At 37.9% G+C, this 64,456-nt stretch overlaps 2 protein-coding genes across 3 annotated transcripts in view; both read right to left on the bottom strand.

The window, feature by feature from the left end:
• Positions 1–5,191: 5,191 nt before the first annotated feature.
• LOC145992674 (uncharacterized) lies at positions 5,192–37,722 on the bottom strand. 2 transcript variants are annotated; one of them, XM_083129050.1, is made up of 4 exons: positions 37,594–37,722; positions 20,938–21,050; positions 12,245–12,391; positions 5,192–5,893 (listed from the first exon to the last, which is right to left on the bottom strand). In XM_083129050.1, exons 2-4 carry the CDS (start codon positions 20,978–20,980, stop codon positions 5,379–5,381), a joined length of 705 nt encoding a protein of 234 aa, XP_082985176.1. In that variant the 5' UTR covers positions 20,981–21,050; positions 37,594–37,722; the 3' UTR covers positions 5,192–5,378. The 2 variants fall into 2 exon arrangements, with proteins under 2 accessions (XP_082985176.1, XP_082985177.1); XM_083129051.1 differs by lacking the exon at positions 37,594–37,722 and adding an exon at positions 37,197–37,217.
• Positions 37,723–53,779: 16,057 nt separating this feature from the next.
• Positions 53,780–64,456, bottom strand: part of LOC145992673 (uncharacterized) — a 38,900-nt gene continuing 28,223 nt past the window's right edge. Inside the window, exons 2-4 of the mRNA XM_083129049.1 lie at positions 58,116–58,285; positions 57,297–57,395; positions 53,780–55,632 (exon numbers count right to left, since the gene is read on the bottom strand). Coding sequence (XP_082985175.1) covers positions 55,259–55,632; positions 57,297–57,395; positions 58,116–58,164 — 522 coding nt within the window. The 5' untranslated portion in view covers positions 58,165–58,285 and the 3' untranslated portion in view covers positions 53,780–55,258. The remainder of the gene's footprint in view (positions 55,633–57,296; positions 57,396–58,115; positions 58,286–64,456) is intronic.

Here is a 64,456-nt window from a genome sequence, read left to right as displayed (position 1 = left end):
GCTTGTAGAATACACTATATTCCCTTTTATTTAATTGTCATTGAGTAAAAAATGACTACAGGTGAGTGATTAACAGTTATTGTCATATTTCATAATTTTCCACATTATTTTTTTTAAAAAAGTTGGGTCACGAAGAGGGGAGAAGCACATTGTAGTGAAATGCCTCTGCAAGTAAAAAAAAATATATATATATAAAAAAATATAGTGTTATCCAGGGGCGCAATGTATAACTTTCATTTTGTAACAAAATATTAAATTTCATAAATTATTTGAGGACTCTGTGGGAAATTACACAGGATTCTGCTCTGAAATAGGCATTTTGCTCTATCCTTATGTTCTGAGAAAGGCCTCACTGATGGTGCAGTAGTAGTGTTGTCACCTTATAATCAAGGGGTTCTGGGTACCGATGCCTGGTTGAGGCACATAGTGGTTCATATCTCACTTAAAACGAAGAACTCATGTTCCAAGAGTGAGTCAGTTCATCAATAAATGGCAAACTTTTTTATTTTCCACACGAACATAAGCTACTTTTAAGTTCCATTTCTGCTGTCTATTGTCGATATATCGGTCTCCTCACCTGACGAACCTCTGAGGTGGCAGCATTTTGATTCTTTTGGCTATCACTTGCATTCAAAAGAGACGAAAGTAAGGAGTACGAAAAAAGTTGATAAACACTCGGATCCAAAAGGAACAAAATGAAGACATACTCAGTGAATGGTTAAATAAAACTTCCTGGACAGGACATGATGTACAGATCGAAATCTTAAAACTTTGTGAAATTTGCAAGGAAGTTGCTGATAGTGGGCAGTTAGCTGTGATGGGACACACAATGTTTCAGGCATGGAACAACAACCTCAGTGCGTCTGCCTTGTAGATATAAACTTGAATCCTCAGAAATACCTTCTTGGACTTTATGTTCCAATCTCTACTACAGGAGAAAGCCTTTCTCCATTAGCCCATCTCCATATTTATCCATAGTCATTTTGAAACTTGTTGTTACTTTCCTTGAGTTTTACATTGTTTACATTACATTTGTCCTTAGGTAAGACTAGCACTTGAAGTGGAAAATGTTAGTTGAGGGATGTTTGGTGGATCCTTGCAGCTAGCTGGGGGATGCTTCTATGCTTTAACATGGTTCAGTGGGACAGCTGGGGGGATGCTTTGCTAAAATTTTGTTAGCTGGGGAGATACCATTCCCCTGCATCCTTCTTCACTTTGAGCACAGGGCAAGAAAATTATTTAAACGTAGAGTGTGCACTTACTTTTGATGCTGCCTGCTTCTTGCAAAACAATGTAATTTCAGTGCTTTGCGTTGCGATACTATTTGCGAAGTACGATGGAACATACTATGGCACTGTGTCAATCACATGAGATAAAACTGTTTAAACTAAAGAGATCATAAAAGATTTCATTGAACATTGTGATATAAGAACCACCACCTTCAGAAAAGTCAAGTAGAAGTTGAAAATATTCTAGATAAGGCATAACTTACACCACATGCCATCATTTCACCAAGTAATAAAGTCCAGTTTATGGCATGCACTTACTTTGCTCTCTAGCTTTCACCACATCATGTGGCTTTCTCAAGTGATGGACAAGAGTAGTCAAGGTTTAAAACATGGGAAAGGTAAGTTAAAAGGTTAAAGATATAAAAAGAGGATAATAAGATAAAAGCAGTTGCCAGCCAGAGATGGAATAGGAAGGAGTGACAGGACACTGCATTGTCTTTATCTTCTTATCCTCTTTGTTTATCTTTTAAACATTTTTTAAATTACCTTTCCCATGTTCACTTTATGCACAGTAAGGCTAATTGGGACTGGACCTACAGTTTAAAGTGGGATCCAAACCACTATGTGCCCCTTCTGGGTATCGAATCTGGGACACCTTGATTACAAGGCAACAATGCCACCACTGCACCAACGGGGAGGCTGTATTGTTTTGTGTGTGCTCTGTTATGTGTAGAGCAGGTAATAAGAATAGCCAAGAAGTGTACATGTAGTTGCAACAAGAATTTAAATACCTCCATCTTGACACAAACTCAAAATACAAATCTCGCGTTGTGTGTGACATAGTGGGGTAAGATTTTCGAGGAGTTTTGTTGGTTAAGAATAAAGCTGTTCTCAAGAAGATTGGTTCTTCTGATAAATACGTCTGGCATTCCTCAACTTCATCATAGGACTAACATCAAATGTTAATCATAAGTAAACAGAAACACCATGCACGTCATACAGAGATTATAATAATTACCTTTTGATAACGTGAGATCATATTTTATTTATTGTGTATGATGTATCACTTATGTGATGAATACTTTAATAAATAATAATAATACGTTAATAATATCAACAATTTTATAATTATGCTTAACCGATTTCTCAGGAAGAGGTAAACTGACCTCCTTGAGATTATAACACCATTAAGCCTTGTTTCCATGATAAGCACAAACTCAATATGCTGACCAAGGCAGAATTTATTTTATTTTAAAAAATATAAACTAAACGTTTGTACTTGGTACAGAGTCTGAAGAAGACCTTGCTAGAAGGTTGAAACGTAACGTTTAGTTTATATTTTTTAAAATAAAATAAATTCTGCCTTGGTCAGTATATTGAGTTTGCACTCCTTGGGATGGCAGGTTTTTGGGTCAGAATATTATGATCACTCTAATTACGGTTATTTCCACAAAAAGTGGAATGGAGTCACTTTGCTCTGAAGCCCTCATTTGATTGATTGATTGATTGATTTACTTTATTTCACTTCACTTTTTGTGCCACTTTTGGCTAATTTGCTAAGATGGGGATGAGTGATGAAATTGATGAATTGACAGTTCCAAACATCCCATGCCCAGGCTGGGATTCGAACCCAGGACCCCTGGCATCATAGCATGATGAACCCCTCATTTGTGCAGAAAAATACCTTCCTCAGATAGATCACCTTCCCTGAGAATATTGTCCATGTGACAGTCAAATGCCCCACTATGGTTACACCACAAATATCCATCGGAATACAAAATTGTTTTTCAATTTTGTTATACACTCTTCATTTTTAATGTACTTTATGCATTCACAGGCTATATTTGAAATTGTGTTGTTTTGAAGATTGTTATTTTGTTTAGTGAAGTTTCCAGGTAAATTATTTTTTCACCTTAGGTATAAAATAAATAAAATCGATACAATTATGGACACATATAACCAGAGCCGGGATTTTGATGACCTAAAAATATCTGAAAAATGATCTATAAAATGACTTTAAAAAATTTGTCTCTTTTCAGGGTATGACAGTATGGCACAGTTCTTACTTCTGTAACATTAGAACTGAAATTACAACCTTAGTGACAATGAAGTTCGACCAGTCACAAATATAGGAGTGCGTTGTGAAAGAAGGAGAACACATGCATATGCTGAACATATTTTATTCAGCAGGCTACATGGAACAAATGAAAACATAAATTTCCGCAGCAACGCAGCAATGTATGGTGTCCACACAAAATAAAACATTTTCGTCCATCTACACGTGACATTGAAGTTCGACCACTGTTAGAGGGGATCCTGTTTACCTTGGTGTGACACCGCCCTGTCGGCGAATAACTGTGGCAATGCGTCGGGGCATTCCTCCTGCAGGCAGGCGATAAGAGCAGCCACTGTCGTGGGTCCCTTCTGTTGCACACGTTGCTTAAGAATACGCCACACATTCTCAATGGGCGAGAGGTCGGGACTCGATGGTGGCCATGGCAGAGTTCGCACGTGATGGCGAGTCAACCATTCTCTTGTCAGCCGCGCTGTATGAGGCCTGGCATTGTAGTGTTGAAAGATGAGACGCCGCCTGTGGAACAGGTGCCTTCGCACTGTGGGAAGATGCCGCTCCAGTATGCGTGTATAGGCGTGTGCATTCACAATGCCCTCACAGACGTGTAGTGGGCCAACCCCAGATGCTGTCATGCATCCCCATACCATCACTGATGCAGGTTTCTGTACCCGACGTGCATAACATTTTGCTTCATTCTGTTCCTCCTTCCGACAAATGACTGTTTTCCATATTTCCCCGTACACAACATTGAAAATGGATTCGTCCGTCCACAAAACACTGTTCCACTGCCAAAATGTCCATCCCCGGTACATTCGTGCCCACCGTAGTCGATTGCCTTTGTTCAATATGGAAAGGAAGGGTTTACGTTTCGCCTTGTACACTCGGTAACCGCATCGCTGTAGGTAACGGTGAATGGTTCTGGTTGACACTTCAATGTGAAAGCGTTCTAGAGTCCACAGTCGTAATTCGGACACAGAAACATGATTGTTGGTCTGGATATAGCACCTAAATATCCGTAGGTCACGCACGATCAGCAGACGTTTTCGACCAGGGGCCTTACCTGGCTCTGTAGTACCCGTATTTTGGTGGTGTTTGATGATGCAGTGGACGGTTGACTTGGGTAAGTTCAGTTGGCGCCTTATTTCCCGTTCACTGAGTCCATCCCGTTGCAACTCCACCACTCTTCTCCTCACGGTGTTGTCAATAGGTTTGCCCCTGGCCATGGTGATGATGCACTGCGGTTCCTCGGTGCACAGCACGCGCTTATATACGGCGGACTCCCTTATCGTGTCCGTGACGTCATGCTTCCGTCGAATGCGCCACTATCTGGAATTTACCGTATGGGTCTGGTGCCTGGTCGAAGTTCAATGTCACGCGTATAGTTCCCCGTTTCCTTGGGTGCAACATGCTGGGATCACGATTATTGCCTGCTCACACGCCTCCTCTTACACACATGCGTCACTTCTGCGGGTCACCCATTCCACCGCCTATGCCTCTGTGCATTTAATCACGTATTCCTTTCTGGTCGAACTTCATTGTCACCAAGGTTGTACAAGGTGTATATGAATTTAAGGTATAAAAATTTATAAAAATCTTATCTTATTCAGAATTATTGCAATAGGTATTGTTGAACGATATGTTGCTTTGTCCATACAATCGCATGGTGATAGAATTTTTTTCGTTTCATTGTTACTAACATCAAGGTCATTAATGTCAGATCCTGGCTAAAAATGAGTGGGTGAAAGGTAATGCAATTACATTACATTTTTTTGCTAACACGCAAGAAAAAAAATATCAGAAAAAGATATAAAATGCGAAAAATTACCAAAAAATGACGTAAAATGTGAAAAAATGACCAAAAACTTTAAAAAAAGAAAATATGATGAAATTCATATTTTTATAACCAGAGGTTCGTATTCAGGATTTTAATACTTAAGAGTATGCATACTACATAAGGAATAAAATATGACGTCATAAAAATCCAGGCCATACATATAACATACCTTTGTGGTTGACTTTACAATTAAATTTCTTACTTCTGTAGAAGAAACTTTTCCCAACTGATATAAACTTGTTCAGAGTTTGCCACCTTGACTAATACTTGGATACCACACTACCCCAGCAGTCTTCAATTGTTCGGATGAACTTATAGGAACTTGAGAAGCAGTATTCCCACCACTGTAAGTGTTAAGTGCCAAAGCTTCCTCAAAACTTGGTGGAGGCGTGATTGGGCAGCTTTGCTTTGAAGCATCTGGCACAACAACAATGTCTTCATATGACTGTAAGGGAGGAAATCTCTCATCTTCTTCAGGAGGCAGAGGGGGTGCACTAGGAGCAGCAGTGTTTCCATCTCTTCCATGCAGAAGGGGGTCATTAACTGTTGCATTTATTAACAGATTTGAAGGTGCACTTGGTGAAACAGATGTTACATGGCTTGCACCTCCATATTGAGTAGGTGATGCAAATTGAGAATCCTTGTTTTCATATGGCACGCCTGGTAGCAAAAATTTACAGTAACAGTACGTCATAAGTATTAATATTATACAAGTCACCACAATACCAATTATCCATTTCCCGGTTGTTCCTATACCTGGAATGGAAAGATGATTGTAAGTATTAAAAACTGCATCACAAACTTGAATGTTAAAATTTGATACATAACTTAAAAATTGCAGTCAGTTTTCAAACAAAGTATGTGAATTAGTTTGAATCAACAAGCAGTGTGGTAATTGGAACATTTCCAGGAGATGGAAGAATTTCAGTTACTTCCCATGTATTGGGATGTTGCACAAGTTTATATACACACATAGACAGACAGAGGGAAAGAGAGAGAGGGGGGGGGGGGAGAGAGGGAGAGACAGAGAGAGAGACAGAGAGAGAGAGAGAGAGAGACAGAGAGAGAGAGAGAGAGACTTTCTCACCCCAAGTGTCAAAAAATAGCAACTGGAAACAGAGGGAGGATGCAGCAACCAGAATGGGGTGGGGGATTCTACCTCATTCACCCTTCAAATGCCTCTCTACAAGTAGGGTACATTTATGCACCCTTAAAATTAGTGAGGAGTGAGAGAGGCATATGCCATCTCCCAATTGACCAGTTTGCCATGGCTGCCCTCCTACAACAAAGAACAAAAACTACTTAAATAAATACTCTTAACTCAAATATACAATTTATTTTGTTATTTGGAGGTACATTAAATGTGACCACCCCCACATTCGCAAAAAATATGCCTTCCCTCAACACTGCCTCCCCACTTATGTTTTCTGGTACCTTCACTGGTTGAAACACATTAAATTTTCTGGACAGAATACTTTTAAAACTTGTTTTGTACATCTAGGAAGGGCACAAAAGATGATATGGAACATGATATAAATATTGTAGATGGTAGGGTGCAAGCGACGCACGAACCTTGCCTAATGCCCACATAAGTTCAACGTCAAACGTCCAGCGCGACAGAGAGGTCATACACCTACCTCCTAATTACGTGGAGCTCTCTTTTGTCTCTGTTGTCATCGAAGTGTAAGCCTAAGCTATTGGGCCGGTAATCTTAGGATACACTGTGTTCAAGGAAGTGTCGCTGGATTAGGCAAAGCGAGTGAGTGTGTGCCTTCTTCCGTTTACAATCCCTACCTCCAATCACATCAATAAACCTAATGTGGAGAGAGTATCGGTCATTGTAATTTCCAGTCTGCCTTATCCCGGTACGATCTCTACTCTCCCGGAGGATACATGGTTAGTAGAGCTACAGGATGTGACAATCCAGTTTCGTCTTGTCCTATAGTTGATGCCATTCCCTCGGAGAGAGCAGAGGCTAAAATATCTAAAAAATGTGAAAAGATGTTGATTTATTTAGATGGCTATATATTTTGATGAATAACCCCAAAGCCTAAGTACACCACACCCAATCCACTTGATCCTACATCAAAGTATATGTGCTTATTACAGATTTGAAGTACAAATTATATCTACAGATTCATCTTCTATGATTTCAGTTATCTATGGTTCTTGTTATTCATGTACATTAACCCACTAAAGCAGGTTTGTGAAATAATGTCAGACATCTTCTGTTTAAAAATGACTCCAATGCCCAGCTTACTATGAAGAGTGTATTGTGTTTATCATCTAAATTACTCCAATTTACATACGGATTAAGATGATGATTATTGTTGCTGTTATTATTTTGAGCAGTAGTAGTCATAGTATATCTTGTTTTGAGAAAGGTACACTTATGCTTAAAATATTTTCTGCATCTTTCAAACCCACATGTAATAGCTTTTTTTTGCCCTGTGTGCATGAAAGCTTTAATATTAATACTTATCCAATACATTATATGCTAATAGTGTACAACAAAACTATAAACAATAAAACTAGGAAGTAACTCAATGAGAAAACATATAAATAAGCTTAAAATAGAAAGAAAAAAAGAAGTTGGTGGTGGCCACTTTGAAAGAAATAATCATTTATATGGTAAGGAATAATAGTTATGTAGTATATGAGGGTAATCGGGGCTGAACTTACACGTTGGGCATGTTTATCACCACCAAAAAGGGAGGAGAAGAGCATTTTCTTTCTTGTAAGCATTGTCCATGCATCATCAGTTATATAAATTTATGCAGTTATAATGCATGTCCTGCACTGTGGCCATACAGTCTAAGCTCAGGCTACGGATGTGCACTGGTTCGAGTCTCCAGAGGGAAGCTTAACAACTTTTTTACCCTGAGATTTCGGCCAGTGTATGGGACCGGTGGCCATTCACCATCATGAGGAAATTGAGGAGGTACGAATTAGTAGCGTAACTCGGCCATGGAAACCTACAACGATGACTAGGGGTTAGCCGTGCTGAGCACACGTCTCCTCATAACTGGTTTGATGATTGCCCATTTCTGGTGGGAGTGAGGTCATCATTTGGTAGGTAGGCTCTGGCCCTCAAGGGCTGTTATGGCATGAGGGCTGTTATACCATGAGATAATTACTATTATTTACAATACATGATTTCCTAATTAAAAAAAAACAACATAATTTTACATATTTATAACATTATTTTTGACTTACTGAAATATTTAGTAAGAATACTGATCACTAGCGAACGGATTTTAAGGTGCAATACCTTTCCAAAAATATAGATCTTTTCATGCCGATCATTTGAGATGTATTCTAGGACATGGAATCAAGCAAAATGAGCACAGTTTGTTGCACGTTTTTGTGAGATTAACACATTAATCCCATTTTTACTCCCTCTTTTATGTGTAAACACCTTTTCCTTTCCTTTTCTTTAGTGTTTTGTTAAAAAATTGGAAAGAAAAATAAATGATTTTCACTCTTCTTGAGCAGTCATATAGAATCCTGTAGTCTCATTTTGTAGAGCAGAACAAGAGCAATAAAATGGTACAATATAATCATTGCAACCCCAATAATTCCCAAGATATTGTAGTTTTTCTTGAGCTCAAAGCGTCAGCGACTTACATTTGAAAACATACAAATGTTGAGCATAGTCCAGAATAACAAGTTGTTTGTACATGTTTGGTAAGCTTCCTGTGTGGCATCTAATAAATAGCGTAAGTACAGGAAGAAGTGTGTTTGTTAATAATAAAAGAATGAAACAGTAGAAAACCAATTAATGCCATTTTTAATTCATAAATACTGGTTACTTTATGTAATTATTATTATGTTATTTGCTACAGTATTGAATAAAGAATGTTAATGCAACTGGTTTAGACCTGAGCAAAGGCATTTTATCTGCACCTTTTTTTTACACCTTTCTGAAAACATTTTCAGAACCTTTTTTTATTCCCTTTCCCGACCATAATTTTGCAACTTAAAATCCCTTGCCTACTGATCACAGAATGAAGTGTTAATGAGCAGACAATGTGTCAGCAGTGTTTGGTATGCAATTTTATATAAGTCCCGTAAAAATTGTTCTCTGTGTTTTGTGAAGTTTGCACTGAAATGTATGGTTTGTGATTGGTGATGCAGTATATTTGACACATGTACAAATTGGCACTAGATTCTTTTTTTAAGGGTGAGCAATTGAGTGGTATAACCTGCAGCAAATGATAGTTGCAAGGGAACTCTGGGAGAGTCAAATATGTTTGAAAAAGTATTCTTTTGGAATTCCTGTATGAAATGGTATGCTTTACCACATTGAAGACCAGTATTCCTTGATAGATTATGTCAGGCACTAAGAAATATTATTTTAATATAGAATTCCAAAGCTACTAACAGATTGGTTGAGTGGCTGCATTTTTGCTGCAGATATCACATGTTCATGCTTTTTCTTTGCCTATGATTATCAACATTAGGTCTTAATTCACATAGTACAATAAGGTTTTGTGATATTATATTGCGTTGATGCATAAGTTCGTAGCGTTTTTGTTTGGTATGGCAACACAGAGTGGTGTTAGGAGTTTGTTTATCGTTTAACATTCATCAATTGGAGAGGCATTGTTATGCTTGTGAATACGCATTGAATTTTGCAGGTTTGAAGGAAGAGAGTGTAATTATTGGGCTAAGAAACAATAAGTGTCAGGTGAAAAAAAAAACAAAAAAAAACATTTCCGATATTCTTCTGTCAGGTTTTAACAGAGGAGCAAAGGCAGCAGAAGTGGCTGTAAACATTTGTGCCATGTACGGGGATAATGCCAACATGTAAAGCTTAGAACAGGGGAAAAAAATGGTTTTGTCATTTCAAAGAGGGGAAGCAATTTTGACTTGAGTGATTCTTCACGTTCAGGATGACCGTCGGGTTTTAATGAAGACTGTTTAAATACTTTAATCCATGAAGATCCATGTCAGTCGACCTGAGAATTAGCAAATGTGACCATTCAACCAATGTAAGATATTTATGGGCCTCCCCAATGGCGCAGGGTAGCATCGTCACCTTCTAATCAAAGGGTCCTGCGTTTGATACCCGGTGGAGACACTTAGTGGTTCGGATCCCACTTTGAACTGTAGGTCCAGTCCCAATTAACCTTACTGTGCATAAAGTGGACTTAAAACACCAACTCAAACTCAAACATCATACGACATTTGCATTATGTGGGTAAGGTTCAGGATACCACATGCTTTAAGTGAAAAAAACACAAATCAGTGAGGAGGCCAGGAAGGCTGCATCGAGTGTTGCTCCAACACAATAATGCACACCCACACTCCACTAACCTGGCAAAAACTGCTGTCCAAGAGCTTGCTTACATCCCTAATCTTGCACCCTCAGATTTTCATATTTTCAGGTCTCAATCCACCAATCTTCAAGGGAACTCCTTTGGTAACGAAAATACTCTTCAAACTTGGCTTGACGATGTCCTTAACCCCAAATCAGTTGATTTCTTCTGGTGTGGAATCGAAAGACTGTCCCAGCATTGGTAGACAGTCATAGACAATTTAGATATTATATTACTGATTAATTTCTGTTTTTTGTTGATCTCAAATGAGTATGACATAAAAGCCTTTGCCAAGGTGAAAAAAAAATGCTATGAACTTATGTATCAACCCAATAAATGCTCCCAATGATAAAGCATGTCAACAAGACATATTCCATTCCTATTGAGACTCACAGGGCCAGGATTAATCATCTACGAGTGTTGAGGGGGTGTAGAATGAAATTTAGAGGGTGTGATGTTGAAAATATAGAAAACATCAAAGATGCATGCAAGGATGCCTGCAGGATTTTTCCCCCAGGAAGGGAGGAGAGTAAGATTTCATATATTTCCAGGAACTTATATTTTACCTGTATTATTGTTGCTGTTGTTATACATATCATAAAATTGAAATTGAATTTAAAATACTTTGGTGTTGGTGCCAGGTTCAGGCTTGAGCCTACTATTTAAATAGAAACATTTTGTTCATATATGGTTATTTGTCTTTTTGTACTTTTCCTTGATGCACAGATATCAGAGATCACTGCTCAGTATTCAATTTGTGTGCATTGGGTAAAAGAAAATCGCTATGGAACCTTAATTAAGTTCTACTATATGCAAATAAAATAACACCTACAAGTAATACAAAACTATGTAGTCAGTTTCAGTTATCAGACTGCTTCCCTAACATAGAAGTGTGCATAAACAACAACAACAATGAAAAGAAAAAAGTCTCGATGTAACTCACATTAAGTAATTTCCTGGGCACAACTCGATGATGTACTGAAAGCAACTAAAATTTTTGTTGCGATGTGATTTTGAGAATAGAGGAATACCAAGTACATAGAAAATAAAACTGTTTTTTTACCAACAATGCTAATAAAAGTAAAAAGATAATCATGAAACAACTCACACTGAGCTGTAGGCAATTATCGAAAATGCCACCGGAATTAACAAAAGTACAAACAATTCTTAACAACAAGGTGATGAATGAAAGACAACAGCTGCTGATATTTGTATAGATCGCTGCCACTATAGGAAAGTAATTTTTGATTTTTCTTTCAGGACCAATGGATTGCCTGTTGAATACCATAATAGCCGTATCACTTCAATACCTAACATTCTATGCTCAAAGTGACGACATTGTTTTCATAGCGTAACATAACATAACATTTTTCATTAGGTTGAAAAAAAATTGAAAAGAGGTGCTGAAGGAGGTGTGAAATAAAATTAATAGGCGTGCAAGCACACCGTTGCATCCCCCTGGTGCCACACCTACCAGTGTACATCCTAGCAATTGTACATTCTACTTTGGAAATTCAAGAACATTTAGTTGGAAGCTACATATTTTCAACAACCTTTTTTCTCTCTTTCCATTTTTGCTATCTGCACTAATAACACCATTGTCCTATGGAGTCGGACCTTTGAATAGAACTCTCCAAATCAGAAACATTCCTGCACAAGTGATAACACAGTAACACATACTGTTCATTGTTTGTTTGAATTTGGTACTTTAAAATTTTGCAACATTTAAGCAGCAAACCAAAGCAATGTTACACATCTGGTTTACCCTGAATAACCATAGACTTACCTCCAGGATGAGAAGCAATTGGAGTGATTCCTCTTCCTACACCGTTGGCAATATTTGATCTCCCAGATACTCTCCCTCCACTACTAGAGCGGCCGCCACCTCTTCCTCCTCTTCCACCTTTGCCTTCCACAAGAATAAGATTCAGTGCTAAAAGTAAATAAAATCTGTTAACACACATCAAAATTACAATGACTTAGCAAGTTTGAAATCTGTCTGCACCATACAGAAATATATTTTAGAAGTGGGAGTTAGAAAGTGATTTTATCATCATCATCACCGTATTCAGTATTTGAAAGTTCTACCAAGGATTATATATAAGAGGATAAAACAGTCCCATAAACCAGGCCAACAGCAGAAATCTCTAGGTGGATACGGAACTTGCTTTTTAACATTTCCGTCAGAAATGGAAGTGGCCAACACCATCAAACTGTTTGGATGAAAACTAACAGCCTCAAAATGATGGACAATTAATAGGATTTGCCTCACAAGGTGTGACATAAGTCCATGACCAGAGACTAATTCATAAAATCAACATGTAAATTCAAGCAATTTACACTATAAAGTATATTTGTATTACATTTTGTGCGGCACTGCATTTCGTCGTGCATATTCAAGCACTTATTTTTTTTATAAAGCTGTTGTAAAAATTTTAGATTTTAGTGGGAGATTATGACGTATTTCTCTACTCTCAAAATTGGTTATTGACCAACCTGTGGAAACACATGGGGAACCAAGCATTCTTGTAAGTGCGTTCGAATTTTGTGTTTCTGTATTTTACTTTCTGAAACAAAATTCTGAGTATTGTAAAACAATTCCGAAATTAGAATTCAAAAATTAAAGTCTATGTTTCCTGAGTGAAAATTATTTGGACATATTTTATTAACGAAGCTATGATTATTGTTATAAAATGTGCAGAATCATAAAAAAAAGTACATACTTTATCAATCAAACAAACATTTGTTCAGAGATAAATTAGGATACAAAGATTTTAGTGCTAATTAAACAACACATCCCATCAAATATGAAACACCAGTGTGCAAATTACACTTTCTGATTTGGGGATGTCACATATTCAGGTGTAGACAAGAAATATATATATTTACAACAAGCACAACCTTGTTTTTGACACAAGATAAATACATATTATTATATTGAAGACTAGTTTTAACTCTAATAGAGCAAAGTATATGGATCAGTCAATAATTATCTGCATTTTTGCTGTAATTTTCTTTAGGTTGGCCATATTGCTTTCTGCACATGCATGTCAATAGTGTGTGGCTCTCATTATTCATTTTCTTTTTCTCTTGTTGCAGCATAAACATTGCTGGGCCACTCTGTTTGCACAAAAGAAGAACAGTGTGCTCTTTTATGTGGTTTGAAGCTTTACCACAGGCCAGAATCCACCAAACGCTTGCATCACAATATGGAGAAAGTGCTATACCACTACTAAGTGTGAACAAATTGTTTGAGAAGTTCAAAAGCAGTTGAAAAAGTGTTAAGCACGAGTGAGGAGTAGGGGGCCCATTCATATGCACTACTCACAATTACATTAAGCAAGATGAAGAATGAAGAAGAGGTTTTCTCCTCGAAGTTGAGAGTAATGTTAGCTTTCGAAAAGCTCGGAAGCCTATCCAGATATCACCCGGTTGATATACCGAGAAAACCTGTTCATCATTCGCTGCCAGGAAAGCTTCAAGGACATGGAACAAGTTTGTGCCATGATTCTGACAAACTAAGGAGTGATGATAAAGTGGCGAAGTCATCTGCATATTAGTCTCCCATATTATGATACAAGTCTTCGATGGATTACAACCCCTGGTATACCTTCGGACTGCAAAAACAGATCAGTCTTCATTGGCAGAGCAGCCCTTGGCTGAACCTCGCCCGCTGAATAAAGAAAATTTATTATTATTATTATTGTTCTTCTTTGGTGCAAATGGAGAGTGGGATGGCCATGTTTGCACTTCAACAACAAGGAAATGAAAATGAGTGATACATTTTCTAAAACAATGACAAATGAACACTCTATTGACAAGTGCATGCAGAAAGCAATATAGGCAGCCTAATGAAAATTAGATCTTAAATCTACTTTAATAATTCATCATTATCTTGTCTTATTTTTGTATCATCCCAAGTAACCAAAAATGGTTGGTCCAACGTTGGGCCAACCGTACTGAAAATGGTCGCCAATGGTTGGCTCAACGCAAAAACATACTATTGGCCAACGGTAATTTTGGCAATGGTTTCTACATTGGGTTAACGTGTGGTTTTTATGTTGGGCCAACATATAGTTTTGCTACGTTGGACCAATTTGGCCCAATATATGGTTTTGCTACGTTGGCCCAACATACTGAAAACTAAAGAATGAATAGGTTTGTTTTCTGATATATACATAATTTATTGTGAGGCCAAATGTAAACAATAGTTCAAGATATTTATGAAAATAAAAAAAAAAATACACATCACTTTCTCAGTCACATGGTATCATTCTTTTCAAGGCACCATACCTTCAAGTGGTAGCACAAAAACCTTATAGAGTTTACTTAGTTTTCCACCTTTCATGGAATTTAGTCTGCATATAACATTGCTTAACCATCTTCACAATAATATCAGTAACAATGTTCTTGTTCTACTGCAGCAAGAAAGACAAACAATAAGCAATTCCCAACACATCTTTCATCCATGGTGGCTGACAAAGGACGGGTGAGTGACTGCAAGTTAAAAATAGCTTCTACTTTCATTAAAAATATATTATATTTCCAGTATGTGCTGTGACTAAAATATTCTAAAGAAACACTGTTACATGTCACTTATTTTACACTCTAGAATTTTCAGCATTCTCCTGAAAGTTATCTTAGCATTAAAAAGTTGTTTATAAAACTGATTTTGACTCACGTTTCCATGGTTTGACAAACGTTGGCAACCACCGTTGGCCCAACGTAAGACCAACGTCAATTTGCCAACCAACGTAAAGCCACCTTGCCCACGTAAAAACTGGCGTTGGCCCAACGGTGGTGGTTACTTGGGATTTCATGCCTTTGAATTGGCAATGGACGTATTTTATTGCACCCCTATCTTTTTATTCTAATGATTTTGTGTAACCAATCAATCTTGCATTGTCCTCTGCATTGTAACAAAACTTAGGAAGCCCTTCATGTAAAAACATGAAATTTGACATCCCACATACAAGGTGGTCTCAATTAAGTTACCCTACTCAGATCTCTCTGGAGCCCTTTTGAAGCAAAAGATCGGGCTGAAACTTCGTACATGGAAAAGTGAATGCTGGTGGAAAAAATTGTTCAAATTTTCACCACCAGGTGCAAAATGTGGCACTTAAATTAAATTTTTTGTACTCAGCAATGGTGTATTCTCGCATGTAATCTGGTTTACCAATGGTAAACCAATGTTTTCCACATACAGTAGAGCATCGATTATCCGAACGTCGGTCAACCGAATGACCGCTTAACCGAACTGTGTACTCGCTCGCACCTGTTACTTTCCCACCCTACCGTCCATCATCCCCCTCACTCCCAAACCAAGTTTCCCACAGTAGTCGCCGCACTGAGCCACCGCTGGCGGAACATTGCTTCTAATGGGGCCTTCATAAGGCGCTGCTGACCGGCCAAGCCGCCAGTAGCTGTGTTTCAACAATCAGCACACTTCTGTCGGTGTATGTATTGTTCATGCAAAATGCGTATGTAATATGTACATATTTTTGTTTAATAAACTGTACCACATACTATATATTCCTACTAAAGTTGCCTTTGTACGTTACTTTGTAATACTTAAAGAGATGCCTGTTTTTATGAATAAATTTACTGTACAGTACTTCTTTTTGGCAAATAAACATGTACAGTTCGATTATCCGAACAAACCAGTTTTCCGAACACCCATGTCCCCCAATTACTTCGGATAATCGACGCTTTACTGTATTTAGAAATTGCCAGAAAATTTAAGTTGTCGGACTTCATTTTTTTTTGTTTCACTTGCAGCCTGCATTTGTGTTTTATTTCTATCTAATTAATATATAATAAATATACACAATAAATAAGAATTGTTGTGGTAAACTAGCTCAAACTTGCAGAATATATCACTGGTACTTAGAGCTTTGTGGAGTCTGCTTGAAGAAACTGATTACGGTGAAACTTGATATACAGGCTATATAGACAGACCATGGAGATGTGAATGCTGATGAAGAGAGAGAAGCAATTCAAATTTTCACCATCAGGTTGAAATATTGCACTGAAGTAACAACAACCAGTAATTTTGAGTATATGTTGATACAGCAGTGTTCAATATGCACCCTGTCAAGGCGAATGACACTTCGGAAATATGACAATGTGATCAATGGGTGTACAAAGTGTTTCCCATGTTGTACATTGTGCACCAGATTTCAGCTACACAATTCAACTTGGTGTTGAAAATTTGAACTTTTTTTTTAACAAGTTTCAGTACTTCAATGCTTCAAAAGGGCTCCAGAGGACTCTGCCCAGGGCAATTTCAGACAGCAGACATGTAGTCAGGGAGAGGGCTGAAGCCCCTCCCTGAAATCCTACAAATATCTAATTTAAGTAGTGTACGGTGGAAATTAATTTTACTTCATTAGCAGGATTAAACATCTTGTATATTAAATTGTAAGTTTGAGAGAAATTCATCTTCAGGCTTCTGGCAACCACTTTTTCGAATTTAAATGGCAGCTGACCTCCGAAATAAAATTCTGGCTATGGGCCTGTCAGATAGAAAAAAGTAAACAACAATGGCAAGTGTCAATCGGTAATGCGTAGCTGCCTGCCATGATTATAATTTCATCAACAAACATGGTGTAATGTATCACTGTTCTCTTTATATTTACATATTCACACAAATTTGAATACTTCTTGTTTAAAATTTAAACTAATGTACTGCAATGATCTATGTTTCAAGGATTATTGCAAATGAGAATTATATATATATATATATATATATATATATATATATATATATATATATATATACGCGTATATACGTGTATTGTGGTTTCTGCAAAACATTTTATCAGCAATTGGCAATGTACAGGTGTTGGATATTGAAACTGAAACACCGGCGTTTATAGAACACACTGCTGGAGGGATCGCCTGCACCAACTGTTTGTCATGCACAGCGTAGAGGGCATTCAAGCGCATAGGTGTGTCCCTGCGAGTCTCATTGGCACAGCAGTAGATGGACTGCACACCAAATATTTGGTTTTGTGCAGTAGAATGGGGGGATATATCAGACTTTCAAAGAGGGCAAATTGTTGGTGCTCATCTCGCCGGTGAATCATTAACAGAGATTGCAAATATTTGCAGGATATCAGAATGAAGGACAAACAACATCCACGAAGAGTAACTGTCGGGGGAAGCAGAAGCTGTCTGACAGGAATGTCAAGAGGATTGTGTACAAATAGTGTAAATCCACCACTGGAAATATCACACTTGACTGAACCTGTTTCTACCAAAACCATATGTCAAAAACTTCATAGGGTCAATATCCATGGCAGGGTTGCTATACCAAAACCCTTGGTCACTAGCACCAATGTCAAAAAGTGGGTTCACTAGTGCCAGCAGCACAATTCGTGCACGTTAGACAACCTGAAACATGTCGTGTTCTTGGATGAGTCCACCTTCACAATTTTTCTGACATCTGTAAGAGTTTATGTGTGGAGAAATCCATCCAAAGCATTCCAACCAAACTGCTTAGTGCCCAGAGTGAAACATTAGGGTGGATCCGTGATGATATGGGGTGCAATATTGTGGCAGTCTTTTGGGACCACTGATCATTCTAGAGGGACATGTCACTGCCAAGGACTAAGGGTCATTTGGAGGACCATCTGCATCTTATGGTGCAAATATTGTTCCCGGATGGTGGTGCCATATTCCAAGATGATAATGCACTGATACACACTGCATACATGAGCATGAACGTGAGGTTCAACATCTGCCATGGTTCGCACAGTTGCTGGACATGCACATTATTTAGCCCTTATGGGGTCTTTTGGAGGTTTGTGTGTGGCTACGTTTACCTCCACCAACAACATGTTGTGAACCCATCGGTGTGCTTCAGGAGGAATGGCTGCAAATCCCTCTCACCACAGTGCAGGACCTCTACCGGTCCTTCCTCAGACGTGTTGCTGCTGTACTGGCCACCAAAGGTGACCCAACACCATGCTAATAAAGGTTAGTGTCTGCATCCCAGTTGTTTCAGTCTCAATGTCCACCACCAGCACGCAGTCAAAATTACTTCTGATTCAGTTCTCAAGCGAAAAAGCTGAAAACATGTAATCAATTATCAAGTTTGAATGATAAAACAAGACAGCAAAATATACTGACAATAAAACTATATTTGATGTGAGTTCCTCAAGGTTCAATTATCTTTATCGAGTACATTTTTTCCTTCTTTAGTAACGATTTTTGGTAAATAATAATAAGAAAACATATTTATATGCCTACCATCCTTCAAAAAGGACAGTTTGCTTGTATGAATTTAATTCCCTCTGGAGGTGCCCTAGATCCTGTGTGAGGCTAATTTTGTAAATTATGCTGCATCACGTGGTTTTCAGAACACAGCATATCACAATTCATCACAGTAGCAGCTATTGTGTTGTTTATCCTCAGTTGTGTTTATGTGTCTAAGAAACTATGTCATTTTCTTCACACTGCAGAATGGAGAGGTAGTAAGTTTTCATACCTTTTACAAGTACTTTAGTTACTTTATGAGGATTATTTGTTTGCTAGGTCTACATGTGTTTGTGTAACAGCAAATAACAAGTAAAATTTTAATACACAGAGGGGCAATAATAACATAAAGTTAGGTGTCCTTTTAGAAGACAGTGGGCACTTGAGTGTTCTTTGTGATTACCTTGATGCATTTCTACACATTGATCTATTTTATGTAAATTATCTAATGCAGAGGTCTTACACTTGATGCTTTGCTTTCCATCCTTGAAGAGGATGACTATGGAAGAAATATTCTGACGAAGCTATGACTTTATGAATTGCTTATAAAACACTGAAACCTGAAGAAGAGAGAAGTTATCTCTCGAAACGTCATAATTGAAGAAAACGTATTATACTCGCAAAAAATGTAAGTAAAATTGTAATTTATATTGAAGAGTGGTTAGCACATCATGCTACGAGGTCAGGGGTACCAGGTTTGAATTCCAGCTTAGACATGGATGTTTGTGAATGTCCATTCATCAATTTCATCATATCATCATTCATTTCCAACTTTGCAATTAGCCAAAAGTGGCACAAAAGCAAAGTAAAATAACGCAAATCAATCAATAAATTGAGGAGGAAGTTTATGATAATGATTAGTTACGGCATGACTTGGATATTGCAATAATGCCTCCAACCAACTCAACAGGTGATGTTACCGATGAAACCAATCAGGCATGGCTACAAGCTCTGGGTTGGTGCTACATCTAATAGATATGTTGTTTGGAATGGAACCACATCAGGGTGAAAAAATGAAACTCCCTGAAGAATACAAAGTAATTGGTCTTGGCCCATGAGTGGAGCTCATGTACACAGATGTTTTGCAACCTATTGGGTCTTGTCCTTATCATATCTTCTTTGATAACTTTATTACGACAATTCCTCTTCTTAGCGAACTGAGCCTAAGTGTATTAGAGATACTGGCACGATTAGAGTAAAGAAGCCAAAGAAGCCATGGCTAAGTATAAAGAAAGAGAAACATATTTTTTCGAAACACTTGTAACAGATAATTACACTATTGTTGTCACAAGATGGAATGATAACAACATTGTCACCATAGCATCTAACGCAGCTGGTACAAAGCCACTGCACAATGTCACGTGCTTCTCTCAGACAGAGAGGAATAAGTTTTCGGTAATTCAATCACATTCGATTCATGTCTATAACCAGAGAATGAGAGGTGTTGATGGCTGTGACAAGAACATTGGTTTGTACTGCATATCAATATGGAGGAAAAGTGGTATTTTCCCCTCTGCACACAATTGATAGATGTTGCTGAAAAAAAAATGCCTGGCAGCTCCAAAAATAGAGGTGAAAATTTAGATCAACTGCCATTTTGTTGACGAGTAGCTATGGCATTAATTGAGAGCAGCCAAAGACAAACAGAAACAGTAGGAGACCATTAAGATCCAAGACATGATGGAAAAGACCACCTAATTGTATCCCAGTGATAGCAAACAAGATGAAGTTTCTGCCATAAGAAGGTATCAATGAAATGTCAAAAATGTGAAGTAGCATTACTGTAAATTGCTTTGCAAGCTACCATACAAAGAATTAGTACATTGTTTTTGTATTTGTTTATTAAAGAAAAATGTACCTTACTTTCTTAAACTTATACAATATACCTCCAAATGCCTACTGTTCTTCTAAAAGGAAACCATCTAGAGCATTGTTGAAACTAGATATCTCAAAATAAACACTATATGTACATTAATCTGATTTTTCTTATTATATTAAATCAGAAAAATAAGAAAAAAATAACAAATTTTTTTTCAGGCATATCTGGGTTAAAGACTGAAATAGAATAAATTGATTCAAGATATGCATGAAGTAACTACACTGCCAGTCAGAATGGAACTTGCCTGGAACACAGCAAATTATAACACATGTTACAAGAAAATAATCAGGAGAGATACAACTTTTTTGTTAAAACCTTCGAATTAATGCTTAAAAACTCACCCAAGCATGCAATAAGAATCCATGTTAGTGCAGTTGAAGTCATTGTGTCTCTATCTATGATTGCAGTTCATCATTTTGGCATTCGCTGAATGCTTTGTGGATGACATCTGGTGCTGTAAATGGAAATTTTTACACTGAAAAAGGCATGTCTACTGTTTATTACAAAGAAATTTTTAGGAAATTAAAATATAGTGTGGGGCAAGTGAGACAGGTTGGGCAAGTGCATCCATCCTAGCTGAATTCTAGACCACATCAGGAAATGACCCCGCGAGAAGCTAGTTGGTGTCATAGAAGCTGGAGAGACTGTGTGCGAAGCAGTTGAACACTCCCTTGTAAATTGACGACTTTATAGGAACATATTTATTTTCAGTATTATCTTTATAAGAATTATGGTGTATACAGAAGCCTGCATTACAAATCGTCAATACATTTTAACACTTGTAATATATTTATTGCATAATATATCTCTTTACAAACCTCATCACGCATGCTAAATTTTTCGTTCTGGGGAAATGCCCACTCATTTCTTTTGCCAGTTAATTTTGCTCCCTGGCATCCCTCTCTCCCCCCAACCTTAGCTTACTACAAGAGTTATCTGATAGTTATATTTCCATTAATTTGGACCCATGATTTAAGTGATTTAGGTCATTCCTCTGGTGAAAGTTATTTGCCAAGTTTCAGTGTTCAATTTCTATATCTGGCTGGTCTCATTTGCCCCACCCGGTGGGTCAAGTGCATCCAGATGCAGACTTTATTTCAATTTTTTAACAGAGGAGTTAATTTTTTTTTTTTTTTTTGTATTTGAACTAAATAAAAATGTTTACAACTGTTCTACGTGTAGCCTGGTAAAAGTTTGTTTCCTCTCAAATAAATAATGTGCACACTATAATCTTTCTTTTCTTAAGGGGTCTCACTTGCACCACTCTCCTCTATACTTAACAAATGCATTAGATCAAAATACTGCAAAAAGAATGAGGAAGATGCTTCTGCATACAATCAAGACAGAGTTCCTTCTCTGGTGGTATGTCTACCACTGAGGGGGAGGAGGAATAAAAAAATCTGTGGAGATAGAAAAAGGCAACATTTTCTCCCTGAGTGTTTGGAATGTGAAAGTGTGCTGAAAGTGCAAGGATCCAAAAAGGTCCATTCCAAATTGACTAGAACTGTACCATCGTCCTTAAGAAGCTCTGTAGAATCATTAATGAGGTTAGGTCGATATTTCCATGTCGAGTCCTAACACCAATAAAGCTATACAGTGGAGGCACAGGCCAAACACGTCAGTAAGTGCACGGGCTTGCCCTGTTTATGGTAGTGGCTGCAGAGGGGGAGGAAGAGAAGGAATGGGAACAACAGGAACAGAAACCATATAAATGGAAACACAGATAATAATGAGCACATGCAATGTGTGCTCATAATGGGTTACTACAATACTTTACTGTTCTGTGCTGTGCGGAACCAATTCATGTAGACCGCCAATAGTATAGCATGGACCATATGATAAGCATCAATCTTGGAATGTAAAGGTAAAGATACTCCTGTCGTGTGTGTGCACCGATGCCATGAAGGCATATCGGGTGATGCGGAAGTATAGAGCTTCACATATTCTTGATCTTGGCCATAGTTGGGATGGTGTGATTAGCTAAGTTGATACCTTCCTGGAGATGATGCCTGCTTGAAAATGTTTATTAATGCAGGTAAAATACATTGCTCCACACTCACCTTACACTCCTAATTCGAAACCAGACCTAATTCAACAACTTCGATAGAGGACCCCACTACACTGTCTAGAAGGGCCCAGAGATTTGGGAATCAAGTATGCCATCTGCAGCATCCTACTTTACAACAGAAAGCTGCTCATCCAATATAACCCAATCCCACCACTGACTGACTCACTGACATAAAATGTTCTCATAAAGGAAGCCCCGGAGCCAAAAAATGCTTGATTACGACCCCCCATGAAATTGTCCCAAAAGGTCAAGAAAATTCAAAAATCGCTCAACTGGCCCTTCTTTAAGGGTGAAAATGTCCTTTTTCAAGTCCTCAGCAACCGTTTCCATGGCTTTTTTTTTCTACTCACATTGCTTCCTTCAATTCTTAATTGTCTATAGTTCAAATCACAAACCCTGACACCTTCTGTAAACAAAACCACCTGCATGCAGAAAGCATTGCAAACTCATAGAAGTAAAATAATCCACACGAAAATCCAGCGTTGTTACAGGATTCATTACGTAAGGTAAAACAATGGCAAATTTGTAGTATGGGATACGCTGCTGCAAATGACATCTCACTTTAAACCCAATGCTCTTTCTTTTGTACTTATTGCTTCACCTTTATGATTAACTCTTTGCACCAGTAATCAGTTCCCATAAATTTGGCTTCTTTCTTTGCATGCGAATTGAATATATTTTACTTGCATTTCTTTAGACAAAATGATATAACATGGTAATGTATATTTCTAAGAATGATATAGATAGGAGTGTATTTGAAATTTGTTTGTAGATTTTATGTAAATTGTATCTTATGTAAATAAAATATACCAGGTGGTTATAATTAAAGTGACGGTGTTCAGAGTGGTACAGCACGGGCTGTAATGAGAGTAGCAGTCTGAAACTTCGTAGATATGATAATGAAGCAATGCGCTCGCGAATTATGCAAAAAAAAAAAAAAAAAAAAAAAAAAAAAAAAAAAAAAAAAAAAAAAAAAATAGTTCCAATTCTCGCCACCAGGGTAAAAAATGGCGCTGTAAGCAGTCAAAACGTGGAATTTTCCGTAACTCTGACGTCAAAGTCGGTGACATTGCCTAACCATTGTGTGAGCTCCCTGGTTGTTGTTGGTGACGCTTGTTGCTTTTTTTTTCCTTTAGTGATGTGAATGTTCGCCGAACATTAAAAGTTTGATTTTTCCCGTGTAAAAAGCAATGGCTATTGCGAAGAAAGACCGTGCACTGCTAGTGAAGTTGTTTTACCAGAATGGGAGCAATAGTAACGCTGCACTGCGGAAATATCGCCAACAGAAAGGGCTGAGAAGAGGGCCCATGTCAATTAATGGGCGGAAGAAGATGATGAAGAAATTCGAGGAAACAGGTGAATTGGGTGTTGCACCAGGGAGAGGAAGGCGGCCCATCCCCGTGGAAGTTGTGGACGAAGTTGCTGTAGCTGTAGCTGACCGTGCAGTACATGCCTCAACTTCTGCAACCAGTGCTAGACCTGTGGCACGTGAATTGTCACTCCCCTGGTCAACAGTTTGCAAGGTTTTGCGGTGCATTTTACACTGGTATCCCTACAAGATTCAAATTGTGCACCAATTGAAACCCCAAGATATTCCACAACGCCGTGAGTTTGCCCATCGGTTTTTGGCACGCATGGAAGTGGATGACATGTGGCCGGGGAATATTCTGTGGACTGACGAGGCGCATTTTACTCTGGTCGGTACAGTGAATACTCAGAACTGTCGCATATGGGGTTCCACTCGTCCACATGTTGTGCAGGAACAACCATTGCACTCAGTTTACGTGACTGCATGGTGTGGGTTCACTAGCTCCTTCATTCTTGGTCCGTTTTTCTTTGAGGAGATGACACCTCGAGGGCCTGTTAGGTGTACAGTGACATCTGCACGTTATAGGGACCTCCTTGTGCAACACGTGATTCCAGCTTTGCAAGAACGGAACTGTGAACACACCACCATTTTCATGCAAGATGGGGCAACACCACATGTCGCTCGCCACGTGAAAGATTTGCTGCGAGAAACCTTCACTAATGACCGCATCATCTCTAGGCAGTTTCCAGATGATTGGCCTTCCAGATCCCCCGACCTTAATCCATGTGACTTCTGGCTGTGGGGATATTTAAAAGATCGTGTCTATCAGGGACATGTCCGGTCTCTGCCTGATCTGAAGGCTAGCATACAACGACATGTCGCTCAGATTTCACCAGACATGCTGCGAGCAACCGTCGACCATGCCGTGTTACGAATGCAGCATGTTGCTGAATTGGGAGGCCATATTGAACAGTTCTTGTAACCATAGTTCCTAATAAACATGCCAGAGCCATTGTTCTCATGTGTTTGATCTTTCCTGCCTTTTTCCTGTAACTATACCACGTTTTGACTGCTTACAGCGCCATTTTTTACCCTGGTGGCGAGAATTGGACCTATTTTTTTTTTTGCATAATTCGCGAGCGCATTGCTTCATTAGCATATCTACGAAGTTTCAGACTGCTACTCTCATTACAGCCCGTGCTGTACCACTCTGAACACCGTCACTTTAATTATAACCACCTTGTATAATCGGCACAAACAGCCATATGCATTGCTGTAAGTCCAATAAATATATTGATGATGATGACAAAGAAAGTTCGTAAATTTATTGCGGTTGGAAACTTTGACAAGCATCCTAATAACGATTTTTGTTCCACCAAATATAGTGCACTTCGTAAAATAACTTGGTGACATGGCAAGGCAAGATAAGTGTGAACATTTTGTAGTAATATGCATTGTAACTTTCAATGAGCTTAGAGATTTGTGTACATAATGATATTTTATAACATTGGTTTTCTAAAAATAATCATGTGAACAGCAAGGAAGTAGTGCAACTTAGTAATATTGCCTGACTTATACTTAGAAAAATAACATGCCGAGTTCTGTGCGAGCGGGAAGGTCTCAGTGTTCTCCGAGCTTGTTTTCAAAACACCAGCAAGGACAGCCTTTGAAAAGGGGTGAGAAACAGATTCTACTCAATATTTATGTAACGTTCTGTCAGTGGTATCCTGAGAAACCAGTAAATGAAGTGGTTAAGTTGGTATCCCAGTGCAGTGGTGTGTCAGTGTCTGCAGTTTTAAGGGTTATGAAAGAGAGAATGACCGGGAGAGTAACAATGTATGCGGTTGCATATTCGTCTGATGTTTTGAGAGCGGGTTCTCATATTCAGAGGCTTTTATATAAAATGAATAGGTCCGGCGAACTATGAGTGTAACAGCAGATGATTGCGGTCATGGATCAGCTGACGCGGAGTGATACATCGAATCGGTAAGACCCTTTGTTTACAGAAGTTGTCAGGGTTTGTGATTTAGACCTTAGCTACATTATATTTCTCACAGACCACACACAGATGAATGAACTCCTGGTTTTGAAAAGGTGCCTCAAACAAGGGTGACATCTACATAAGAAGATGATTCAGTCCAGATACAATTACGTATATATTGTTATACTCAATGCGAAAATATCTACATCATGCTACAGCGCCTAGAATAACGTAGTGTGGAAAACGGCATGGTTCTGCGCTCTCTGGCTGGTTCCACTCGAAAATGATCCGCTAGAGGTGCTGGTGTTGACCCCGGTGCTTGGTGTTCGACTGCTTATAATGGAAGTAAATGGAGTTTTCGCTGCAACGTCTGATTCTTTTACATGAAGCATTTCTATGAATGTGATAATTGCTATGATATTTGGTACAGTGGTCGCGAAGATATTAACGAACATTCTAGACAGTCGACCACGTCCTGTTATCGTCATACTTTCGTTAATAATACGGGAGAAAAAATACGCGTGGAATGTTCTTGGCAACTAAATTTTTGTGTATGAATTAGGTTCATTATTATTATCATCATCATCATTTCTTTTAAAGATATACACACTGAAGCATTTGTATTTTTGATATTTACTGTCTCTTTTCTTCCGATTTAAACTAATCGCGGCGATGATGAGAATGATGATTGCATGAAACGACAAGGGGAACCCCACGAAACGTTCTTAGTGCCATCGACATGAGTGTAAGGAAACTTTCAAACCAATGGGACAAGCGACACGGGATGTTCACACTAGTGACACACACTTCCAGACTGTAAAATAGCATTCATTGCACATGAGGGTCCAAACAGCAAATGACACGTTCATATGGCGTATTCGCGTGCTACTTGTTACTTTGGTCGGAAAGCTCCTTAAAGGAAGGGTGCTGAGACCGAAGCGACGCGCTACAGGGGAAGTTCCCAACTAAGTGACAAGCGACATGGTGCCTTCAGTCTATTAGCAAGCGTTGCTTGCGAACAAAAGATAGGCGACACGATAAACCGCACATCACAACAACAGATCTAGGCGACACGATAAGCCACACGTGTCGCTTTGTCGCTTCTGCGTCGCCTAAACTGGGCCATTTCCTCAATAGCTTGCAACATGTTGCCGTGGTTTGTTGTTCGCGCATACGCGATGCAATGAGTGTCTTGCTTTAGTGAGATTGCGCACCAAAGCGACAAGCGGCACGCGACACTTATCGCTTGAGGATTTCACCAACCGAACGCTGGCCTGTGCTTCCCGTCATGAAGCTACGATGTGAAATGTTGCTCTTGATTGGCTCCTTTCCAAGCAACATGTGTCGCTTCGGTATGAAAGTTGTCTTGGACCGAATGACCCGTGTCGCTTTGGTGTGAAATCCTTGTATCGTTTGTCACGTGTCACTTTGGTGTAAAATCTCCTTGAGGAAACGGTGCAGTCAGAGCTTGTGTCCCTACGGTTCGAAAGGCTGCATTGATTTTCGACTGCTCGCTTTCAAGCGACATTTGTGGTTTGTCGCCTCGGTATGAAATATCTCTCAGGATACTATTTATATTCTAATAACTTACAAAAATAAAACTCTAGTACACAATCCAACACCTGACATCCGGAATTACTTTGCGATGTTTCTTCTTGTTGTACGCATGCTATTTATTTATTAATTTTATTTTACTTTTCTTTCCAAATTAATGCCATTTTGTGACTGCAAATCACTCCACAAATATAACTGTTTCCATCAATTCACGTACCGCCTTTCAAGACAAACAAATCTACATAATATATTCCAAAAACTAACAAAGCCGCATTACTTTCATAAGAAAATTAGTACCGACATTGATCGCACTGCCATCTATGTTTCTCATCTGTCTGGGGAACCAGTTTCTTGGGTCGTTTTCCACACTACGTTATTCAAGGCGCTGTAATCGTGCTTCTTTTATCTAAATGTTAGGGGTATAATAACAAACAATTGAGGGGTCTAGTGAGAGAGGGAGCTATGCCACAAATATTGAAAATTTGAATTTTTGCCATTTTCGGTCTTCTCCTGCCATCTGTCATCTATCATGTGAACTACAACTATGTGGTATAGCTTCTGCTTGTTCTGCAGCAGATTTTCTGAGTTCTTGAATACGTCCTCATCAGCATTTTGAGTGAGAGAAGGAGCTATACCACTTACTGATGGTGTCTGCAATAGGAGTGGCAGAGGTACCAAAATAGGAATGTTACATATTGGTTTATCAGTTATCAAGTAAAGGAATATTGATAAGAAATGTAATTGTTTCCATTATATCTCTCTTCTTTTATGTGTATTATACGTGATTTTTTTATTTTGTCCGCACATTGCAATAAACATTTTACGTCATTCTTTTGTTTATGTGAACGTTAGTTCTGGTAACCCTGCTTTAAAATATTCCGCAGAAACATGGATCCATGTGTATCAGATGTTGTTGAAAGTGGTTGTAAAAAACGCATTCGTAGCCCAGACAAATGGAAGAGAGTAGTTGTGAAGAGAAAAAGAAACAGTGGAAATGAATACGTGAGTGATAAAACCGGTAAGAAAATAGCAGCTAAGCAACAAGGACCTGGATGTGACTGTAAAAACAAATCAGACGGATCTAACCTCAACTGGTGCAGCTATTCAGTGTTAGACGAAGATTGCAAAAGTACATTATTTTTCGAGTTTTACAAGCTGCAGGAGTACAACATTCAAAATGCATATCTCAATGGTCTTATTGAGCGTAAGGTGTGCAGTCGGGGCTATGCCAAAAAATGCAATGATGTTGGAGTGAGCAGAAGAAAGAACTCACTTGCTTACCATGTGACAACAGTTACTGGTACAAAGGTTAGAGTATGTTTAAAAGCTTTTTGTGACATATTTGCAGTTTCAAGGAAAAGGGTGGCAACAGCTAGAGGAGACAGGCAAGTATGTAATGTTGGTGAAGCTGTATATAGTGATGAAAGTACTGATGAACGTAATACAACACATCTTGGCATGCCGCATATAGATAGACGTGGAAAACATGGCAATTGGATACACAACCTCATTGGATACACAACCTCATTGGATACTGTCTTCTTCAAAGACACCTATTCTGACATGGAACAGTGGCACGGATTAGAACTCTTCAAGAAGATGCCAGGTCGTCGATCCAAAAATAGAAGAGATCCTATGGTTGATCATCCTTATTTGACTACACTTCTTGAAGAAATACCACTACTCTATCCACATGGACGACCCACATCAGCCCTGAAGTTAAAAGATCTCATGGCAATAATGCCTTATATTCCTCCAGTTTTTCATGGTGTTACCAAAAACTAAAATCCACAGAAACAATGGACGGTGAAGATACTCCAAAAGCATATGAAGTTGTCTTTATGTAGTTCATATGTAACCCTGTGAACATGATTTACACTCAGGCAAAAGTATTTAAGCCTTGCTCGAAGTCTTTGATGTGCTAGATTGATTTTTCCACATGGGTATACTACAACAATATACCATACATGTTCATAATAAATGGTATTTATAATATTTTTCCTTTTGAATAATTTACCTAACAATATGTTTAGAAAAAATAAATTACCCTTAGTTATACAAATTATGACTCAACCTAATGCTTTAGAAAACTCAATTTATTTCAATTTCTTGTTACAGTGGCATAGCTCCCTCTCTCACTAGACCCCTCAATTCTTAAGAGCTTGCCGTGCTTGTTGTTGTCCATGGAAACGGACGTTGCTAGGGAACTTAAAGAAAGTTTTTTTTACCCCGAAAACTACTGTAAGGGAATTATGCTAGACTTTTCGAATTTCAAAACATGAGCATCAGAATTTATTAACAGAAGAGAGGTAGGAATTTGATGGGAATGACGGAAATAATTATTTTTCAATTACGTTTACAAATGTGAAAATGACAAAAGACGTAAATATTGCTTTTTCAATTTAATGTCGCTATTAAATTATTTTATACAAGAAATCTAACTATCTTGAAACGGTTATTGCTTACTCACTTTATTATTAAGAAAATAGACAATTTTGAATATTTTGTATATTTGTACCATATTAGAGCCCGTACACACACAAAGTTACGTTCAAAACTTTCCAAATAAGCGAACCCCGTCTGGAAACGCACGAAATGACGGAAAACAATTATTTTTAGTTTAAGTTTAAAAATATGAAAATGACAAAAGATGTAAATACTGTATGAAATGTTGTATTTTGAAACGGACAATATTTACCCAGATTATTATTATGAAAATATACAATAATTTGTTGAATATTTGTACAATATTAGAGTACACACATAAAGTTATTTTCAAAACTTTTCAATTTAGCAAACTTATACACTTGTTCCCCTTCATCCAATACAACATGCAGATATTTTCAAAGTTATTAAGATCATTGAGGAACCCCATCTATAACGTGATTGCACGGCCAGGCATGCGAGCGTACAAGACGTGGCTAAAGGCTACGTCGAAAGTACGCGAGTCCTTATATATACTCTATGGACCAGATAAAATTGAAGTAGTCTATAATTCTGGGTTTTCAAGCCCAATTTGTCAAAAATTCAAGGTGAAAAATATTTGTTATAAAAAGTTAATTTTTATTAACATTTTCCCCTGAACAATTACGAGTTCCTTATACAGCTTACTTAGTATGTGAATGCTTTATGAACATTGGACACCCTGCTCCTAGAGACGTTGAAAATTAACAATAAACATCAGAGTAAATGACGATGGGAGACTGCCCCTTTTGGACAATAAACAGACAATATATCCCTTAGCTCCTTGACATGGAAAATTACGCAATCATCTTGCTTGAGTCGTCTGAAACTAATAAAATATAGTCAATTAAAGTTTTAAAAACCCTATCTCTCTCCCTCTTGAAATCTAGAATTAAATCAATTACACCCCTGAGTGGCGCATTAGTATTAGTAACAAGTTTGATTGATTGAGTTGGTGTTTTAAGTACACTTTATGCACATTAAGGCTAATCGGGACTGGACCTACAGTTTAAAGTGAGATCCGAACCACTATGTGCCTCCACCGGGTATCGAACCCGGGACCCCTTGATTACAAGGCGACGACGCTACCACTGCGCCACCGGGGACGCCGATTAGTAACAAGAGAACAGTGAGTTATAGGTTATGGATTTTTCTTCATGTTGCATTTAAAATGCAGATCCTTACTTTCTTACTTACTTAACTAAGTTATTGTAAAAAATGTAAATATCATTAATAAATATGTTCCATCTCCCGTGTATTTCTTATGGAGAATGAAAATGCTTGCTCTTCCAGTTTCCACTAATCGGAGAAATGTTTTGGCACTTTTCCTTAAAGTGAAATAGTCCACTCTGTAGGAAAGTTTGAGTATAGAGAATTTTTCTTCACTAATGTTTGTAGGTGTCTTATTAAGAAGTATTTTTTACCTGGGTGGACATCCACCACCCGGTACATTTTCCCGCTATGACGTCATCAAAAATGGCGGCTATTCGATCACAGAACTGCTCATATCTCCGTGAATACTTGACCGATTTTGATGGATATTGAATCAGTATGCTGTAATTTCTATTTAGAAGGTGAATGAAAATGATTTGTAAAGGATTTTGTATTTTGTTTATTGTTTTTCTAGTTCTCTTTCGCACATAAAGATCCATACACACATTCACTTATTGTTTATTGCAATGAATTCAACATTACTGTTGAGTTTGTTTTTAAGTCCACTTTATGCACAGAAAGGCTCATCGGGATTTGACCTACAGTCAAAAGTTGGATCCGAACAACAATATGGCTCCATTGTGTATCGAACTCTGGACCCTATGATTAACAAGATGACGATTGTATGATTTGGTGTATTTAACGCCATTCTTTATGATTTTTTCCGTACTTTCAAATGAGCTAAAAATAAAATGGGGTTTACATAAAAAAACCTAAGTTCGGTTGAAATCCATATTTCCTTACGTAGTTGAACGTATCGTGTCCACTAATTTCATGAGCCCCTCTCATACCTTTATATCTGCGAAAGCAGTTTTTCAATATTTATTGTTGTTCACGAAATATTTCCGGTGGTAATTTTAGGTGACATCCTGTATATATTCTATATGGGTCATTCCATGTCAAATCAGGCAGGACTTGACCCTCATAGTCACCGATTTTGATGATCTTTGGTACACAGCTTTGCTTTACTCCAAAACCGATAGTACCTGTGAACGGATTTTGCTGAAATATGATTATTACGAATTATATGACGGTTGTTCAAAATGTCATTTTTGAGCAGCATGTTCTTTTCAATGTTCAAAATTCACGTTTGAACAGCTCAAAACACCCCCACCCCCAAAAATCGATTTTTCTCATTCTTGGATATTTTTAACTACCATGCTTCCTCATCATAGTGAGAAAGTTTTATCGAGATGTTGATATATGGCAAAAAAATGAGATTGAAATTTGTCCTGCATCAGCAATGAACTGAACTGCAGCGTCTTATGATGAGACTTTTCATTTGTGTCGCGCTAAAAGATATATACACTTACTGCTCAGGGACAGGCCCGACCCTGTGGCCGAGTGGTTAGTACATCGCGCTGCGACGCCAAGGGTCCCGGGTTCGAATCCCGGTCGGGCTTGGGTGTTTGTGAATGTCCATTCATCAATTTCATCATTTCATCACTCATCCCCATCTTCGCAAATTAGCCAAGAGGCACAAAACGCGAAGTAAAATAAACTAAATCAATCAATGGTCAGGGACAGATGATATTCCACTTTATAATTGGCTTCATTTTTTGCTGTTATTGCTAATTAATACGTTACTGTTTTTTTTATTTTTAGCCGCGTTCGTGGGGACGAGATGTGGGCGTGTTGTGAAAACTTGTGTGTTAGCCAAAAAAAAAAATGAAGGGGGAGAAACGACGAATGTCTGAGAAAAAATCATTACTTATAATACTTTATGAGAATAATTGTGAGTTAGAAGCAATGACGGCGATTAGGGGGACTTGGGGCAAATACCCACAACGTTTTGCCACTTTTTTGCCTCGCACTATGGCTTCTTAATGCTAAGTCTTGTCTAATAAGAATATTAACTGCCCTTTCCCCCATCCCCCAATGATCGGCACACAATCGTCGCTACTAGTTATCAGTCTTAAAAATATTTCCCAATGAAACGATGGTATTATATATATTGTAATATTGGGTAATGTTTGTTAGAAGTTTTAATTTGAATATAGATGAACTGAATACGTAAAATACTATTCTTATATTTATAAAGTTACAGGACAAATGACAATTATACAAAATATTATTGCTTGAGACCTCATTTTGAGATGTTGGGATGAGCTCTAATTTATATGACAGAAAATGTAAGGAGATAACCATCAACATAACTTGTTCAACACGCAGTTATTCTCACAAAATGCTTTGAAAATGAGTTTTTCACAAAATAAGTTTTTATTGTTTAGATATAGATTTATTGATTTAATGTGAAAGTTTATACTATTTGGAGCACTTCTGAGAAAACCAGACATTGATAGATTTCACCGTTCTCGAGATATATCAAACCAAAAGTATCCAATATGGCGGACTCTTTTCAACATGGGAGGCGTCAACACGCACATAGCGATTGGCTCCTCTACTGAAAATACCTTAGCTTGCATAACAATTTTATAACCAAGTCTCTTGCTTTTATCAAAAAGTGTAACAATTCGTCAATCATTAGGGACTTAGCCGCTGAAGAGTAATCAAGATGGTGGGTACGCCCGAAGTCCCCCATTTGGAGAAACATCTTATGGCGATTCTTTGATTAAACACATTAAAACAGTTTAACGCTTATAAATTAGGCTATAATTTTTATTCCAAATAATTTTCTGTCGCATAATTTATTCCAAAGTTACAATGGAGAAACTTCTAAAGGTACAGGAAGAATTGCCTTTTTTTAAAAAATGATTTCTTACATAACGTGAAAACCACTTACATTATTGAACAACGTAACATTACCTTTTCTTCAGTCCATCTAATGAGGAACAAAAGTTTAATAGAAAATAACTGCTTAGATATAGGCCAGTAACTAAGAGTCTGTGAATTCGATTTTTGAGGGAAGCACAGGGTACAAGGGCGTGAACTTTTGAGATTTTGTACTTCTGTAGTAGTGGTCTAACAACTGACTAAAATCCATCTTTTACGGAATTATTCCCGACATTAGTCTATTTTCCCCCTTCATTTTTTTTTGTCTAACACAGAAGTACAGCGCCGTAACAGAAGTTTTCACAACACGCCGACATCTCGTCTCCAGGAACGCGGCTAAAAATATGGAAACTGTAACGTATAAATTAGCAATAACAGTACGATACAACAACACGATATATCTCGGGAACGGTGACACCTATCAATGTCTGGTTTTCTCAGAAGTGCTCCTAATAGTAGAAACTTTCACGCTAAATCATTAAATCTATTTTAAAAAATAAACGTTTGTTTGTGACAAACTCATTTTTCAAAGCATTTTGTGAGAATAACTGCGTGTTGAACAAGTTATGTTGATGGTTATCTCCTTACATTTTCTGTCATATAAATTAGAGCTCATCCCAGCATCTCGAAATGAGGTCTCAAGCAATAAAATTTTGTATAATTGTAATTTGTCAAGTAACTTTATAAATATAAAAATAGTATTTTAAGTATTCAGTTCATATAAAATTTAAATTAAAACTTCTAGAAAACTTGACTGCAATGGTATTGCATTTGAGTATAATTGGACAATGTGTTTCAAGATGGTGAATGAAAAACTGACTTTCCTCATGTTGCACGCATGCTCTATACCATGCTCTCTTTTCCCCCAAAACTGTTTAGAATGCATTTTCGGAGTATAAGGAACTAACCTCAGTCATTGTAGATCCGTCGGTCCGCAATTTTGCAGTAAAACTTTTAAAATTATATTTCATAATTTAGGAGAGGAGTGGTGGTAAAATCGCAAACATACATTTTGCCATACACGCCCCAAGATCCGAACCCGGATCTTCTGCATGGCAGTCAGCCAGCCTGTCTACTGTCTTTTAAATTTGTAATACCCCTAAGCAGTAGCATCCCCCTTTTTCTCTGTATTATCATTGGGACAAACATCCACATCTGAACCAGGATTCGAACCCAGGACACCTGCCATTGCTGTGCTAACCACTCTGCCACGGAGGTTGACTAAACCACCACAGCTATCAAGTATTAGTACAGTATTACACCATCCAGCAGAAGTACAATCAAACTATTGGTCAATTTTTTCAGAAAATAGTATTCTAGATAATTTAACCATTTGTCCCGCATTGTAGCTGTGCGATCATGCTTTGGACTCTGGCTATGGGGCGTGTGCAGGTTTGAGTCTCCTGAGATTTCGGCCTGTGTACGAGACTAGTGAACACTCACCATTATGATTAAATTGAGGAGATATGTAGAGTAAGCCGGTCATGAAAACCTACGACGATGACTGGAGGTTCGTCGTGCTGACCACACATGATCTCCCACCTCAGAGTAGGATCAGGTGGGAGTGCGGCCGGCAGTTGGTAGGTAGGCCTGGGCCCTCATTGGTCTGTTGCGGCACGGGTTATGTATGTTTTTACTTTAATCATTTCAAGGTGTGAGACCTCGATTGTGAATTCTCAACTATGTTAACAGAAAATATTAAATAGTTTTGGATTCAGTGAACTAAAACAATGTATTTCATTTTTAAAATATATATATTTATATATATATAACCTGAAAAAAAAACCCAATAAAACCCAGTTTTGCCCGGGTTTTATCTGAAAAAAAAAAAAAAAACCCACGAAAAACCCGGGCAAAAAGCCAACCCTGGCATCGATGGGGATGGATCGGTGTGGTCTAGCACGAAGTCGGTGTTCCAAAACATCCTAGAGATATTCTATGGGATTGATATCAGGGCTCTGCGCAGGCCAGTCCATTAGTGAGACGTTGATGTCGTCAGCTCACTCCCCCACAAGCCCTGCAGTATGGACGGGTGCTCGGTTGAGTTGAAAGACACAATGGTCATCCCCGAACTGGTCTTCGACGGTAGGCAGCATGAAAGCGGGTAAGATGTCAACGTAAGCTTGTGCCGTGACATTGCCACGTAAAGCAACAAGGTGGCCAGGCCCCCTCCAGGAGAAACATGACCACACTGTAAGCCCGCCACCCCCGAATTTCACTATCGGCAGTATATGTCGTTCACCAGGCATTCGCCACACCCACACCCTGCCATCGAATCGTCACATTGTGTATCGTGATTCATCACTCCACACAACGGTTTTCCACTGTTGTATGTTCTATGGTCCAGTTTTATATATATATATATATATATATATATATATATATATATATATATATATATATATATACACACACACATATATATACACATATATATATATATATATATATATATATATATATATATATATATATATATATATATATATATATATATATATATATACACACACACACACACACCCCAAGTTGAGTATTGTTTCATTAAAAAATGTTCCTGGACCGTATTTAAATTCATCCAGAAAAACTTAATCGCATTCATATACTTTAAACATAAAAAGATTCTTTATGGCCTAGAACCCATTTACACGAGCTGAATTTCTCTTCCGGACGGGAATTAAATTTATTTACAATTACTGGACCTATAGAAACCCTGGGATTGTTAAACATCCAGGAAGTCATACATTGCAATGGGTTCTATCGGTTCCGTAACAGGACGGGAACCTTTTTTCTGGCATAATTTAAATTCGATAAAAAGTTTTGTATTCTTTCATCGAGAAAAGGTTCATGGACTGTATTTAAATTGATCTGGAAAAAAGGTTCCTGGATCGAATTGAATACTTTACAGATGAAAAGGTTCTTTACGTTCCAGAATACATTTACGCTCCTGGACCGGAATTGAATTTATTAAAAATTTCTGGACCTTTAACAACCGTGAGGGCAAGTGACATTCCTTGTCCCCCATTCACCCCAGTTTTCGGACCCAATCTCCTCCAATGACATGTGCAATAAAAAAATTGGCGGTCAGAAAATATTTCTGAAGACTCCACAATTCCCAGCACAATTTATTCTCATTACCCCGTGGAGGAATATAGTGGTTAGGTCCCGATTGGCCTATCTGTGCATAAAGTAAACTCTTATTAAAATCTTTCGACTTATTTAATATACCTAAAAATCGACACAAACTGACTGTAAAGAAAGACAAACGGGAAAAACAAACCACAGTGGGCACATTCCGACACACCTCATAGCACCGCCCACGGCTATAAGTGACTGTTATTTACATAAACGAAGTGTGCAAGAAATGAGACTTGAGAATACGGCCTTGAAAATAAAGTGGAATCTTTTTGATACAATCCTGGATAGCCCCTAGCTTGAAAAAATGACAATCGTCTGCTGAGCAGCGGCTGTGAATGAACGGCGAAGAGGTGAATGCACGAAGGCCTGTCTCGCTCGGCAGACCCCACCATTGTCACTTCACTTAGATCCACGACAATATCCCCTCCCCTCTCGCCTTGTTCCACGACTCCCAACATGCATTGGGCTCTGTAAAGTAACAACAACAAGTGGTTGCACATCGTATGTATCTATCTATCTACCTAATCCACGAAACTTACCTTATTATGGACGGAACTCCATGAATGTTCGTGTGCACGCATCACAACAGAAGAGAACGAAGGCTGGAGAGGATAGGCCTAACGGCACAAACGCCAGCTGGAAGATTTCGTTCCCGATCCGAGGCTCCAGTCCAGTCAATCCGCGTGTGCAGTGTTGCCAGCCGCTTGATTCGGAAAGTTCCCATCCGGAGCAAAATACCCTTGCTTGGTGAAACGACGAGGAAATTTTCACGTGTAATTCTTCTTGAATCTTTCTCGCGGTTATTCTTTTGGATGTTGTTTCTGTCCTACATAACGTCACTCATTTTTGCTATCGGAATAACCACAGTAAGGGTAATGGTAGAAATAGAGCTGGATAAAAATGAGACGGAGAAATTACAGATCAGTCAGGATTAGTTACTTATCCAAACGGAATAGGGGCTACATGGGGTACATTCAGTGGCGTGCCCAGGATTTTCGAAAGGGAGGGGTTATGTGCACATTTTGTAAGTAGTCAGTCCTCATTTTGCCATATTTTCCTGCCTTTTGTCTTTTTTTACTGGACCAAAAGGGGGTTATATCCCCCACCAATCCCCCTTGCGCACGCCACTGGGTACATTATACCCCCATTTTTTTCCGAGGGGGCACAGTTGACCCCCAAATCCTTCGGTGGTGACATTCGTTGAAGGCACTGCAATATCAACCTCTCTCCCACATAGTACGCTCTGACGCTTACACCCAGACGGTATCCTCTGTGAAGGTCTTGTTTTGTGTTCTCCATATAATGATTGTAATTGTATCTTTGTTCATCTCATCTGTCACCATTCATCGCCATCGTCGCTATTAGCCAAAGTGGCAGCAAAGCGAAGTAAAATAAACAAACTATAGTGTGCCCCTCAAACACTATGGTATGTTGAGATAGCTCAGGTTTAGAACCAAGAATAGGCCACTGTCCCGAATATCACCGTGCAATTTTTTTATTTTATTATTGCTTTCGTCAAGTAGACAATTTCATATCAATCATCGTATTTCTTTCACATGTCCGTTCTTTTCCTTTAAATACAGGTTACAAATATTTTATTCCTGTGTTTGATTGACGTTTCCATCTGTATGAACATGAGTCAACAGCAATAATAGTTATTTTTATTTTTATTATTATTTTGTGATTTCCGATTTCAATTTTTGAAAGGAGAGAATGTCTCTTCACTTCAAAAATCAAAAACATGAAGAGGATGATCTCTCACCTTTTTACTCATGTGGAAAGAGAGAGAGAGAGAGAGAGAGAGAGAGAGAGAGAGAGAGAGATCTGGCGTAGTCTAATGGTTAGAGCTCTCACCTTTGGTGCCATTGGTCATAGTACTGATTCGGTGGAAGCTCCAAAATGTAGGTGTCGTGTCGACCCAGCATCGTGAGGTCAATTGTAGAAGTAACTTGAAATCCAGATAGTATGAGCTATGGGATTCGGTGGGTTGACCACCCGTTAGAGGAGCAGGTCTAAATATGGGCGAAGGTTTAAATATGGTTTTTGGAGTGCTGCAGAAGCAGAGGCTATGGAACTGGTTACGTCAAGGACAAAGGTTGCGGTGCCAATTCGCAAGAGAAAGTCGTGGTTAGTTTTGGCCTTGGACTCTGTTATAGAATTGCGACCTCCGAAAACTTTTTGGAGGTATGTTTTAACTCAGCGTTTTCTGAATTGTCATCTGGTTTTTTTAGGTTATGATATTAGCGGTACATAAAACAAATGTGGGCTTTTATAATGCCATGATTTGTTTGTGAAATATGTACCCCAGAGAGCGAAAATAAATCGAAGAAGAAAAATAGCGTGATGATTTAAATATGGGCTATGACATTAGGTCTGATGTTGAGAGCACATTTTCAAGAAATATTTGGATGTATTTCTTAATTTCGATTTTTCCCATTCCGCGTGATTTTCAAAACAACAGATTATTCATAAATGTGGATTTTATAATGTTTTAGCGATAAATGACTGTTTTTTAAAATTTCAATTGCCTCTTGTGATATTGCCACTAGTAGCCCATATTTAGACCACAATTTTGAAATACATCATTTTACCATCTTTTGGAAATTGCTGTTTTTTTTTAAAAAAAATGGAGACCATCTATACTTTAGCATGCTATTACATTTAAGTATATATGTAATAGATATGCATATTAAAGGCAGTTGCTTGATATAATTATTTTTCCTCCGAAAATGACAACATAAAAAGGGGGGCCCATATTTAGACCTTTTCCTCTACACAATGAAACAGGTTGCTGGTACGCCTCGAGCCTCAAAGTTTTTAAGTCCACATTATGCACAGATAGGCTAATCGGGAGTGGCACTGCAGTTTAAAGTGGGATCCGAACACAATATTCCTCTACAGGGTTTCGAACCCGGGAACCCTTAATTACAAGGCGACGAAGTTACCACTTCGCCAAGTCACGGCTGAGGCCAAGGGCTGTTGAGTCACAGTGTGTGTGTGTGTGTGTGTGTGTGTGTGTGTGTGTGTGTGTGTGTGTATATGGTTATATATATGTATGTGTGTGTGTGTGTGTGTGTTTATATGTGTCCCGCATCGTAGTCGTGCCGCAAAAGGACCTCGCACACTGAGACGCGGAGAAATACGGAAAAATCCGGCAACAGAACTTCTGTCGTCTGTTTCTATTGAAATCAAATGGTGTAACGCTTACTACAGGGGAACGTGATAAACCGAAGCACGGAATTTCCAGCTAGAAGTCTGCAGGTTTCTTGAGGGTTATGGCCCAGTGAGACGCAGGAAGCGAAACTGTTCTGTTCTGTTGCTTTGGGCTCTGGCTACGACACGCGCGCAGGTTGGAGTCTCTTCGGGAGAAGCGTAAGAACTTTTTTCTTGTAAGTTTGGCTTGTGTATGGGACCAGTTTGCCACCCACCATCGTGAGGAAATTGAAGAGCTATACCGTGTGCCAATTATCTCTGGAGCCAGGCCGCACACAGTGTCAATGGAGTCCAATATTGTGACGTCACAGCAGACGACGCGCTGGGACTGAGTCTTCACAACGAGAAAACGTGTTTTCTTCCTATCCAATTCAATGCTATTTTCCTTCGGAAGGGGTAGCTTTAATTCTTGTGGCAGCAGTTAAAAATCAAAATTGTGATGTGCATCGTACATCAATGCAAAGATGAGCTTTCAGAGAATACGTCTATATATAGCATATACGTTACAGATGAGAATGTAAATAATAAATGGAGTAGGAAATCGAGTAAAGCGAATGCTCCAAAATAAATCGCAGCCAATGGGCGTGGTCGGTTCAATCGCCTGAGGCTGCTGGTCTCCCATCATCCATAGCGGCAGCGTGGCCGAATTCATGTCGGGTGAGCTTCGGGTCGGCTTCGGCTGCGCTCGGAAGTGGAATGTTTTGAAAATGCATGATTTTCTTACTCCGGTTATTCTTTACCTTATTCTCTGTAAGATATGTGTGATATATAGTCGTATTCTCTGAAATCTCATATTTTCATTTAAGTACAATACGCGCCATAATTTTGTTCTATAATTGCTGTCACAAGAATCAAGGCTACCCCTTCCGAAGGAAAATAGCATTGAATTGGATAGGAAGAAAACATGTTTTCTCGTTGTGAAGACTCAGTTCCAGCTCGTCGTCTGCTTGTGACGTCACCACTAATGGACTCCATGAAGTGGAGGAAATGGAGTGGGCAGAACGAAGCAATACACACTGCTGCGAAGGCTTCTAGCTACAATCGCCCTCTCCACGCACTCCCATTCCCTCTCATGTGTTCATTGGTGGAGCCGTCTCGCGTCACTACTTGCGCAGATAGACTTGTTTTCGTTCGCCTGCTGCAGAGATAGATGGGACATGAGTAGCGTAACCCGGCCATGGAAACCAACAACAACGATTTGGGGTTCGTCGTGCTGACCACACGTCATCCCGTAACTGGTTGGATGATCTCTCACCTCGTCAGGTGGAAGTGAGGCCGGCAGTCGGTAGGGAGGCCCTGGCCCTCACGTCTGTTGCTCCACGGGTTGTTATTATTATTATTATTTATTACACACACATGCCATAATTGTGTGTATGTAGTATTTACTTATTTTTAGTGTTGGAATGTATCGTGGAAAGTGGAAAGAAACTCCGTCCTTAAAATAACAATGGAGACGAAATGTACCATTTAAATTATAATATAAAAAACCGTGTACCATGTTATTAAAAAATACAATGACGCATTCATATATCTTACAATTTCAGGGTTTGGCATTCTTTTCACAGCAATTTCAATTGTCTTTGAGAAACTTATAATTTTACCACTTAATAATTAACTTCCAAATGCAGTCATTTAAAGGAAATCCAAATCTGAAATAATTTCCTTCTTCACTTTTGTAATCCGAACACTTTGTGTGTAACAGAAAAATAAAAATATTGTCAATGAAAGCTCAACCTCTTTCCACATTACTGCATCACTCTTCAACCCTCTGTGTACTATTCGGGTTTGGATCAATCATTGGCTTACTCATTCAGGCTCTGTGGGACGTCATTCCATTGCTTACGTCATACCGTTGACGAATTTCCCTCCGTTAATAAGATCATATTGGTAAACCCAACGATAGGAGTGTTGCCAACCATGCGCGAATATAACCAATCCTAATAAAAATATCCCTCCCATATCTTCGGGGTACATTTTCGGAGACTTGCCGCACATACTACTTTAGTTGCATTTTTCGTGTTTCCTTTCTCATCTGACGTTGGGATGTAACTCCTATTACATTACAGAAGTATTTAAAGTTTTTTTTTTGGACAACTAATATAAAAACGGTGTTACTTCAAATCAGGAGGAATATTTGTGGGCCTACTTGAAAACTAGAGTGACGGACACGAATCTCGAAAGGGGTAAACACGTGTCAATGTCGTTTCCTTGTAATCAAGGGGTCTCTGACTCTATACCCCGTGGAGGCACAATAGTGCTTCCGATCTGATTTTAAACTGTAGGTCCATTCCCAATTAGGCTCTTTGGGCATACAATGGAGTCAACAACAGGAATAACCAGTCTCGAAATCCATATAACAGCGACGATGGGAGTCGATGGACTGACTACGCATTACCCACCGAAAATCTTCTTGGTTTACTTCGGCCCTCAAAGGGGTGTTTGTATCACTCGGTTTTTAGATATGTTCCACTTCCATGATGTAATCTAATATTCTGATGTAGTAATAGGCAAGATTTGACCATCTTGTTGTAGCACTTTGAAATGGGACATCATTAGCATTAAATTAAGATGAACTGTCGAAAGTGCCGAATCTACAAGCCGCAAAACCCCGCAGTGGGGGGGCGGAGACAAGGAGTCCTTTAGGGGGCCCTCAGCCATTGACAAACTCAGGGTTACAGAAAGTAATATAATGTATACAGGTAAAGTCAGTTCCCTGTGCATTAAGCACCGTGACATGAAGGCACATTTAGGGCAGGGCCGGCGGTAGTCAATTTGCCTATCTGGGCAGTGGCGGCAGATGCCGCTCTCTTTCGAACCCCCCTCCCCGTCATTACGCAGCAACGGGAAAATGAAAATCAATATAGGGCTATTCCTAAGTAAAACATCAAACTATAAAATATATAATGAGACTTGCTACGCCATTTCGATATTATTAAGCACAAAAGGATATCTCACTCAACCACAGTTAAACTTTAAAGAATGCGAAACTAATTTTATATTATTATTATATTATATTATTATATTTTATGAAAACTCTCTCTCTCTCCCTCTCTCTCTCTCTCTTAAACGTACCTTAAATGTAACAAGTATTAGGAAAGAAATAAAGGCTTGACTTTGTTTACCGTTGTAGTTCTGTGACATATGATTGAATTTGTAAAATAATTACATGTAATATTCCCAAATCTCCGCGTTGGTGATCTGAGGTCTGAATTTTTTCCTGCGTTGTCCCCGCATAAAGCGGCTCTGGGGTTCACCTGGTGGCAAACCTCCGAGGTAAAGGCATCACCTCCAAAATGGCCTAGATCAAGAATGTGCATGTAATATTATTTTTCGTATAATGCTATCTTACATAAAATGGAAACAAGCGTGTTTCAGACATAATTGACTGAAGATAGTATTTTTATTAGCCTTAATTCCCAAAATAAACTTTGTTCGCCACTTGCCACGGTTACCGACAAAGTTAATAAAAATTCGAAGTTATACTGTCTACACTCACATTAGGTACAAAATCATGACCCTTTATCAGTTTGAGGTCTCCTTTGGTGAAATTGTTTTATTATAGTCGAATACACTTTTAGTTCATAATTCAGTAGCTTCATGTGTTAACATTCCGGGAGTTTTCTACACTTTTCAAACCAAAGATCAGATGGCATGTTTTTATGGTTACTAATATCATAAAATAAATTGAAAATTCACTATAATGTTTAAGCTGCTCAAATCTTTCTCTTAGAGCTAAAATAATCGTCTAGGACCTGGTAATAAATATCAACTTTGTACCGTCTTTGTGGATTTTGAACAGTTTCATCATACTGAAACTGCTTCTTTCGATTTCGGCCCTGAGCAGTGTTGCCCATCTTTGGATCATCTATATCTAAAATTCGATGCCAATTCTTTCTCACCATTGATTGATTGATTGAGTTGATGTTTTAAGTCCACTTTATGCACAGTAAGGCTAATCGGGACTGGACCTACAGTTTAAAGTGGGATCCGAACTACTATGTGCCTCCACCGGTTATCGAACCCGGGACCCCTTGGTTACAAGGCGACGAAGCTACCACTGCGCCTTCGGGGAGGCCCTCTTTCTCATCAACCGGGACTCACAGGCCCTGCCAGGCTGCCAAGTGTGGTCTAAGAAACTTTGAAATTTTTCATCACCCCTGCATTTTTCAAAGCGCTATGTTTGCAAGAAATAATCTAACAGCATCCAACACATCGTAGATTAATGTTTTGAAGACATTTGCTCATTACATTACGTGGAGTAAAAAAATCATACCAGATAACTAGTGAGCAAAGAAATGTAAAGCCATTCAATTGGCTTGCAATACACTGAGCCTCATGTGCGACCATTTGGACAGTTTTATTGTCGGCACTTATTTGAAGGAGCGCATTATAGACCTCTGAATTAAGGTATCGAATATGCTTTCCCACTTGTGGCACTCCGTGGTTTTAATGTGAGGCTACTGATATGTTCCTTCAAAACGGTGGGTTGGCATATATTAACTTCCAAGTTATATAATATAATATTATAACTTTCAACTTTTCAATAGGCTTATTTTTTCTTCTCTTCAAATTTTGCAGCCCTGAAAAATTTGCCGTTCTGGGCGGTGGCATGGTTCGACCCCCCCCCCCCTTTCCGCCGGCCCTGATTTAGGGTATGTGGTGTTAGGGCCCCACATATTTTCGATGTCGACCATCTTGAAGTTGATGTAATCAGCACCACACTGCGGTCGCATTTAACCCCCCTCCTCCCTGGGTACGATTTGATTTGAGGTTAGGTGGGCCCTGTAGCCGATTTATGCGGGAAAATTCCGACCTTTGATCACCCACCACGGGTTTCCTGCGTGGCAGTCAGACTAGAAACAAATCTGGTTAGAAATTCACGAGAAATGCAGTGGTGAAGTTTTCTTCAACCTATCTTTAATCAGGAAAAGTTATTATTGCATGATTGTAACAAATGTATCATTTTCGTGTTTGAGTAAACAGTGTCATATATATAGTAGTATATCACATCACCCCCTTCCTATTTAAAAATTTTAAGTTGAATTCAATATGGCGGACGTCCGCTTGGAACTCACCAATCTGGTTTCGCTAAGCCTAACCTGTTTCTATCATGGCCAATTGTGACGAGCCTAACTCCTTTACTTTTTATATTTTATAGGAGGTGTTAAGGGACTTTTGAATCAGCCTGTAAGCCCTTGTATGTGACTTTGTCAACATGAGATGAAGAATTACACACACACACACACACACACACACACACACACACACACACACATTATATTATGTGTGTGGGTGTGTGTGTGTGTATGGGGAGGTGTAATGGTAGGTAGGTAGAGGGGTAATATTTTGCGGAGGGGCCCAATATTTGTAGATCCGGTACTGACTGGAGATATGCCTATTCGGCAGATTTGCATTTTACGTTACTAGATATTGAATCATTCAGGACCATGGAAGCCGACTCAGTTTTCGAGAGCGTTAGTTATTTAATTTTCTATGTCGTAAAATGGAAGAAAGATACATAAAATTACAAAAATACAAAACATATGGACTATGGATATTAGTGACATTCTGTTGCCCGACTGCGCACACGCAGACCGAGACTCGAATCCGACGACTTCAGTAGCGTGCTCGTGAGTCGATCGAGAAGGCAAATTTATTACAGTAAAACCTCCTTAATCCGGACCCTGATAAGCTGGACTTCACTTAATCCGGACAGGTAAAAAATAAAAAAGCAGACTGCAAGGTTTTAAATGTGGCTAGAAGCAGTGAGTTGTCGTATTGCTTTACATTTTACTGTACTGTATAGTGTATTTAGGCCTAAGCCCTTTAAATACACCATAATAAACGTGTATTGTTGCTATAAACGGAGTTTTAATGAATTTTCTACTGTTCTTTAGGTTATTTCAGTTAATCCGAACTTTCGTTAAACTGGTCAACTTATCCCACCATTAGTCCTGATTAACGAGGTTGTACTGTATTTATATATTTTTATGTTCAAAATGAAACATCAAGAATGTAATGTTCAACTTTATTGCATATTATTTACAAGCGCATGTGTTCTTGTTGTTATATTATACTTAACATGGATGCAAACACTTAAAAGCTATTGTTTTAAGTATACGATGACCCTTTGCATAAGTTCAAGTTAAAAGTACTTTCTTACTGGACACTGTCAAGTCAGTTTGGTCTATTTTAAGGGTGTGGAATTACTGAAATCAGAATGTTTAAAAACTAGTCCATGGATGAGGTAGTTATTCTTTGTTTGTTAAATTTGTTACATCATATTTTATAAATTACTTATAATTGGTATTTGATTTGCATTTTCACTGATCAGTTAATCTTAATACTAGTAACAAATAAAACTTTAGCTCGTTCACAATATTAACGGAACATTGATACATATCATTCTCCATATATTTTCATTGGTTTTTGAAATGAAAATGTTATGCAATCACATTTTTTGTACAAGAACGGTTTCAATCAAAATTGTGATGTATACTAGAATGTTCACAGTCAATTTGCGCGATACATTTTGTTTAGTCTTGCTGAAAATGGGAGTATTGAACCAAGTGGTGAAAAAAAATCATTATTTACTAAAAATAACAAAAATTGAGTTGTGTAAAATAATGCTTTGTCTCTGCTATCTCCTTAAAAATATCAAATATGTTGGAAATAGTCAACTTTTCTTAGTTCTTCGTGACTGTTTCATATAATTATGGCTTGTTTCAGGTTTTATTTTTATTATCTTTGAACTTAATCGTAGCATATACAATCGTATGTAGCAAGTGCTCAAATCTGCTTTCAACTCAGATTTTGATATTCACAATTGTATAATTATAACGCCATATACTACTAAGAAGAAAAGTAGATTTCTAAAACTTTCCACACTCTTGAATGACTTTGAAATGCTCTTATATTAACAATTACATTGTTCTGATCAGCTCCACAATACTAATGTTGAATTTTGGTCCTAACTCCACTCATTAACATTTCTTTCTCAGTAGCAAACATTTCTTTCTCCAGTATACATTAACATAGCTGGAAATTTACATTAACATTATTCATATGAACTTGCTTTTGATACCAACAATTGTTGAAGCCTATAAGAAAGGCATATTATCAGTGCGTCTTGCCCTTAAAAAACGCCTTACTTTATAAATTGCCTTATGATATTTGAACCAGATTAATTTAATTCAATTCAATGAGCTTGTTGTAGAAATGTTTGTACTACATATTTTTTATAAAAATATTGTTTGGTTAAGTGTTAGGCAAAAGCGAATAAATGTAGTACAGTAGTACTATGTATGCGCTGACAACAAGAAAAGTATCAAAGAGAGAGTACAGTAAAACACAATTAATTTGTACTTACAAGAGAGGAATTATTGTAATTATAGTAACATAAAGCAATATTTAGAGATTCAGAATCTTGAGTTATTTAATGCTGTGTGTATTTTATTAATAATCTTGTAATCATATCAAAATATTTCGTAAAATATGTTTGCTTGAACATTTAAGATTGTGCGTATTAACATGAAATTTGATGTTCATCGACTAAAGAAGAGAACTCTAAAAAAATTACAAAATCTACGTTACTTGCAAATAATTATTTTATAGTAATTTATAACAAGGTTTTAGCTATTTTATATGCTTCCTTAAAATGGCAACTTTTGTAAATAAGCTTTCGTAATAATAAGCTTGGTTTTAATTAATACAATTCTTTATGATTGCTTTCGCAAAGGAATAAATACAACTTAAAGTAAATGTAAGAAATTTATCTTGAAGTTGAATATGTATATTTGCGTTCCGACAGTTTTTTTAAAAAAAATATACGAGGGGTTGGTGATAGGTCTTCAGCCTTCCCTAGAGAAAAATATATATGCAAATGATTTTAATACTTTTGTTCAACACAATCTTGCTTGAAATGCTTTTTTTCAAATTCTGGAATGTGCGGTTGTAAGCAAAAATGTGAGATAAAGTGAACCTAATTTTGACCAATTCATGCATTGTGATAGTCAATCTGTTTCGTGGTATTCCTCAAGGGAGACCACTTTTCTTCAAAATTTCCAGGTGGTCTCACTTCAGTTGATCTAGAAATGGTTATGATATTTACCTGTGATACTTTCACCCTTTTAGAGGTAGATTGTACGAGATCATTCCTACCTCCGTCGCTAAAACACTGTCAGCTGACGTTTGCATCTTGACCTTAAACTTCTTGGAACGTGGCAAACCACTATAAACACATTCATGTGGCTGTTCCGATGCCTCAGGATTACACAAATAGATCCGTGTTTCGTGGACTGTTATTATTTGATCCAATAAATTTTACCATCTCTATAAAATTCCCTAGAACTGCTTTGCAAGAGCAGCTGCTAAACTCTTTGGATCAGCATTCAAACATTTGGGTATCCATTTCGTTGAGGGTTTTTTCGTTGTGAAGTTCTGTATAATTACATCAACCCTTTCACGGAATATGTTAAGAGCTTCAGTTACATTTTTAGCAGAAATTATCTGATTGCAAGATTATTATTATTATTTACATTTTACTTGAGATTACCGTTGATTGCAAGATAACCTGATTGGTCGCAGTCTTTTTCCCTTCACAGTGATATTTTTCTGTGGTGTTGTCATAGTAAGTATACACTTGAAAAAATAATAGTTATAAACATAGACGGTTATTTTTTACATACAATAAAATAGAATGATAAATATTTCCAATGATATTCAGCCTGTTCAGTTCCTAAAACCGAAAGGAACAAAAGCTAAAGACTTATCAGCACCCATTCGTACGAATGTTTCTATACACGAAATAAATTCTTAGAAAATAATTTGTTCTCATGACTTGAATATTGCAAATCAAATGTTTTACAACAAATATTTTGCTCCAATATAGTAATATTTTGGAAATGAATCGTACGCACAATTATGTAAGAATAAAAATAAAATCTTCATTATATTTTGATAACTACTAACATTGCAAACGCAAAGTAAATTAGAAAGATAATTTGCTCTAATACAATACGAAAGCTTCAAAAGAGAACATGAATTGTTTCTTTACAGAAAATGTGCCGTAAATCTGAAGAAATATAGAATTTTAATAATTTCATGTTAAATTTGTTACACAGTGAGAGAAAATTACTGTAGATTCTTATTCTCGTTAATTTATTTTCCCAAAAGTTAAATGCCATATTCATAGTCTGCTGTTAAAGTTAATTAAGTTCTAACTTTAGCAGAGCTGCTCATTGGAGATTTCGCTATTTTATGTCTCTACTTGTACAATGAATAAACATTTGAATGTTAAATCAATAGTAGTATTCAACATATTATATCTCATTTTTTGCTGAGGTAGAATGTGCCTGTATTAGTTACAGTTGATTAAATTCCATTCTTTCCAACTTAGTATTATTAAGTGAACACATGGTAAGAACAAGGCCAATAACACTTCTTTGGAATGATATGGACATTTCTATTAGCTGTACTACGCTCATCAAGAAGCTATTTGTGCTGTCTTCTGAAGATATTTACATCATTATAATGATAGTAAGCATAAAGCATCAATTACATGGAATTTACCACTCATTTATGAACTCTACGATTTTGAGATTTTCGTTTTGTATTCTTCACCTTATTCTCAGCTTAACTGCCTATACAAAATCCTTATTGTCAAATTTCGAATGTTTAACTTTGGATATATTTAACTAAAAAATAATAACATCTTATGAAAGTTTCCTAAGGAGATGTAACGAATCTATTTATTTTAACTCTTAAGGCAGAGTACACATTTATCTAATTACAGAAACGTATACTATACGTTATACAACGGTTCATACTACAATCTACATATCACCAGTTAAGTTATCGCTGCAAGCTAAGAATATGCTAAATATAACAAGAAAGACTAGAGAGAGAGTTTGACTCTGCCATGGTAAAAATATACAGTAAAGTGTCGATTTAACGCTTCGTCATGTCTACGTTACACATTCTTCACACTTATTTCTCACTCTTGTTTTGTATTTTACATTAATATCAGAGTAAAACTTTGTATTTTTATTCATATGAACTTTTCATATTTTGAAACAAAATATCTACATTTGTAATTGATAATTTAACAGAAACGTGTCACTGTAATCATATTGTGCATATCATTTAACTCCTATAGTATAGATGTACCAACTTGTTTGATTGTAAATGTTGCGGACTGGCAACTATGTTCACATTACGCGGGATTGAATAGTCTGTGTCGGTAGTTTGGCGGTATCGGGGTGAAGACGTTATAGAAATTGTAAAACTTTGTATCTTACCGAATAGATATGGGAAAAACTGCTTAGTGGTAATCCCAAGTAAAATGTAAAATAAATAAAAATAAATGTATCTTACCGTTTGGCAGTAATAAATAGTTGTTATTGTTAATTTATGCGTCGTCGTATCTGTTAAAGATTCTAGAAACGGAACTACAGTGGTAGCAGCCTCGTGGTTAGCAGAATGGCGAACGTGAGTAAGACAGAATTACTGAACAATGACAACTATCATGTCTGGGCACTAAAGGTAAGTGCAGTGCTGCGAAGTAAGGGATTGTACAAGGACGCAATATTGAATTATGAACCAACAGAAGAAAAAGCTAGAATCGTTTGGGAAAAGAAAAATGACGAAGCTTTTGGTGTCATAGTTGTTACTTTCTCGCCCGACCAGGCTGGACTGTTCATCAACGAGACATGTGCAAAAATAGTGTGGGATAAACTTCAACGTATTCACACGGGAAACACACAGGACAAAATAATATATAGGTGTGGAAATGAAGAACATAAAAATGGGTGAGAAGAAAAGTGTTGACGAATATGTTTTGAGAGCACGAAACATAATGTCAAAAAGTGCTGCATTGGGTCAACCAATTATGACACGAGAAGTAGTGTATCATATTGTACGGGGTGTTCATGAATAGTATGAAAACGTCGCAGCAGTATTACGAGCACAAAGGGGTGCGACAATTGAAGAAGTGCAAGATACCTTAAAAGAAGAAGAGGTTAGGTTGCATAAAATGGACTACAATGAAAAATCCGAACAGGCATACAAGGGACGGGATAAGAAATATTGGAAAAAGAAAGAAGCTGTTCGAAGATGCTGGACTTGTGGAAAAGTAGGACATTTTTCGGAAGAATGTTGGCACACTAAAGAAGATGGGAAAGGTCAAGCTAGTAGACCTTCTACGTCTACCTTTACATCTACATCTCCTTAAAACACCGAAGGGAAAAAAGGAAACAGACAGGATTCACATCCGAAGACAACATGGAAGCTGCTTATAGTGTATACAACATGCAGGAAGACAGAAGAGAAGTGCAGGTATTTTGTATAGATTTTGGTGGTACATCTCACATGACAAATAAAGAAGACTGGCTGATAAATAGAAGAGAAGTGCAAAGTGAAGTTCAACTTGCGGAGGAAGGAAAATCAATGGAGGCCAAAGTGCAAGGTGACATTAAAGTATCAACAGTCACAAATGATGGCCAACTTCACGATATGTGTATTTATGTTGTATTTTATGTATTTATTATCAGTTAGAGGTTTGGTGAATCATGATAATGAAGTTTTGTTTTCCAAAAATAGTGCAAGGGTAATTGACAAAAAATATCATGTTAGTGGCAGAAGCACAGGAAAAGAATCGTATGTAGACGTTACAAACGTATGTAGGATCAGATGTAAGTCATATTAAGGATGCATGTTTAACTATGGAAACTAATGTAAAAAATGAAAAATACATGTGGCACAGAAGATTAGGTCACTTGAATGAAAAATATTTAAATAAAATGAAGGACAGTGATATGGTAAGAGATTTAGATTTTAAGCAATCTTCAGAAAAATTTGAATTGTGTGATGCATGTACAAAGGGAAAAATTGTACAACTTCCTTTTAAACAAAGCAATGATGTTTGTGAGAAATCACTAGATTTGATACACATGGATTTATGTGGACCTGAAGAAAAATAATCATTGGGGGGTGCTAAATACATGTATGTTATTGTAGATACTTAGAGTAGAAGGGTGTTTGTATACTTTCTCGAAACAAAAGATGAAGCATTTGATTATTTTGTAAAATTTAAAAACCAATATGAAAAGGAAGCTAACAATTGTATGAAAAGTGTAAGATCAGACAATGGTACTGAGTTTGTTAACAGTAAATTTCAAGAGATGTTTAAGAAAGAAGGTATAGATCACCAGTAAACTGTTCCATACAGTCCACAAAGTAATGGTATTGCTGAGAGAGCAAACACCACTAGACATGGGAAGAACTTTGTTAGTTGATGCAAGGCTACCCATACAATTTTGGGCTGAAGCGGTTGCAACTGCAGCGTACATCAAAAATTGTATCCCTACCAAGGATGGTGGCACAAAAACTGCAAAGGAAAGATGTACGGGAAGGAAGCCTACAGTAAAACATATGAAAGTATGTATATGGATGCGTGGCATACTGATACATTCCGAAGAAGTGTCGAAGCAAATTTCAACCAAAGGGAGAAAAGGAAATATTTGTTGGGTATTCCAGAAGAAGGAAAGCATACAGGCTGTACAACCCAAAAATGAAAAATACATGAAGCTAGAAGCGTTGTGTTCGATGAAAGAAACTGTGGAGGTTTACTGATGAATTGTAATTTGGAAGAGCAACTAGAATTCAACAACTTGAACTATAAATATGATGAAGACAGGGAAAGTAAGCAATATGACAACAGCAATGTCCATTTGCATGAATCGAAGGTAGAAGAAAGAGGTCCGTGGATCGTCATCACTCCCTGCCAGCACTGTAGTTCCGTTTCTAGGATCTTTAACAGATACGACGACGTATAAATTAACAATAAGAACTATTTATTACTGTCAAACGGTAAGATACAAAGTTGTACAATTTCTATAACGTCTTCACCACTATACCGCCATACTACCGACACAGACTATTCAATCCCGCGTAATGTGAGCATAGTTGTCATTTCGCAACATTATTGTAACCCTCTCAAAATTGACAACTAAGCAAAATGTGCAGTGCCAATGGAAAATGAATTTGTGAAAAACGAAAAAGAAAAATTAAAATATAATATTGATTATGAATCAAATAATTATTATGTTATTATTTAGTTAGGAGTGTACTTATATGTGTGTATATATACAATCCGTAAATTGTTATATTTTCAGAGAAGTTCGCTTTTTGTAATGCAATTATATGCAAAATTTAAGATAAGTGAGGTCTTTTCACATAACATCGTTTAAATTCATAGCTATGGAAACGTTAAATCAATTTTTACTCTTTTATTTAAAAAAAGTCACAAAAATATTTTAATATGCATTATAACGACCCTTTAGTATTGATTGTTTAAAATTGAAACCGTAAACATTGCCAACAATGTAACATTTGAACAAGCATATACGTATTCATTGTCACGTAAATGTACTTTTTACGCCATAACATCATTAACTTTAAACGTACTAACGTAATTATTACTTACAAGGAAAAAAACTCTCTGAGAGCTCAGAAAACGCATGTCAACATAAATTAGATAGGAATATTATGTAAGAAAATTTCTACTTTTTGCACTAGAATTAAGACATTACATTTTATAAAGTTTAATAAATGTTACTAAGTATTATTCAGTTGCTATATACACGTATAAAGTACTGGAGGGAAATATGTTAGTCTCAAAGAAAATTAGTTATTGGTTTCAAATATTTACACACATGTAGTTGTACTATGTACAGAAATCTTTCAATAACGTATCAGATAATTCTATTTTAGAATTTTAATTCAATGTTATTTGTCACATGTTAAAGAATTGTAAACTTGGTATTATTTTCATTTCTTATTGGGACACTAAAAATAAAATATCTTAAGTATCCCAATAGCACAACTAAAAATAAGGACAATTGTTAATTTTTTGAACATTGAGTTTCAAATAAGGACGAATATGTTTTTTGCATCTGAAGGACGCCATTTTTCATCAGAAAAGAATATTTTCATCTAGTGAAAGATTTATTAACGAGATGCCAATATTCCAAATGAGATTGTACTGAAAGAAACCTCAGAGGTGTTGCATGCATGAGTGTTGGATAAGACTAAGCAAATAGTGTTGTTCTTTAGTCATAAGAGAAATTCATCCTTAATTTGCTTAATTTTACATGAAAAGTATCCGTGTAAGAGAAAAGTTTCAAAAACAAATTTTAACAGTATTTCAGTACTATGAATAAGTTGCAGAAATGTCTTAGTGATGCTTAAACATATAAATAGAAGTAATAATTTTTATATACAATTAATTTTTGTTATATGCATTTTCATACATGTGTGTGTTTGTGTGTGTATAAGATGTGTGTTCAAGATACTTTTACATAATTTGGTCGAAGGGTCTACATGAAATAAGTTTCAATTAAATTTCCAAATATTGTAGAAATGTTGTAATAAATAAAGTGAGAGTATCTATTGAATTTATATAAAAGTAGTTGAGTAAAGAAAATGAAAGATGTTTGAATACATGAATTGAAGTGTTCGAGTCGAGATAGTACCATGCCACATTTTCGTACTTGTGAGACAAGCAAAATTTAAAGTTCAACGAAATCTATACATTTAAACACGTACTTTGTAGTTCAACAAATTGACACTATCTCGTTTCGATCACTACAATTCTTGTCATTTCTTACTTCCACATTGAATAACGTTTTTGTGTGATTGTAACCTACTACACTCACTTTAGCAAAAGTTGACAAAATGTATTTGATTCCTCTATTACCAACATCTCTTTGCAAATACGTTGTCGTGTCGTAAAATTTTACTAGATAACTGAGCAAATAATGCTGCTCATTGTCAACAAAATCTTACACAATTGAGCAAAGTAATTTGGTCTTAATCTACAGCATATTTCCCTCCAGTATTCGACGTACAAATAATGTCATTCGTTGTCTAAAACAAAGGTTAAAACTTATTACACCTTAATAAAAATAAAATTTGCATGTGGAGTTATAGAGCTTAACTAGAACAGCTCCTAGTCATATGGCCAATTTCGTGGATATTCACTTCTATGTGAGCTTTTGTTTCACGTATTAATGGATTAATTTCTGTTGAGTCTGAACTTTCCTCAGCAGGTGAAACGATCTGCGTGTAGGACGTGGCCTGTTGCATTGGCCTCATCAGAGCGGAATTCAGCTGATTTGCGGCTCCAACGCCTGTGTAGATCTTGTTGTGCTTCAGTTGAGAGAATATAACCTTACTCTCTCTGTTTTTCTGCTTGAAAACGTCCCTTGGCCTTGGCCTGTTCAACCAACAGACATAAATCGCGAGGAGAACAAACGTTAGGAAAACCACAATGCATATGGAGATCCATATTGCTCTGCTTCCCAGTTCTGAAACACAGTAAAAAAATGAATCAATCAATGTGTGACAGTAGCCTTTATTTTGTCCCCCTCTAGTTGGCTGAACATTTTGACTCTTTCTGCAGGTTACATGGTGAAACGGCAACTCTTCTACTTCGTTGATTTGGTGTCAAGTAGTGTATTTGGTGTCTGTGCCGTTTGCACTACATTCTGGAGCGTATAATTGGTGGTGTATGATCACGTGGTGCGTGCTAACCAATCAAATGAACATTTAAAGCAGCACACAGTAATTTGTTTAATCTTCTGAACTTCAATACTGCTCTTCGTCTACTTGTTTGAACGTAATATCCTTGCACCAGCCCGACGCCGGTATACACCTGCACTACACTTAAGTGTCAATAAGTGCAGCGAACCAGACGGAGCTTTTATGTTCCTGGCAACATTTGGAAGTAACTATACTACCTACATTCCATCTAACTGTGGAGCAGGCAAACGAAAACAAGTGTCTGCGCAAGTAGTGATGCGAGACGGCTCCACCAATGAACACGTAAGAGGAACGGAATTGCGTGGAGTGGGGGGAAGCGACTGAAGTTACCAGCCTTCCCATCAGTGTCTACGGCTTCGCTCTGGCCAATAGATTTCCCTCGCTTCTCTGACGTTATGCGCGGCCTTGCTCCACAGTTAGCTGGGACAGGGTATAGTTACAAGGAACAGTTACTATTTTAACGAATTCCAACTGTAACTAACTACTCTATCCCATGTCCCGGTATCTCTGGAGCAGCAGAGGAGGGGGAGGGAAAGGAGGGGGTGATCGAGAGCGAAGCAGTACACGATGTTGTGAAAGGTGGTAACTGCAGTCACTTTCCTCCGCTCAAAGCATTCCTATTCCCTCATTGGTGGAGCCGTTTCGCGTCACTACTTGCGCAGAGTTCTGTTTTCGTCTGCATGCTTGAGAGATAGCCGGGACAGAGTATAGCAACACCAAAATTGTTAACTTGAAAATTTCTAACATGGGGGAAGAGGTACGTTTGGCAACTCTGTTTCCAACCAAGTGACTTCTCTGGATGCTGAAGTGAAAGGATTTGCGTGGAATCGCTAAAGCCAGGAAAGCTAGGCTTCGTTGCATGCTATATTTACATGCAGGCTGGGCATGGGTGTTCTTTGTGAGTATCCCTTCAATCAATTTCATCATGTCATCACTCATCCTCATCTTCGCAATTAGCGCAAAGTGGCAGAAATGTGAAGTAAAATCAAACAAATCAGTCAATTTCATTCAAATCAATCAATTTATCAATGGTTGACTAAGAAGACGAATCTCATAAATGTAGCAAGTTACTTGAATTTGATTTTGAAATTATAGCTACCTTTGAAAAATAACTAAATTACAACTAAGTCTTGTTACATAAACTGTGTACACTAAATTTTGTAATTTCTTATTACATAATTGTCATTTTATTAATCCTATAAGCACCTAGTAATTAATTGATTGTTCGATTTTTATGTTATGATATGATATTTAGTTACGATATCAGCTCGTTTATAAACAAGCTTTAAATATTATTATGAGATATTTATCACACTTCAGAAATATGTTTTATTGTGTTAACACTTATTGAAATACCATGGTTGCTAAATTATTTATGTATATTTTTAGGGTGAAAATTGATATTGTTAATAGCATTAAGAGTACATACCATAAACCCCTAAAGTTTTACTTTCCCTTCTTCTGTCTGTAATTTCACTTGTTCCCACGACAACCGCATCTTTAGCATCGACGCAATTCACATAAGCAACTGTAAAAGAACAAGGAGACACTCAAAGAAATGATTTAAAAGAATAAAATAAACAATAATACGATTCTAGATTCAGTTTATTTTATATTTATGTTCTCAACTTTACAACTAATTATCTACGTCATTTTAAATCTTAATGGCATAAAACATCTAATTTCAATAAAAAGAATAGATTACATTGAATATACTGAAAATTTAAAAGTGACATGTCTATCCATTTTGTTCTTACATCCCAATGGGGGATAGGATTACATAAAAATCAATTAATTTTTGATTACTAATTGCTTTGCTAAAATTGTTACAACATTCGAGTATTGCCAGCACTATTTCCATAAATCTCATCTATATCTTGCTGTTTCATTCGCCGCGAATACTGAAGGAAAAATAGTGCGGGATTGAACGATTTGCGACGATTTCTTGTCGAATTAGCGTCACATAAACTGAAGCAAAGGAGATTTGTGATTAGGACTTGCCTGCCTTTAAAAGCTGTGGCTGAACTATGATCTACTGAGGTAGAAAATGAACTATCAACATTCAAAAATTTTCTCTTTATAAAGTTCAATCTAAAATTTTAAACGTTTCAACAAAACGTGACAAACACATAGAAACCGACGAAATAACGAAACCAAAGTACACCAGATATTTATGATTATCTACACTATGTAGTCGTATATAATGGCAGTAGCCCTACTATTAGTAATAATATAATGGTTATCTTACCATTGAGGAAGCAGATGAGAGTGCACTCAATAAGCATATGTATCCACATGATTTACAGTTTTAGCAATGAAACATTTGTCGTAAATGGTTAAATCGTAGGTGACCTTGTAATCGAAAAGTACCATCCCTTAAACAGCCCTCACTCCAGGCGATCATAACATGGAGTCAGCCTACAAAAGAGACCAAAGTAAATTAGTGTGAACTCATTTGCATGGGAACTTGAAAAGCGCGCTGAATTGGCAAATTGCATTTAGGAATATCTTAACCTACAATAGTTATACCAAAATGTGCTGTTGGAAAAAAGATAAGAAGGATATACAAGTATTATATGCAAAAGTTAGCTACACATCTAGGCTTCTGTTAGCAAATATCCTCTGAATTGGGGCTCCTGTCATATACTGGTAAGAATGTCTGTAGCTATCGCGTTAAAAACCTGAAAGCAGGGGCAGTTCTCAAAATCACACTCCAACTCTAAATTGGAGTTCCCACCCTGCTTTGAAAGGCAGCTGATGAATTACATCTCAACAAAACTGTTGTGGCAGAATTCCTATGGGTGCAACGATGTGTGGTCGCGCGTTGTCGTGCAGCTGTCTTCTTCTTAGGTTCAAAATAGCTATATATTTTTTTGGCATTTTTTTCAGATCTCAGAAGTACATTTTGCATGTTACGGTGATTCCATCTTCCAAACTTATTTTCTGGCCTGAAGCAATGAGTAGATTTCCTTGTGGTAAATATTTATGCAATTTTTTTTATCACGTTTCATCTTTCTTTAGAAATTGTATGTGTTATCATTTCTTAGACTTGTCGCGGTAAATGGTAAGTAGAATACATTATTGCAAAACCTATAAAGTTAGTGCCTGAATGGACAACTTACTTAAGTAGGCAACTTACTTAACAACTTAGGCATCAAGGAGAGGTTCCGGGTTCAAGTTCCTCCCGGTCTGTTCCTGTGTGTCCCTTTGTGATTGTATCTTCAGGAATGCGTCAAAAAAATTATGAAAGAAAAAGTACATAACCATAACCGTGTCATTTCTCAGAGAATAGATAACGGATGTTACTGACATCATTGCTTTCTTCCTTCCTCTCAAATCTGACAGACGCAATTATAAGTCACAACCATGGACGTCCGGATGGTTGGCAAGGCAAGGGGGCGCACGTTCCCCCTGGAAAATGAAAGTCAACCAAAACTTTACATATTTCATACATAATTTCTTTTCAGTCACAATAATATATGTTAATTATTGCAAGGGCGTTGCAGGAACATCTTAACTCGAAACAGAAGCATTGTTTTTTTAGGGGGTACTATTATGAAGGAAATTCTGCCTCGTTGCCCCCTGGACGTCCATAGTCACAACCGTACAACATACATCAAGTATTAGAAAAAATGTCAACTATTGGCTCCCTGTACTGTTCAACTGTGTTAACTAAGCGTGATTTATAACACCATCTGGGCTGTGAAAAGGATGGGATGGTTTTCTTTTAACGTTCTTCTGTGGCAAAGTGGATAAGAATACATGGTATTCCATTCATTACCTGGGACAGCACTAAATCTATACTTGAGCGTAGCAATGCGTGACTAACGCCTTCGGGTACTCGTCCTGGACCTTCTCTTGCAAATCCGCTAAATGCCCCGACATAACTGCCGACCCGTCATAAGTTTGAGCAATAATAATTTATCCTCCAGTTTCTACACATCGACAATTTTTGCATGAACAAATAACCCGTCAGATATACAAGTAATACAATCGGTACTCACATCAGTAAAACCAATAAGCCCTCCTCCTTATGCACAGATCTCAAGACTGTTGCCAATTGAGACCTACTGTTAACATTAGATGGTTCGTCTAACATAATTGAAAGAAATTCTGATTTTTCAGTTTATTTAAAATTTTTCACCCACGACATCACTAATTGCGTGTATTAGATCAACCCATTGCATGCTTTACAATGATGGAAATAGCACTCGGAAAAATTTTAATCCTGATGACGTCAGAGAAATCCTGCCGTATACATGGGAGCTGAAAAAAAGACCTTTTATGATCAGACCTTCAAGCGGTCGTCGGGTGTCTTCCGAGCAGGTAGAGAGATTCGCACATTTTCTGCGATGACCTCTGGGCCAGCGAACAATATTGCCTTCAATAGGAACGTAGCTCGAGTGTTGGCCACGGGAATAGTACTGGGCTCTCATTCCGATGCGCTAAACTTAGCGAATCACTTGCGTATTTCTAGCCGTTTCGTGGTATCGCTGGCTTATTTCGTACAAATATGAGAATATTCTGACTTATTTTTTTACTTCTTCTCTAAAATATTTAAAATGCAGTATTTTTATTATTTTGATAAGTCATCGCCGCATCTGCCGATGATCGGACGCCTTGCCTATGGGTAAAACATATCTAATAAAGTTAAATTCGCTGTTTACCGGGTAAATCTCGAAATAAGTTAGTTTCATTAAACATATTTGTGGTTTGGTATCAGAAAAGAGGCCACTAATATTCCCACACATTGTGAATGTCTTCTATTTCTGTTACGTACGTATCTCTGACATGTCCTTCGCGGACGTATGAACAGACTGTTGAAGTACACCATCCCGCCTAGTATATATGAATCTTGGAGCTGGAAGTTACGGGATTAATGGAAGTGCAGAGAGAAAAATTGTGCTGTTACTGTGATTTTTTTTGTGAGTTTCGTTATGATGTTCAACTTTGGTTCTTTTTAAATTGCATAATCAAGATAAATAGATTCCGAATTCATATATTAAAACGTAAGTTCTGTTTCTTTGTTTCTATTTACTGCAAATCTTAATGTCTTCCCGTGCCCTGGGAGGTATCACGCGTATACCAATATACAGTCTCATGTTACTCATTCTCAATTTGTATTGACATAAATATATTCTTATGGCTATTAATATCCTATGGTTGAACCTGGCACGACCGTGTTATCTCCCTACCAGTCCGCGAGGATTTAGGTGCAAGAACAAGTCGATGTTACTTCCTGCTATCACGCGTGTTAAAAGAGTTGTTGTGCTTCCTCCTGACTGAAGTGTAAGGCAAATGAGGCATTGAAACGGCAGCTATTCATTATTTATGCTAAAGGGCGCTAGTATAGGGAAGATGCACAAATGTTAAATGTGTAATAGTACAGTGCGTGACATAATAAAAACGTTATGAAAAGAAAGAGTTCAATAGGATAGATACCATATCTCGTAAGACTGACCAAGAAAACAGAACGGAATGAACAGTGCTGTGCAGCACGGGTTCACCTTGAAGCAGCAGGATAGCACGTACAATCAACAGCAAATGAATTAGGAGAAAAAAGATTTTCTCGACGAAAATTGAGTTGGCAATGCTGCGAACACCGAGGCAATCTTGATAAGAGGCTTGAGGAGCGTCGAGCTAACTTTCCTGAAAAGCACAACTCAACTCCAGTATCGAAGGTCATGCTACACGTGGATTGGCAACTTTCGGGAGCATGCTGTCTGTCTACACAATTCTCCCCAAATGCCTGTTTGAAGATGAACCTTCTGCTCGCATTTTATTTTTCAAATGTAGTTCTGACGTTGTAGTCATTTTACAATTATTTGTATTTGTTCTTATTTTGATTTGCTTTTATGTCACTTTTACAATTAATCGAAACTATGAAGATGGATAATAATGAGATTAAATTGATGAAGAGACACTTAAAAAAGAGATTGCCAGACCAGGACTCGAACCCGGAACCTAAAGCGGATAAGGTGGGGAGACCGTCAATAACTCCCGGCCATGAACTGTAGTATAAAATGTGTAATTGCTCAGGAGTATTTTTTGTTCTGTTCATGACTAATACCAGTAGGGGCAATTAGAGAGTTCACAAACCTCATTTGGGGCTCGAATCATCATGTGGGGCTCAGTGTTGCCAACTCACCCCACGAAAATTTCACCAACTGATATTTTGAAGCTTTTTATGATGTATTTGAGGGCAGAGTTGGCAACACTGTGGGCCCTTACTGTAGCTTTTCATGTCTGGCAACACTGCCGTAGACAGTTGGTAACACTGTGGGCCCACTGTAGTCTTTTATGAGGGGTCCTGCCCTGTTTACATCTGGCAACACTGCCGTATGACAGTTGGCAACACTGTGGGCCCACTGTAGCCTTTTATGAGGGGTCTATTGCCCTGTTTATATCTGGCAACACTACCGTAGATTTTCTGACAGTGTTGCCAACCTACTGGGTTCACTGTAAACTTTCATAAAAGGACCTGAGGGGCCCATGTACTTTTTATGTCTGGCAACACTGTTGGGGGCACAGAGTTGGCGACACTGTGTTACTGTAGCTTTTTATGAGGGGGGTCTATTGCCCTCTGTTTACATTTGCCTACCCACTCTACAAAAATTCCACTATATGATCTTTCACAGGCTAAGCTAACCTACAAATAGGAATTGGCAACACTAACGAGGCTCGAATTATTATTTCAGGCTCGAATTATTATTTGACGCTCGAATTATTATTTGAGGCTCGAAATCGAATCGCTAAATATAAAATAAAATAACAATGCCTATGAACCTGTTTGGCTTCAGGAAGCAGGCTATGGAGGCATCTGCCCAAAGCGCACCATCGCCACCTGCAAGCTGGGACCTGTTACCCTCCCTATTATCTAAACTCAACGGTTTGTTGATTATACACTTGAATAGCATCCTGACCCAGTACGACGAGGATGTGGGCAAGACTTTCTACATATTCAACAACAACTTGAATTATTACCAATTCCCCATCTCCGGCAAACTGCAGTTTGACATGAATCCCGAGAATAAAGGAGAGGCCAAAATTTCCTCCGGCAAGAACATCTATCGCATCAAACACGATAGGATGAACAGTACCACCACGTACGATGTATCTGCTGGCGATCGCCTGTACATAGAGCTCTTGGACGACTACGACAAACTCATCCCTCTTTTCATAGAAATGAAAATTAGCTATCCTATAATAAATAACAATAATGCCTAACGATATTTTTGGCCATACGAAACGCGACGACCATGGCGACGAGCTTCTCATGCTCGACGTCAGGGTCAAGAAGCTGCGAAGCGATCTGCAGGCCCTCCAGTCCACGCTCAACTCCAGCCTCCAGTCCGAGATAGCCAGCTTGCAGTCTCAGTGCTTGGACCCTGTACTCAAGATTGATGCAGAGCTAAAATCGCTGCTGCAAAAATACACCGACCTCGCGTCGATAGACAATCTCGACAAGCTGGCACTGAGTGTGGGCAATCTGCAGAACGAACTTCTGAAGCTGCAACAAACGCAAACCTCAGACGTTGAACAGCTGAAACAACGCTTGCAGGATCAAACAAGCAACATCCAGACCGAACTGCAAACTATCATCCAAAGCATTAAAACACAAGACGACTACGATCGCGTGAACGCTAGTATTGCTAAATTGCGCGAACAGTTTCAATCTTTCGAAATCCCTACGTTGGAAAGCATCAAGGCTGAGCTTCAAACGGATGCTTTGCATGCGGCCATCAACGAAGTAAAAACTAAACTCCAAACGCTGGAGGATTTTATCAACAATCTACCGTCGTCCAGCGAACTGAACGCGATTGCCCGTAGCGTGGCCAACATCAAACTCCAACTTGAGACCTACGAGGATTTCGGGAAGCTGCAAGGCACCATAACCCATATTGAGGATGCTCTTGCTGTCATTAGAAATGATCTGGCGAACGTTCACGATGAGCTGGAAACCAAACTGCCGGGCATCAGGGATACACTGGCCAACGTCCAACAGCAAATCGCCAAACTGGAAAATCTGAATGCAGAATCCGAGTTGTCTCATTTCCATCACTTGATCGACGACATACAGACTAAGTTGGAAACCCTGCAACAATCTACCCCCACCCAGGATGACATAACACAACTGCAAGAAGGCATACGTGCTGCTGCCGATGCCTCCGAGTTGGACGCGGTGAAAAAAGCTTTGGAATCGCTCCAAAACACGGTGGCCACCCTGCCTACCTCTCAGGAACTGAAAAGCGTGAAGAGAACTCTCAACCGAATACTCAAATCCGACGACATCAAAAACATCCAATCCGAAATTGAATCGATACGGGGGTCTGTCGCGACTTTACCTACCAACCAGAACATCACCGAGCTGCATGAATTGTTTGCGGAAATTAGAACCCAGGTCCACGACCTTGTAATACAGAGCTCCAAGTTGACGCTTGTAGAAAGCCTGCAGCAGATTATTGCCAGCGTGAAAGAGCAAATTGGGAGTATCGAGGCAAGTCAGGAATCGACTATAGCTAATTTCAGCACCCAACTACATGACTTAAATGAAAAATTCAAGAGCCTTATTGTCGATGTAAAGATCAA

Source organism: Lepisma saccharinum, chromosome 9 (genome assembly GCF_977018435.1).
Source record: "Lepisma saccharinum chromosome 9, izLepSacc3.1, whole genome shotgun sequence".
In the NCBI taxonomy this organism is placed as follows: Eukaryota; Metazoa; Arthropoda; class Insecta; order Zygentoma; family Lepismatidae; genus Lepisma; species Lepisma saccharinum.
The sequence above is the reverse complement of the archived record's forward strand: the minus strand, read 5'-3'. Positions and strand labels throughout refer to the sequence as shown.

What these genes read in the sequence shown, in the direction of transcription:
- LOC145992674 (XM_083129050.1), bottom strand. Translation starts at nt 20,980, where the DNA reads ATGACTTCAACTGCACTAACATGGATTCTTATTGCATGCTTGG. An exon ending in GATTCTTATTGCATGCTTGG is followed by an intron (nt 12,392 to 20,937) that starts GTGAGTTTTTAA and finishes ATTTACTTTTAG; the next exon opens with CACTGAATCTTATTCTTGTG. An exon ending in AATTGCTTCTCATCCTGGAG is followed by an intron (nt 5,894 to 12,244) that starts GTAAGTCTATGG and finishes TTTCCATTCCAG; the next exon opens with GTATAGGAACAACCGGGAAA.